Source organism: Pollicipes pollicipes, unplaced genomic scaffold (assembly GCF_011947565.3).
Source record: "Pollicipes pollicipes isolate AB1234 unplaced genomic scaffold, Ppol_2.1 Scaffold_3718;HRSCAF=4362_pilon_pilon_pilon, whole genome shotgun sequence".
Classification (NCBI taxonomy): domain Eukaryota; kingdom Metazoa; phylum Arthropoda; class Thecostraca; order Pollicipedomorpha; family Pollicipedidae; genus Pollicipes; species Pollicipes pollicipes.
The window spans coordinates 1-69,355 of NW_023596361.1; the positions used below are offsets into that span (position 1 = coordinate 1).

Consider the following 69,355-nt stretch of genomic DNA (forward strand, 5'->3'; position numbering starts at 1 on the left):
TGGGGTTGGGGAGAGGGACGACCAGCAAGGCAGCGATGTAGGAACCGGGAGTCATTGGTACCTCATGATAGGGGGGGGGGGGGTCCCCAAGTTTTTGTATCACCTGCCAGTTGGTTCTCCAGTTCTGGAAAACAGTTAACTAGCCCTTGGCGCTGCACAGTAAATGCAACCATTTTGAAGGTTTTTATCCACATTTCAACTTTTCATGAGTTATGAATTTCATGAGCTATGAGTGGTAGAGTGGACGCTCGTTCTCCGGGAAGCACGGGCTGGCCGTCTTTTTTAAACTTGATCTCATTCTCATCCACTGTTAAGCACTAATGAAGCCCGTTATCTCTTTTCGGGAAAGGGGCCCTTTCTGGGAAAGGGGCCTGGTGGGTGCAACACTAAGGGGCATACTAGCGCGCCCGGTCAAGGCCTGAAAGGCTATCCCATCCCAGCGCGGGCTGCCTACCGTCTACCATTCTAGGGACACGGGGCGGGGTTTCCTGTTCGATCTGGATGCATCATACACTGGTCACTGGTCCCTTCCCTGACGCGGGACGCCCTGTGGTCTGGGCAGTAGGCTGCAGATCGATGCAGGAGCCCTCATTGACGCAACAAGATCTCTTAGCGCCGCAGGTGGCCCAAAAAATTGGCACAGAGACTCCAGTTCGGCTTGACGGGACCTTGGCTGAAATGGGGTGGAGCGCCCCCTATTTGTGCTGGAGGTCCTGGCTGAGACAGGGCCCTTTCGCTGCCTCATTATGTCCTCTTATTATAAGCTTGTATGTAATATTTCATTGTCAGAGTGCCTCGACCTGCGCAAGGGACCCTCTGGCGTTCGGGTCTAGTCCTTGTGCAGCAAATGTTCCCCAAGCCGACTCGGGAGTCCGGGACTCCTAGCTGACGCAGGGGCCCCTGTAAGGCACTGTGAGTCACTGACTGGCAAAGGGTCCCTCATTTTTGCACGAGCCCCAATCAAGGTAAGTCGCGTGCCCCGGTCTTGTCCCTGGTTGGAAATGAGTCCCCAGGGCTGAGATGGACCCAGAGTCGCGTGTTTGGTGTTAGTAGTTTCTGGCCGCAATAGGGGCCTGCACTGTCCCGGTGGTCTCCTATCGGTGTAAGAAGCCCTCTGACAATTCAGGTCAGGGCCCTATGGTTAGGAGTCCTAAATGTGACCTACAGCCAGCTCTTCAGCCCCCTCATCCTTTCAATTGAGCCTTTGATCGTCGATCCCGAAGTGCCCGTCGGGTTCCTCTTCTAGCTCCCTCGAACACTACCCCTTGGCCCACTCGGAAACCCTTCCCAACACAAGATCCTGTTAGGCACTGTGGGACCCCTAGCCGAACCAGGGCCTCCCACTGACTCAGGGGACTCGACCGACGTAGATCGCGGGATCCAGTCTTGTTCCCGCTTGGGTAATGGACTGTGAGGCCCAGACCGGCGCCGAGCCGACTGTTCGGTACTGGTGGTGACCGGCTGACATAGGTGCCCGCATCGACTCAGGGGCTCCAACCGGTGCAAAGGGCCTCCTGACTAGCATTTGAGGGTCTGGCCCGCAGGGCCAAGAACTTTAATGCTACCTATGGCCAGCCCCTCGGACCCTTTCGTCGGTCCTGAGGGGCCGCCTCCTGTGTCTCCCCCGTGCCTGTGACACCGTGTGCACCTGATTTCCGTGTTTGCCTTGCCATGCTATGAACAACATTTTACTAACTTATCACCTCATGAAGACAGCTCGCCATAAAAAGGAAGATGCCAGGCAAAGTGGGAAATGCGTCGCAGGTTTCGTGTTCGATACTTGGAGCCCGACGGTGGGCCAAAAGCTTTCACTTGCGTGATTTAAGTCCTGTGTGGCTGTTTCAGACCATTTCGCGTACGTGCTGCGATGCAAGATACGATGCCAGGACCAGCTGTCTAAAGTGAACGGGAATCAGCTGACAGACTACCTCGAGTCCCACTTCACTATCTTCAGTTCGCCTACTTCAAGCGTGAGTCGGCGTCTTATCGGGACTTAGAACGAGAGGCGTGAAGTCAACACTCGCGCTTGTGAATCGCTGGAATGTGGCGCCATGGCAATGTGAAGTGTGAGAACATGTTGGCGATGAACGTGCCTCACGCTAGCTGAGGGAGGATTGTTCGAAAGATCTATTGATGATCCATGTTATGGACTCGCGACATGACGAACTTCTCGTGTGTGATTTCGTTATGAGTTTCTCTCGAGTGGGGTTAGTAGTAAAGGAAGAACATTATTTCTGGTTAACATTCATATTTTAAGCCTCAGCAACAGAATACGCTACATCGAGACAGCCTTAGCAGTAAGTGCGCTTCACATTGGACCATTGTTTTTTTCAGAAAATCGTTTACCCGAGGCGTGTAGCAGCGTGGCCAGCTACCTACTGTTCAGGCCAGAGGACGAAGACATGCTGGGCAACAAGCGGCTCTACCTAAAGGAGGACGGAGTGGACGAAAGCTTTTTCGTCCCCAGACCGGTGAGCTATGGCGAGCAGCAATCTATCCCAAAGGAAGTACGTACCGCGGGGCGGCTTGGGGACAAGCAATCGTCATTGTGATGTCAACAACTGGGAACAATCATCACTGGCTTCTTGAAGAAAAAATTCCGTTTAGTCTCCTGGATTAGATCACGAGAGAGAGAGAGAGAGAGAGAGAGAGGAGAGAGAGAGAGAGAGAGACGAGAGAGAGAAGAGAGAGAGAGGAGAGAGAGAGAGCGAGAGAGAGAGAGAGAGAGAAGAGAGAGAGAGAGAGAGAGAGAAAGAGAGAAGGAGAGAAAGAGAGAGAGAGAGAAAGAAAGAAAGAAGAAAGAAAGAAACGAGAGAAAGAGAGAGAGAGAGAGAGAGAGAGAGAGAGAGAGAGATATATATATATATATCTATATATACATATATGTGTGTTGTGTGTGTGTGTGTGTGTGTGTGTGTGTGTGTGTGTGTGTGTGTGCGTGTGTGTGTGTGTGTGTGTGTGTGTGTGTGTGTGTGTGCGTGTGTGTGTGGTGTGTGTGCGTGCGTGCGTGCATGCATACATGCGGTGCGTGCGTGCGGTGCGTGCGTGCGTGCGTGGCGTGCGTGCGTGCGTGCGTGCGTGTGGGTATGATGGGGCTATGACCATTCAGCCATTGGTGGTGACTGGCATGAGAAAAAGACGAAGAAGTTTGCAGAACACGTAGATTGGGCGAGTTCCACTCTAAACCACCTTCATGTGGGGGATGCGGGCAGCAGAAGGAGGACAACGCAATGGCAACCGAAGTCGTATGACTGCATCTGGTTGGTGAAATAGCCTGGATTGTTAGTTCAATCAGTAGGGTATGGGTGCTGTCAAGTGCGATTCTGATACCTACCGTACTTTGTCAAATGGCGGGCCTAAGGAGTTCTTTCCTAAGATAATACGCTGACTTTCCTGGCGTCCACAGGACATTGTTGAGTTTGCGAAGCGAAGAGAACGGGAAAAGAAGCTGGATCGCTACATCCTGGATAACTTCCGGTTCAGTGACGATGCCAGCAAAAAGAAAGGGGTGAGAAACGCTTCTTTGGCGCGGGAAAGCCTGGTGCTGGTATTTCTATGCATGCTTCGGTGATCTTGCGCTGGTAACCTGGCTGCACTGTGGGCAGGGGCGGCGCAACAGGGGGAGGGGAGACAAATGGGGCCATTGCCCCTCCTCCTCTACCGGCAGGCAGAGGGAAGAGTAAATCCCCCAAAACAAGAAATTGGGAGACGCCATTTCCCCAAACTAAAGGCGTTGTAACATACCGTAGATTACCAACGCTCAGATCAAGGACGCCCCTATAAGTGGGCTAGAGAATAAACAATCTGACTCAGATCATTTTCTACATTAAGAGTCCCGTTTTTTGGATTATCAGGTGACCTTTATGAAAAAGTAGGTCATGCTCTAGACCACAAGGCACAATGTTTTGCTATGGTTTTGTTGGCTTGGCTTGGCTTGTTCGCTCTTTGTTGGCTTTGCTGGCTATAAACTACGAGGCCCTGTTGCGGGCTAGGAGGCAATATCTATATTCAGGCCCGCATTTCTGGAGCTGGGGCCCTTTTCATGCATCAGATGGCCGCGGTTCCGAACCGGGATACCCTGTTTTGCGATAGCGTGGCCCCTTGGCTGGATCTGGACGCCCGCCTCGTGAATCAGATGCACCTTGTTCTGGAACGGGAGATACGTTTGTGAATCATAACCTGTTTTAGGCTATCGAGATCATTTTTGATGGATAACTTGAAGAACCCCACTCCCCTTTTTAAAATTGTGGACATTTATTTACTTGGATATTATGCAACTGCTTGATAAAGGAGTATATGTCCTCGATGCCCCCCCCCCCCCCCACCGCTCCGTGAATAATTAACTGTCCAGGAGCCACCCCCCCCCCCCTTGAAGATCCTGTCCCCTAATTCAAAGTCCGTGGCGTCGCCCCAGACTGTGGGGACTTAGCACCGCCAATGCAAAGGTGTGGCCCTGCGAAAAGAAAGATGTAGTTTTTACTGCCCTGTAGCTGGGGTTAGTTGAGCTCGACCCATCTCTGCCGATAGCAGAATAAATAAAAAAAAACATTATTGGAGCGCCACATGGTTGCAGACTTCGCCCTCTCACTATTCTGTATGCCAAAAATATGTGCACATATACTACGAATATAAAAAGCCTGTGATATTCACTACACACTACACAAGCGCTTTTGAGCTATCGACCTGCAAACTAAAATTGTCATCAAATTAAAAGAAAGATCGCAGCACGCTGGCGTTGCAGCACGTCGCTCTTGCTCCGGCGCCAGTTCATGGCGTCATTGTCCAGAACATGCCGCTGCGTCGCTGCGCGGGCCGCCTCAGACTGCAGTCAACATTGACAGTCCGTTCCGGTGCTTTCAGGAGCTGGGCGAATCCTGACTAATGCGGCTGAATATACGGATCTCGTACCAGGTGTAGAGCGGTCCACCGACACGGGGCTGCGGTGGCAGCGCTGGCGGCCGTGTGCGCTCCCTTCCCCGCGGAGGAGGAGGCGCTCAGATCAGGCCGCTACTCTGTTACCAGACAGCATCGCCATTGACAACACTGCCGCCACTCGCACCGCCATACCATCCCTATATTCGCTGCTGACGCGTGGTCCGGGCTGTCGCGAACTTCGACGTCCTCCTGCCGCTGTCTGGCCTTCTACAGCTGGGCCGCAGCTCGGAGACACGGTCGTGCTGTCCGGGTTTTTCGCAAAGCATGTGCCGTTTGCTAACGTTTGTCCAACGTGTTGTCCTCCATCGACTGCTGTCCGCTTTTTTGCGCCAGTTTGCGTCGTTGCAGGTGCATCGTTGTCTACGCAGTTCTCGGGCGCGGTTGAGCAAGGGTGCATGCTGACAGTACATAACCTCTTGACGCCGCTTTGTCAGCATACCAGGCATTTATCTTAGGAGTATTTTGTGACATTGTAAGTCAGTGTATCGCCCGGGCGTTCGGTTGGGGTGCAGCGACACTGCGTCTAAAAAGGGTTTGAGAACCCCTGGAAAGACACGCAATAAATGGTACGCACGGCGTATATTTTTATCTCGGCTGACCACATTCTCACCATATGCAAATGCATCTTTCCACCGGATCAGTGTTGTACGACGTCTAAAAAATTGTAAGACATGATGCGATTCAAACTGACACGGATCAGATGAGTTTATGCCTATTGTGCAGTGTTACTGAATGGACGCTGGAGAAACACTTGTGAACAGCTGATTAATGCAATTTAGAAGTGTTCATGAGTAGTCACTGGAGATGCTGCCGTTGTCATGCATCTCGTCATACAGCGGAGATTGCTGCCACATATAGTATATGTTTGCGTTAAGCCGAGTGTGCCTAGTCAAGTTAGGAATTTTGACTGTGCACATAGGATGGTATGGAATTTTGATTTACAAATTTTGGTGTCGCTGGTTTCTACAAATTCGCCTCCACTGACGACATAATGCTGTAGCCCCAAATTTTATTTGGTTTGTATGGAAGAACAAAGTTATCCGGTAGCCCCCAAGCAACATTCGCTACCTAACACGTCGACATCATTGGGAAGGTATCGTTAGCTCTGCTTAATGACTTTTCGAGGATGTCGATTATCAGCGCTGACAGCAGCTTGCGAACGCGGGGATGGCGGCCATTATGTTGTTTTTTTGTTTACAATCAGCTGAGGGTTGCGAGTGTACGAGTTTAGACGTATGGCAAGGCTGGTCAGTTGATACACACCAATTCATGTCGGCCTACTATATACTTAGATGAGGAACAAGTATTGTGTCGCGTTAATCGGCTGCACCAGGCTCGAGGAAAATCTGATTGCTCTTCGTTGCTTACCAACCCAAACAATGGCCGAGTTTCTAGCGCGCAGTTACCCGCAACATAGAAGCCAGCGTGTTCGTCCTTTCCTGCCCGCTGATTGGTTTATCTTTCAGGATTGTTCTTGTTCACGCAGAGCCATCGATGGGATCGATAAAAATGAATGAACAAAAACTGTTGCAAGACCCAAATGCACATTTAGCAACCAAAATGAACCGTACATAATTCCAAATTCCCCCTAGGCGTGTTTTGAGAAAGCCGAAAACTTTGGACACACTCCCTTTAAAGGCAGCGGTCCCTGTTTGTATAGTGCTTTGAGCTGAAATGGCCACCTTGAAGATCATTTAGGTCAGTTCAGAGCCCTGCTCTTCTTAAGACTTAAAGAAAGTGACATTTGAATAAAGAGCGACTTGTCCCTTCAGTTGTTGAGCTACACTCATTCAAAGATTGAAGACTATTTTGTGCCGACTATTTTAAGGTTACCAAGGCATTCATGATGTCATGATAACGCCATTTACATCCTGCCATTTCACTGGCCATGCAGTATTCAAGGTCCATAAAGCTAGAATTGTCGAGTTGTTCATATCTGGCGTGTGTGAGCACGATTTTCAGATGTGGTAACCGTTCATTGCATAGGTGTTAGAATGTTTCAGAACGTGAGGGCCAAGCTCAGGGCGTACTTCAGGAACTTCTTCTGGTAATCAAGCCCGATGGCCGGGGGTAGGTGTAGAAATGGAGGTTATTATCGCTCTTTATTCAAATGTCATAGCTGCTATGCTAGATATGCATCTAGAGCTGCTTCTCACTAGTGCACAATCTTGCCCTTTCGACTCATCTATGTCATCCGGCAAATAAGGCTATTCAGATTCCCAAGATTATGCGGCCATTTCAGTATGGGGAGGCGAAACTTCACGAGCGGATAGGCGTTTTGGGGCATTGATTAGCATCTGCCTCCACAGGGTGGATACCAAAATACGGCCTGAACTTAGGCTGGTGAGCATATCGAACGTGAATCGATGGCTCACAGTGCAAGACTTATCACAGCATTTTAGTCGGAAGCAAATTCGGAAGCTTGAAACTGCCAAAGCAACGTGACAAAAGCCATAAACTGAAAATTATTTAAAAACCAAGCTACAGAATGAAAGACCTATCATATATTCCTTATCTGGGCTCTGCTTCCGTCCGCCGTCGGCGGCCACTACCCTGGCCCGGCTGTCTCCCGCATGAACGACTGCGAACTGATCGTATGGCTGCTTTGTTGCATATTTCTGGAACAGCATTGCTGCTAAATCGTGTGTAAAACATATGGTGGACAACTGCAACAATATCTTTTTCCCAGTTGTCTTCCTTTACACCACACCACCCCAGAAAAAGCCCCCTGCGAAGCTGCCTGTTTTAGGTATGAATTGGTCCAACGGATATTTAATTTCCACCATGCAACGCAGGCAACTTGATCTGCCTTTGTATAAAAGCGGGGACGTAACCAGAGTCTTGCCAAGGGGGACACAGAGTTGGCAAAGGGCCCTCTTATGGTAACCCCCCAAAATCCTTAGATATAGTTTAGTTGTTAACAAGGGATACAGTTTTCTTCGTTTTGTTCTTATTTTTACCTTACAACCAGAACAGAAACCACAGCTACCATGAGATCAATTCTGTTTGCATTTGGAAGTCCATATGTACCCTGCAAACATCATGCGCTAAACGACCGCATGAAATAAATTACTGACGCCCTTGATTTACAATAGTTAAGTGGACTGTTTCAAAACCGATACAAATCAGAAGCTTTGTCAAAATTGTTTATTTGGATTCCACAGACATTAAAGACATCGTGAGGGTAGATTGTGGATCGCCATGTTTGATCGAAATTTGGAGATGAAACTTTGATCGAAGATTGAGTGGTCAACAAAGTGTTTGGCACGGCCAAGCCATATCAATACACTTGTTAAGTCACATGCCAAGGTGGATGAAAATAGTGACGCCTCTGAAGTAATTCCCTTTAGACACTCAAATCGATTAGTGACACAGGCTATGTAACGAAGTTTTGAGCATGCGCAATCGCAAATCTTGGCAATCAGAACCTCGACGCCAGGCGTTGCAGTCTCCGAATGCCGCGCAGCGTCGGTCTAGTAGCTAACGCTGCGATGTGGTTAACGGGTGGACGAAAATGATGACGCTTCTGAAAGAAGTACCTATGAGCGCTTCATACATTAAATCTTGAATATGGAAGGCAGTCTGGGCCCATATTTCACGTGTGCAATTTGTAAACTAATGATAGGAATGAATTGGCCTTCAAACCACCTCAAAGTGGGGCTGCAGTCTGGAGGTGGACGTTTAAGAGTTTTTTATTTTATTATTTTGTGTTTATTTTGCGTGTTCCTGTAACTATCAATCTGTCCTGAAGAGAGCTCAATACGTTGCCCGCGTCTGGTGGCACTTGCAGTGGCCGACGCCGTTCGGCTTTACGGCAGCTGCAACCCAGGCCATCGCTGTCCTTGCCCTCGAGGTTGCGGACGGGCATGTTCTCAAATCTTTTGGTGTAATTTGTTTCACTTATCCATTTTGAATAAGTGTACGTTCTCAGATAAATATGGGATTGCCTTTTTTGATTTTTAAAAAATCATTTCGACACTCTCTATTCAACATTAATGAGACCCCACTCTACTTGATAGAGACCCCTCACTCCTTTCCGAGCAGTGGGCCCCTCGAGCAGAACACCAGGGGCACATTATCATTTTTGGTGAAGGGTTGAAGGGCCATTCTGTCCCATCGCGACGTGCCTTCTGACTATCATTGTGACGACACTCGGCGGGGTCTCCTGGTCGACTCGGAGATCATTAGGAGGATATACCATATCACATTGTTCCCTTCCCTGACACGGGAAGCCTTCTGACCCGCACATTTGACCCCCAATCAGCACAGGAACCCTCACTGATGCAACAATATCCCTGATCGCCGCAGGTGGTCCAATAATTGTCACATACACCCCAGTTCCATGCTTTTCTGTGTTCATCGCAGATATTGAAAACTCTCTTAACGTAGATTGCAGATGGAATGAGGTCCCCAATTCGTATTAAGACGGCCAATCCATGTTCGTCCTAGAATGTTCAAAATTCGGTCAGAATTGATTACCGATAACAACTATGTAATATGGTTTTGAACATGCGCGCTCGTAAGTCGCAGCAACGAGTCTCGACGTCGGGCGTTGCAGTCTCCATAGGTCGCGTGGCGTCGGCTCTGCGCCTGTGGTACTTTACGATAGCCAATGAGCAATCGAAAAAGATGACAATTCTTGACGAAGATGGCTGACACCCAAGCACTGAACAATGTTTGGTTCAGCACACAGCCAGCTCCGCCGCGGACAACCTGTCGGGAGATTACAGAACTACAAGTGAGTGCTGTCCTACAGATGTTTCAGGACGCATTCAATGACGTGTTGAGGAGCATATTTATTAAACATTGAAATTTTGTTGTTAAGAGCAAATTTCCATTTAAAAGCATACCAATCGTTATAAGTTAGTTTATTTCATCATAACTGGTGCTTCCCTCAATATCGTGAAATATGCAACCTTCGGTTTCAACAGAAAATAATGGCCCTTGAATGGAATGTTCCACATTGGAAGATATCAAAGCAGTGTCAGATGTGATGGAATAAGCTCACCTTCAACTATCGGTAGGCTTTTAAGCGGAAAAGACTGCTCTGTCTGTATGCTCTGTCTGTAGACAACACAATCTCTCTTTTTAGTAGATACGCTTCTCAATACGTCCATTTGATTGCGTTTTGGAACGTCATGTATGACGTCGAAGTGCTGCCAAATTGGCGCGCGAAATTGCCACCCTAGCACTCGCAGGTAGTACTTCAACTCATCGAAAGATGGCAGTGGCGTTACCGGAAGTGCTCACTGAGCCATATATCATTGTGTGCTTGTTTTTACACTATCTCGTAGTGTTCTGGCATTTTTATTCCTGCGTGTAAGATGTTAACTTACCTTTACATGCTTGGTTATCGCAAGGCGAAGATTCCTCAGGCGCGTGCAGCCATTTCCCGATAATATGCTTCTTGGCCTTGAACGTTGTATGGCCTATAGGGTGGCAGGATTTGGATGAAGTTGGTGCGGCGTAATGCATGCCTGAATGGCCTTGTAATATTCTGCGCAAAATAGTCCGCAAAGCTTTGCGCGCGTGTAACTCAGAAGCTATGGGGTTGTAGGTTTGTAAAACTAAGAACCTTAGATTAGATCCCAGGGCTGTGAACTGCACCGAATAATCTTTGAAATGTCCGTTTCAGTTCAAAACCTCATACAAATGTGGAACACTCACTCAAGTTATACTGCATTTGCAAAGCCATGACTACTTGGCAGTAGAGCATTTTGCGTCAGAGACAGTTTTTTTTTAGCTGTTCACCGGACAGCACAAAGTGCTTCATCCACTTATTGCCTGTGCCGCATGTGCCGGGGCTTGTTACGGAAATACCTAATCGGAGCAGCTAACACAACCGTGAGCGTTTCTCAGTCGAAATGGAAGAGAATCTTCGGGTCTGCACGTGGCATCTTAGGCATGCTTTCTATATGTTTTCAAAATGTTCCCGTCTCTGTCAAAACGGTCACTTCTTGTCAGGCGCTTTGCGTCAAGCGTGCTGTAATACATCGATTGATACTGTACCGCTCGCATTCCATTGAAGCTGCCCACGTCGTACAGCATACATTGGGGCTGCAGCGTCATGGTGTTTCCCTGCCTGCCGGTTTGTGAGAGAAGTTTTCAGTAATGTCCCTGGAAGCAGAGTGAATGGCCAAACCAAAAAGGCTATCACGACTCGGGCTACGGTGAGTCAACTGGATTCTATTTCGGCCTAAAACGTAGTCTATTTCTGGCATGGAATGGATTTCCGGTGAGATACAACAAATGCATGGAAAACAAGCTTAGTTCCATGCATCATGCCGCACATTGGACACTCCGGTCTTCACGACAGTATCTGTAGTAGATAGTAGATAGTAGATAGTCTACCTGTAGTAGATAGTAGATAGTCTACCAGATAGATCATGCCGCCAGTCTTCACGATCACAAAGTAACACAGTAAACCACCCGCACTGCCAGGCATTCGTCGTGATACACCCATCGCTGACGTTTTTTGTTGCATGTCCGGCTGTGCTGGTGCGTGCTTTTTGGGACAGAAAACTATCGGTGTGGCTGATTTCCCACCGCACATTTCACACACTAGCAGCATAGCGCTGGCCACGGAGTGGCGCACGGCCTCGTGAGGCGGCTCTCTCAGCGCAAGAGGACGTTCGGTTCGCTGCCGTGACCGTGACATGTGCGCGTCTCTCTGCCTGCGCCAACAGGAGACTGGTGCGAGATTACCGCCCAGGACGGACCAGCAGGCCAGCTCGGACAGCCAGCCGACGGCTGACCGCGACGCTCGCGCAGAACCGGCGGCCGATGCGACCGAGGATGTGGAAGCCCGGCATGCCACAAGCGTAGACCCTGGCCCCATCCGGAATGAGGAGTTAGATTCAGACCCTGAGATCATTCCAGATCCTGACAGCGATCCAGACCACGCGATCACTTCGGACTCAAGCAGCCCGACTGATTTGAACTATGCGGTTAGTACGGAATCCCCTGACAGATCGGATCGGGACAAAAAGCCAGATCCAGAGCCTAGGCCAGCAATTAGAGATGAACCTGACAGGAAGCTAGACCCAGAGAGCATCGAGTTACGTCCAAAAACTAAGACTAGACATGCCGCTGAGATCAGCCCAGGTCATGAACCAGCTCCAGACCTGGTGACAAGTCAAGCCGACCCTCAGGCCAATCCCACCGCTGACACCAGTGCGAAGCGGTCGGCCCGTTCGGTGAACAACCGGTTGCTGGAGCTGCATGACCGGGTGCTGGCCGGTCCGCCGTGGCGCCCACTCGGCGCCTGGCTCGAGAGGACCCACGTGACCAGCGGCCCCGCCGAGCTGCGCGGCGAACATCGGTTTGTGGCCGACGGCATGCTGACGTCACGCGACTGCCGCCGGCTGATCGACATCCTGCAGGTCAGCGATAGTCCGCTCGGTTCATGTTCTAGTTGCACGCGCGGACCCAGATCGAGGCTCAGCTGTCTGTCAGATGCAAACGCAAATGACTGTGGCAGCAGGCGAAACGAATAACGTTTTCGGCCAAGGCCAGAAACGTGTGAGGATCAGGGGATATGCAAGTTATTGACGCGCACGAGTGTAGTCTTCATTTGTTCTGCACAAGGTATACACGAGGAATAAGCGCTAGGGCAGAATGATCCTGTCAGGCAGTTAGCCATAGCTTTTTCGGGGGAGAACAGGAAGGCGATGTCATGTTTTCTCAACCTCCTGTGACTTTAAACACCATCCCCGCGAAATCCATCGAAAGCTAACGTAAACGTCTTGACTTGAGCAGTGTAGCATGGCCCACGTGGCCCCTCTTGGTCACGTCACTCCAGTGGTGTTGAAATGCCTTAATAGTTCCAGCGAACAACTCATTGTTTTCCACGTAAACATGAGCCCGCATTAAGTAACTCTCAAACACGTGGGTTTACCCTGGCTCGAGCTTGTATCGATGAATTCTACTCAAAGCCCTCCTTGTTGTACGTGTAAACGGTTCCGACACACAGCAAGCGGTTTGCAGTGTTCCGCTCTTGCAGGCAGCGGGAGTGGCGGGCGATGGTTACCGCCAGAGGGTACCGCACACTCCGTTTGAAGAGTTTCGCGGTCTGTCGTTCGGCCGCCTTGTCGTGGTGAGCTATCCACAGAACCGTTTCGTTTATTGGAATCGCATCGTTCTCATTTTTACGTTCCTCTTTGCCTCATCGCATAATGACACTAACATACATTGCACTCTGTGAATTTTAAATATTACCTATCAGCAAATACATTTTTAAACTGTCACATTTTATTGAAACAAAATCTGAAATATCCCATTAAAAACTGGGCTTTGCTAGCGCCTTAAGGAAATATTTTGATAAGTGCGATAGCATTAACCTGCTAGTTAAACTAATTATACCCGATGCCGCGTCCACGCTCCACCTGAGCACATCCGAACACGCTATCGCCTCCTCCGGAAGCATGTGGTGCCGTCATGATGTCCTCTAAGCAGTGATCGCTGGAACCATGAAAGGCCAGGCCGCACCGCTGACCACGATCCGCTCCGGTCTGACATTTGACCGCGCCCGGCTTCAGAAGGTGGCACGTGACGAGGCGTCGCGGAACAGTCTGCGCTTCCTGATGGACGTGGCGGACGCGGCGAGGCTGTTCGTGGCCCGGCAGTTCGGCGTGGTCGAGCTCCACTCGTCCTACACACACCTGGTGGGCAGGACGTACCTGCCCGGTGAGTGCTGGCGACCAGAAGGTGCCCGCACGCTCTCTGTGCCTTGATGCGCCTTTCACTCATCACGGCGACCTATCAACAGATCTTTTCGCTTGGTGGTAGCGTGTCACTGCAGCGCGCGACCGAAGCGGCCTCGATTGTCGCGTACGAGTGTCTAATTTATTGACAAGTGTGACGGGCTGGGGCAAAAGCGTTACATGGACAGGATGTCGATCCCTCGTAAAAGCCGCACGGGCATGATTCAGGCCACCACATTGTACACTCGTTAGTAAAATAAAAGCAAGGCACCACCATGGTTGCTGGGATGTGACAACAGTAAAAGCTCGGCGAACGTAAACGGACACGAAGTCAAAAACCATGAAGTGAGGGGTTAAAGGGTCAAACGTGATGAAGTCAAACAGCAAAAAGTCATGGTAGACATACATGAAATGCATAAAAGTTAAGCAGTAAGGGTCAAAGGAACAACAAATCAAATAGCAGGAACTGAAAAAGATAAGTCATGTGCAAAAAGTCGAATAGGCAGAAATGGACAAGGATAGCAAGTGAAATGACGAAAAGTGGAATGTTGAATAGTTAAAAGATGAAAGTCAAACATAAAATTATCGGGGGTGAAAGCCAAAAGGCATAAAAACCACATAAATTACAGAGAAAAGGAGAGCTTGTTGCCCTTCGGCCTCTCCAATTACATATAAAACGGTAAAAAGGCAAGCTAAGAACTGCAAAACAAAATGAAACAGGTTCCTGGAATGCCTAAAGTAAACAAGCTAAAATACTCTCTTGCCCATTGGCCGGCAGTACATTCAGGTTAAATCCAGGAACTGAGGCCTTTCCATATCCACAGGAACTGTGCGTCTCAACTGCTTTCAAGCTTGGACTCCTTTAGATGTCAGCATCGCTCCTTGCACGCCTGCAGAGGCACGGGTCCGAAACTAGGGCGTATGCAATTTTAGTGGAAGTCCCTGTTCAAGAAACCAGACCGGCGTGAACTAGGTGACCTAGGCATCCAGAGCCCCACTTGACTTCCGTGGAATCCGTGGTCCGTGGAAAACCACGTCCATCTCAATATCTGTCCATACAGCTGCGAAGCATTATAACTTCGTTGACCAACTTTATCACAGTTTTTGATGCACAGTAGCTAATTACAAGGCGAACTACTTGTAACAATAACTGTGGCTCTTCACGATTTAAACCGGCCCAATCACAAAAAGCTGTCTCACCAGCAAAAAGTAAGTTTCCAGGTTTTAGTAGGTCCTCGTGTTTAACAGTGCTTTTTGTTTCTTTTAGTGGTCTCCGTGATCCAACAAATATGGTTAACTGTGCCTCCCCAGGGCCCAAAATAACTGAGAAACGTGATATACGTTTTGTTGAAATTGGGGAAGTCGGCATAGTCCTAAGGGGCTGGAATAAAGAATAGTGATAGGGCTGTTGATTGGCTCCCAATTGGCTCTGTTGATGACCGTCGATTGGCTCCCAATCAGTGTTGTGCAATGAACAATGACGCAACAAAAGAGTGTGTCGTATTGAGAATGATACTTTCTTAACAAAAAAATTGTGTTGTTTTGAACAGTATTTTCCACATAAGAGTGCACCAGTGCATAAGAGAAGTTAGAGTGCATAAGGGTAGTTAAAAATGAGTTTCTTCTATCACATCTGATGATTGCTTCAATATCTTCAAATGTGGAACATTCCCTTTAAGGCAGCCTGAGTATCATGCTGTATCGACCACTGAGGTACCACCGCTGAAACCAATATGCTTTTTGGCAGGTCTGGGACAGAAACGTCCAGCCTCTGATCTGAGCCATCCAATCCACGTGGACAACTGTTTATTATTCGACAACGGAACGTGCTCGCGAGGCAAGGGCGCTTACATTCACCGCCACTACAGTGCCATCCTCTACCTGAACGACAACTTCAAAGGCGGCGAGTTTGTATTCGCCAGGGATCTGATCGATAGAAAGCCAGTGGTGAGTGTCGCTGCACGATCAAACAGTTTTGGACGAGACTGCTAGATTTTAGAAATGTGGTGCCAACCCCTTCGCATCGGCTGTGCATACGTCTCCCCCGTTGTCGCCGCAAAGCATTCCGCCCCAGCGTACCCAGCTCTAGGATGTGGGGTGAATCTTCACGCCCAATCTACAGGCATAGCTGTCCGCCCAGCCGTCGCAGTGCAGCGCCGGTGAGCTGTCCCACTGACCCAGCACCTCCTCGCGGCGGCGCCAGGTGCGCGTGCGTGCGCACTGCGGCAGACTGGTGGGCTTCTCGGCTGGCACGGAAAACCCGCACGGCGTACTGGCCGTCACGGCCGGCACCCGCTACGCCCTGGCCATGTGGTACACTGAGACGGCCGCGCAGCGCGAGGACGAGAAGATGGTCGCCGAGCTGTACCTGCACGACCCCAGCATGGCAGGTGCGAGTCCCGCGGAATGACCCGATCATGACGTGTGTGACCCTGTTGCCTGGTCCGGCTAAATTAGGCATGGGTATTATTTCGCAACCGGAGAATGTAGGTCTTACTGCATGAGCCGAGCATGATGGGCACGAATTTCACTACGTGGCCTTCATCACGAAATCTATGTCGTCTCCCTGACGGACAGAGCACGGAGGACGTGGCTAACTACAAAAAAACAAAAACATTCCCTCCAAGCACGCTTTGCCTTGCTGCGCAGCAAGAGTCCCACTGATATACCTGCCTGCCAAAGTGCTTTTCCGCATCGACCATGCTTGTTAAGAGTATATTCCGAGTAAAATGAGAATATACCGTACCGTATGCGCTGAGTAAGCGCTGCACTGCAGCACTCAAAAGGTAAATGGACAAAAAGAAATGGTGGAGAGGACGAGATATGTTTGCCACGGTAGAGCCCACACCGCCATGGTGCCGTGCCTTTCTTCGATCTCTACTAAAAGCGCGGCGTGTTGTCTTGACTAGGAGAAAACAAGCGGATTTCCGGTCTTGTGAATGTGCACAAATCGCGAAAATCGCAACGCGAATTACTGACCGTTGAGCATCGGTTTCACAAACACAGGCAGCTAGACCTCGCCTTGAGTTACGTCGTGTTCTGGCAGCGGTGAAGAACATGGTTTCCGGACTGGACGCCAAATTCAAGAAGGTGGACAAAATGCTGGGCCACTAGAGATCGCTACTGAAAGAGGCCACGAGGCAACACGGCGGACGTACTGGCCTTCTGTACTGGACGCTGCGTACTGCCCAGACAGGCTGGCTGGCCTGGTGTCCCGGCCAGCAGACAGCTTCCTCCTACCGAGGCCGCTGGGCTTCCCTGTGTGGGCAGGTGCGAGCCAAACAACTGTGATCTGTTTATTGAACGGGTTTGAGTTGGTGGAGGGGCGACAGGAAGCGGGAAAATCGATTACGGCTGCCGGCTGTGTGTTTGGGTACAGTGTTCTACGGTTTTCGTCTAAACTTTAGATGACCCCTTCCATTGTTTTCATTCGTCCTATTTGCTACGGATGGTCTTTGGTGTTGTTTAAATATGTGTTTGTTGATTGTTATCTTCACGTATTTTGTTCGTGCTCCAGTTCTGGCATATGATCGTTACGAGCTTCAATATTGTGCCAGGGGTCAGTGGTAGTGTGGTTAACGAACTCGCGAATTTCTCGGAGGAATGCTTTTTTAGTGCCAAGAGTAAACGTCGGCTGTGAGATAGCATAAACCAGGCAAAGGTGAACGACGACATCGCAGACTGGATGAGTGACTAGCTGGTGGCCGGGACCCTGGTGCTGGTCGCGGCGGAGAGCGGGACAGCCGACGGTCGGCTGCCCCGCCCACCGGTGGGGGGCGCCACCTAACCCCTCCAATCGCGTCGGGGAGATTATCCCACAACTATGCTGGGATCATGGTCCTAAAGTTATAGTTTTATAAAGTAAAACGTTATCTCACACTGTTCCTCACCCGCATCTCATACAAACCGTAAAATGTGCTAGGATGCTGGGTTACTGCCAGCATCCTAGTATTTTAGTATATTTTACGATGTCATCATTTTGTCCTAGTCATCCAGGGGCGTACTAAAGTTTGGGGGGGGGGGGGGCGGGCGTTTCGGGCGGGCGTACGTTTCCGGTATCAGTTTCATATGTGTATTCAAACGCATATGAATAGACGCCGACCGTTAAAAACAGAAATACGTTGATTTCACGACACGTAAAAATACGTTAATTCCAAAGATGCGATTAAAATGATATGCAAGAAACTTTGCGCCTGCTATGCCTCAAAATGTTTTTCGTGGAAAATGTTAGCTGTGACAGTCATTGCAAGCTTCTGTACACAGTCATGCATGCAGCGACGACTTAAAATCAAAACCTTGAGCTACGATTGGGCTGATACGTCTACACGGCGCGGTTTCAGAAGGGCTTGTGCTATAGTTGCGCTCTGCGGCGCAGGGCACTGCGCTGATGATCGGTCACCGACCCGCGGTACATATGTTAGCCAGTTCTTCTGCGGACTACCCTGACTGGCCGTAAGAGGCGATTTCCAACGGCCACGTAGAACTGCGGACATCTGGCCACTTTCTGTTGCCAACTGCTGCGCGGCGCCTGGGGAACCGAAGTGTGGGCCAGAGGCCCTTTCACCTGGGGCTGGACTTTGAACCCTACTACACGGGTTGCATTGCACCTCTAAACGAAATTGCGGCTTCGAAACGAATCACCGTGGTATTGTTAAGTACTCGGGTCTGTAAAACCTTTCGCAAGTCTGCGGCCGGCTCTGGGAAATTCCAAAGCGCGGCCAGTATGTAATGCCCTCCGAACATGTCAATTTTGGTTGCAGTGACCAAAAGCTATTCACCACATGTTGACCAGCTTTTATCAACTTCCACGAATCATTATGTTCACAGCTTCGCAGATTAATATAATAAGCAGACTTAAGAAAAAAGGGACCGTAGGTTCATTTTCATTCGGACATTCAGGAGCATACTATAAGTCATAAGCCTTAAATACTTTCCAGCTGGCACCTACAGGCCGCAGTTGGGCCAAACTCCACGATCCAACTAGCGAATCTTGTCAACGGACCCTTGTCCCCGGAAGAACTGACGATATTCTTTCTGGAACTAGCGCGTATCATGAGTATTGCAGTCTTCGGAGTACTCCATGTCGCAGTCGGGCGCCTCATTCCCACGTGACCCGGACCCGCTTGCTAACATAGGAACGCTGTTGACACTGCGACTTCTGCTGAGCGAAACGTATAAAAAACATGAGGCTTATAAGGCTGACGAAACCCTTCTGAGGCTTACAACATAGCGGACCGCTGACTATTTGACCTTCCCGCACATTATATGTGTAGGAGGCCTTTTTACAGCTAACTTTTGCATCTGTTCATTGACGTTGGTATTTTTAATGTCACCCGTCACAGCCTGTTAGTTGTGTACCCACGGATAACTGGTCAGACATAACCGTTAGGTTACGTAATAAGTAACCAGCAACTTGAAACGAAGTACCTTACGACGCGCATTCTCTTTTGCAACAAGTACTTATACCTAAGCCAAAAAGCACCCACGCTTGCCTCATGACTTGATGCTTGCGTGTGGGCCAAAGTACTTAAACAGTTGAGATCATCGTTAGATTTGAACTAAGATAAGCGTGCTTCGACTGGAAAAGTCGGGGTGATAATATCGCTGTTTTCATAATGTATACCACAATAAAATGGAACATGGTGCCGGACGACTTTGGAAATCTTACGAACAGATCTACATCTAAACGTTCGTCCGTCAGATGCGTTAGTCAGAGATTTAGCGAGATCGGTTAAGGCATCAATTTACAAATGACGTGCCTTGCCAGTTCGCTGGCAGGGGGCCTCGCCAGACCATGCCATCTTGGCCGACAATTCACTTAACTTTGCACGATTTACGGTTTCTTTGACTGCGACCAAAGTTGTACTCTCAGAAAAGCTCAAAGTGTCAGTGCTGATTCAAAAGCTGGAAGGACCGCAAGCCCCCGTGCCCGCAACTGTCCGGTCAGTTATTCCACCGGCCGTCGTCAGGTCCTCGTCGGTCTTGCTGAAGACCCAGAGACGTTCCCCCAGTGCCCGCAACTGTCCGGTCAGTTATTCCACCGGCCATCGTCAGGTCCTCGTCGGTCTTGCAGAAGACCTAGAGGCGTTCGCCGCACAGCCATGTGCGAATCAGCCTCAAAAGTCCCTGGATACCAGAGACTTTGGAGGGTGTAATATACGGACGCATGACCATGCCCCACAGATCCCCAGGTCTTTACAGTAGCGACAAACACCTGAAGACGGCCAATTAACTAACTGACCGAAACGTAGTGTGCAGTCCGATACAAATGACGAGGACAAAAGTGAGGACGACAGTCTACAGACTGGGCTAAACGCCCATATGCCTTCCGTGGATGGGGAACAAAAGTTGGCTTCAAGACCGATCAGTGACGTCACTGCGAGTTGGACGGGATTCAGATCGCTTCAAATTATTGGGCCCAACCGAAAGTGCCTTGGCTTACATGTGTAGAGCATCGCAGCGTACCATCAAGGTACGTTCGCGAAATTTATGTTGTCCCTAGTTCGTTGCTGGGTGCAAGGAAGTGTATATATATATATATATATATATATACCTATACAAGACGGTTCCCAGCAGTACCTTGTGCCTGATTTTTTTCTATTGAATAAATGGATGTGACACACCTTGTTCTTTCGCTGTTACGGGTTATTATCGTTGTGTGCTACAGTGCTTGGTGGAAGCGCCAGCTCCATAATCTACAGCGCTTGGTTTTCGCATTTGTTGTTTTATTTGATGAGCTAACTCACCGATGTTTGACCACCTAACACCTATCTAAAATGTGTATGTGCATAAAACTGAGCAATACAAACAAGTGCTAATACAAAATCCAATGAAGCCTCTCGAATTCGTACGCAAAACGCTTCAAGAAAATTGCACGTCGTCAACTGAATTCCGTAACCATGCGGCGCACCAATATCGGGTGGACTAACATCACGTCGTTATTCCCTCACGTAAGACAACGCATCACACACAGCAAACATATTACTCCGAGATCACAACTTGATACGTTTCGTCGGCGGCCAGCTGAAGTCCAGGTCCAGCTCTGGAAAGTCATCGTCGGCAGACTCGAACTGTGAGCAGCCAGCGGCGCTCCCCTGCACACGCCGGCCCGAGGCATCCGGCGTGGCGGCCCGCGCCGGGCGAGCGACCACGTCACCGGATGGCGCCGCGACCCGACCCGGCACCGGCACCGGGACTGGCGCCGGCGCCGGGCTGGGGTCCGCGCTGAACTGGGCCAACTTGCCGAGCGTGCTGGCCGAGAGCGCACGCCGGCCCGACTCACTGCCGCCGGCCGAGGGCGGCGTGTCCCGTGCGCGCCGGCCCGACTCACTGCCGCCGGCCGGGGGCGACGTGTCCCACCCGGCGGCCGGCTCCGGTCTCGGTCCGCCCGCCGGCGTCAGCTCGGCGCTAATCCTCCCGGCCGCTGCGCCGGTCCGCCTCGACCCGTCTCTGGCGGCTGGCCGGCGGCCGCGCGGCGTGCAGCCCGGCCGAGACCGCGCCGTCGCGCTGCCGCCCCCGTCTATGCCGGTTCGCAGCGAGCTCTCGAAATCGTCCAGGTCGTCCACGAAGCCGTCGAGCGAGGTACTGAAGCCGGGCGCGCGCCCGACCTCCGAGCGGGTCAGGCCGAACGCGGCCGCCGGTTTCCTGACGAACTTGAAACGCGATAGCTGCTGGGCGCCGGGGTGGCCCACCGGCGGCTCATCCGTCGAGCCCAGGCTTGTGGCGCCCTCTGCCAGCTCCAGGGTTGACAGATCGCCAATGTCGTGACCTGCGCCGACCTGCGCCCCGTGGTCGGGCCGGCGGAGCCGCGTCAGCGCTTCGGCCCCGGCCTCGGCCTCAGCCTCGGTCGAGGTCGTGGCGTCGCCGGTGCCGGAGGCCGTCGCCGGCCGCGGACTGTCGCCCGAGCCGCGGCTCCGGCTGGCTGCCAGCCTCGCGCTCAGCGTCGGCCCGATGCGGCAGGTGGGGCGGTCTGCCGCGGTAGACGGCGCTGCACTCGTGAGGATGGCTGAGGCGTCTTCTGAGGCGTCCGAACTGGCGCCCCTCTGATTGTCCGATGACCCCGTCGCAGCCGAAAGGCTACCTAATCGGCGCTCCGCAGCGGCGCCTGCGGGGCTGCCAGGCGCCAAGTTCGGTGGGGTGTCCGGGGAGCCGCGGTCCGCGGTCGGGTCTGGTGGCCGGCCCCGGCCCGGGCCGAGACGGCGAGTCCTCTGCCGGGCCGGGCGAGTCCAGTCGCTGCATCTCGTCCAGCGCGGCCAGCTCCTGCTCCAGCAGGTCCTCCATGCCAAGCCGGCCCAGGATCAGCTCGCCTGAGCGGCCAGACAAGGCGTTAGCTCTGGCTGCACCGCAGGACGGCACATCTGACGTCACAGGATCCAGACGAACCAAGACCGCAGGATCCGGATCCACACGACACGGTCCCGACCGGGATCGCGTGCAGACCGCAGCTGGCACATCGGACGGGCATCGCACATCCTCGCCATCCAGTAGACCTCAGCAGACACGGAGTGTTCAGGGGGTCCACATCATTGGGACAGACCCACCAGACCTCAGCAGACGCAGACACGGCATGTTCAGGGGGCCCACGTCATCGGACCAGACCCCAGCAGACCTCAGCAGACACGGGGTGCTCAGGGGGTCCACGTCGTCGGACCAGACCCCAGAAGACTTCAGCAGACACCGGCATGCTCAGGGGTCCACGTCATCGGACCAGATCCCAATAGACCTCAGCTGACACGGGGTGCTCAGGGGGTCCATGACATTGGGACAGACCCAGCAGACCTCAGCAGGCACGGCATGCTCAGGGGGTCCACGTCATCGGACCAGACCCCAGAAGACCTCAGCAGACACGGCATCCTCAAGGGGTCCACGTCATCGGACCAGACCCCAGAAGACCTGACCCAGCAGACCTCAGCAGACACGGCATGCTCAGGGGGTCCACGTCATTGGAACAAGCGTCAGAAAATGGTGACCTTATCAATATCACTAGTCGCTATCATGCAAAACACGTCACGTTTGCGAGCACGCTCAGGCCTGTCTGTATTCCTTAGCCAACAATGCAAGTGTTGCTTCAGTGATGACGCTTTTCCGTTCACATCATGTTGATCCAGTTCTTAGACCCTTGCCCGCGGTATGGTGCGTAATGAACACCACGACCACGATCCTGTAGTGAATTTGATGTGCTCACATGAGGGTATAACCATCACTGGAATTGCAGTATCCTCTCTCGGCTTATTGCAAATGGCCAGAGTTCACACCAAAATAAGTAACGGTGACAGAGACGACACCAAACAACGCAGGGATTTAGTCGTGCCGTGTCGACAACCGCGCCGTCCCGTCCGTCCGTCGACTCACACTGCTGGCGGTACTCGTCGGCCGGGCTGTCCGGGAAGCTGGTCTGCAGGATGGAGCCGACGCCGTCGAGGGCCGAGCAGGCCGCCGCCCAGCCCGCCCAGCGACGCCTCCATCAGTGTGACGGCCACCACGGCGTCGCAGAGCTGCGCGCCGCCGTCCGAGCAGCGTAGCCGAGCGTGCGCCTGCGCCAGCCGCAGCAGCGACTCCAGCAGGCGGACGGTGGTGCGCGAGCGGCCGGCCGACTCCTGGCCCACGCACCAGCTGAGCGGGTCGCACACAGGCGGCGTCAGCGGCGACTATCAGCACTGAAGCACTAGCGTGGCAAGTTGGGACGAGCTTTCGCACCTCATAGCGGACCGTTCGAGCGGCCTTCGGGCACCAGTGACGTCACCCACATAGTCCATGTCACGGGGGCCAACAGTAGCGTGCTCGTCCTCGGGGTGGGAGGCGGCAGCCCCCTGGCGCCGCCGTCGCCCCAGGCCGGGGCGCCACCTGCCTGGTAGTACCGCTGCAGCAGGGCGGCCGCCCGCCGGTCCGGCTCGGGCTGCAGGGTGCGCACGTGCGCCAGGTACGCTTGCAGCGTCTCCAGGCTCCAGTCGGCGGCGGCAGCGGTGGGCTCGGCGCCGGCCAGCGGGTCCAGGCCGGACAGAATGTAGCCGGACACCAGTCTGGCGGAGAACCTGAACATCAGCCGGCGCGCACCGGTCGGGTGTAGCCCAGACATCAGCTGGCGCGTACCGATCAGGTGCGGCCCGTACCTCAGCCGGCGCGTACCGATCAGGTGCGGCCCGTACCTCAGCCGGCGCGCACCGATCAGGTGCGGCCCGTACCTCAGCCGGCGCGCACCGATCGGGTGCAGCCTGGACCTCAGCCAGCGCGTACCGATCAGGAGCAGCCCAGACTTCAGCCGGCGCGTATACAAGGGGTGCGGTCCGTACCTCAGCTGGCGCGTACCGATCGGGTGTAGCCCGGGCTTAGGGAAGGAGCAGCCTTTCGGACAGGTTTTCATCCAACGTAGGAGCGTGCACATCGCACTCATTTGACTTAAATGAAATGCAAAAAGGTCGGGCAATGACATTTACGCACAGTTGCAATACAACGCACGACCACGCAGGGATGTGTTGGAAACCACATTGTTAGCAGAAAGACAAGGTCTTAACCGGAAATAAGTGAGACGACCCAAGCTTCTCACACTTCAGGGACCAAACACAGACCGGCAGCCAGCTGTGGCTCGCCGTCTCGCACCACAGCAGGCCACGGCGTCCCCGTCGGACGCGCTTCACTTGTCCCAGCCGCGGCTGCCGGCAGTCCTTCAGCACCAGGATGAGGTCGAAGCGGGAGAGCAGCGGCGAGCCCAGCCCGAGCCTCGGTAGCACGTCGCAGCCCGACTCCCAGTCGACTGGGAGGCGCGGGTTTGCCGCCGCCACGATCGAGCAGCGCGTGTTGAGCTTGCACACCATGCCCGCCTGATGGAGGGACGCACGGACACGCAAGTCACGTTACCAGGAGTTCAGAGTCGATCTCATACAGCGCTGGGCGTGCACCAGACGGTAAGAACAGCAGCCGTAAATGAGGGTACCTCGTTACGACAAAGTGGCGCGGATGAACGGGCACCATGAGAATACGATCGCCACGGGTTCTCCACTGACCTTGGCCACACTGATCGTCTGCTGTTCCATGGCCTCGTGGATGCTGGTCTTGTCGGCCTCTCTCACGGAGTTAAACTCGTCGATACAGCAGACGCCACCGTCAGCCAGGACCAGAGCCCCCGCCTCCAGCTGCCACTCAGCCCCTTCCTGAGGTCACCGACAGCGATACAGCAGACGCCGCCGTCAGCCAGGACCAGAGCTCCCGCCTCCAGCTGCCACTCAGCCCCCTCCTGAGGTCATGGACAGTGATAGAGCAGACGCCGCCGTCAGCCAGGACCATAGCTCCCGCCTCCAGCTGCCACTCAGCCCCCTCCTGGGGGCTGAGGGCAGCACGGACAACACTGCCTCACTCACGGTGCCGGAGCACCGGCCAGCTGGCGCTGTAACACGCTCTGGTATAAATTCAGATATAGTGTGAAGTCGGACATCCGGACACCAAAACGCGGCCGATTCCACTGCATAGCCCGCCAAGGGCGTGACAGACATTGCTGTCCCGGGAAAAGTTGGCAATTTGGACGGCATGCTTCCTTCCCGCGCTATCCTCGAGCACAGCGCGCGTCGGACTGCCCGCGTGGTCCTGGGCCTTGGGTCCTGATCTTGACAGCGGCACAGGTGAGACCTTGGACCTAGCGTCGAAGTTGGCGAGGGTGAGGCCTTGGACCTGACCTTCACGGCGGCGCAGGTGAGACCTTAGACCTGACCTTGACGGCGGCATAGGTGAGGCCTTGGACCTGACCTTAACAGCAGCGCAGATGAGGCTTTGGATCTGACCTTAACGGCAGCGCAGGTGAAGCCTTGCTCCTGACCTTAACGGCAGCGCAGGTGAGACCTTAGACCTAACATCGACGGTGGCGAAGGTGAGGCCTTGGACCTGACCTTCACGGCGGCGCAGGTGAGGCCTTGGACCTGACCTTAACAGCAGCGCAGATGAGGTTTTGGACCTGACCTTAACGGCGGCATAGGTGAGACCTTAGACCTGACACTGACGGCGGCATAGGTGAGGCCTTGCACCTGGCCTTAACGGCGGCACAGATAAGACCTTGCTCCTGACCTTAACAGCGGCGCAGAGGCCTCGGACCTGACCTTAACAGCAGCGCAGATGAGGCTTTGGACCTGACCTTAACGGCAGCGCAGGTAAAGCCTTGCTCCTGACCTTAACAGCAGCGCAGGTGAGGCCAGCCGAAGTGGAGCCGATGCCCGTGGTGAGGACGGAGCGCGCGCACAGCCGGGCCGCATACTTCAGCAGCTGCGACTTGCCCGTACCTGCGGACCACGGCGACTGGTCGCTGGGATCCCGCGGTGCACCAGTGACACTAAGCCCAGGATATGTGAAGGTCGGCGGTTCGGAAACTAAGCCCAGAGCAGAGTTATGGCACACCGCGTGTAACAAAGGACTGAGAGAAAAGTGTGCAGCCGTCTGTCAGCGGAGCTTACCGGGGTCTCCGACGAGCAGGAGGTGGGGCTCGCCGCGCGTACTGCTGGAGCCATCGCTCCGTCGCACACCTCCCACCAGGGTCAACGCCACGGCCAGCTTCACGACATAAAGGCCATATATCTGGAGAACACACACACCCACGGTCGGATGCCAGGGTCGGGGCCAACGCGACGTCAAATATGGCGCCATAAATGTAAATAAAGCCCATGTTTTATGCATGTTGTATGCCCAATGGGTCTTGTGTGCTTTCTAAGCAAATCTCAGACCACAATTATTGACATGTATATTTAAGATGAGGCTCAACCTATGGGAGAACGTGTCATCTCCGCCAACGTATCGTGCTCGGATGTGCCGCGCTGGGCATGCCGTAATGCCATTCGTAGGCCGATGGCTGCAGTAACAACTTCCACTCACACGAGTCCGCACGTAAACCGACCACCTCACCTCTCGTGCCGAACGGACCTTAGACACTTCGTGTATTCGTAACTGCAGCGAGGCACGGAATAATGAGACTGGTCTGGGCGCAGCCACTCTCCGGCCCTCCCGGCTGGGACATCAGCCAGTACGACTGCGATCACTTGGGGACAGAGACGAGGAGGACCAGTCCCAGGAGCGAATGCAGAGACCATCGGCTCACCTGACAATAGGAGCGGTGTCAGGCATCTGACCCGAGAACAGGATCGGTATCAGGCGTCCGACCCGAGAACAAGGGCGGTATCAGGCGTCCGACCCGAGGACAGAAGCGGCGTCAGGCGTCTGACCCGACAACAGGAGCGGTATCAGACGTCTGACCCGGGAACAGGAGTGGTATCAGACGTCTCACCTGCGAGCAGAAGCGCTGCAGGATGCGGTTGCGGCCGCCCATGGGGTCGTGCCGGTATCTGCGCCAGAACTCGTCGAACTGTCGGCGCCGCTCGTCGGTCAGCAGCAGGCTGGTGCGCTGCTCGCTGTTGACGAACACCCGGTTGGCGTGCAGCGTCATCTCGATGTCGGGCGGCGAGCCGCGCACCGCTGACCGCCACCGCTGACGCACCGTCCCCCTGGCCAGCATATCATCACTCTCAGCACATCTCGATGTCGGGCGGCGAGCCGCGCACTGCCGACCGCCACCGCTGACGCACCGTCCCCCTGGCCAGCATATCATCACTCTCAGCACATCTCGATGTGGCGGCGAGCCGCGCACCGCTGACCGCCACCGCTGACGCACCGTCCCCCTGGCCAGCATATCATCACTCTCAGCACATCTCGATGTCGGGCGGCGAGCCGCGCACCGCTGACCGCCACCGCTGACGCACCGTCCCCTGGCCAGCATATCATCACTCTCAGCACATCTCGATGTCGGGCGGCGAGCCGCGCACCGCGACTGCTACCGCTGACGCACTGTCTCCCCTGGCCGGCACGCCAGCACACTCAGCGCACGCGCGCAGACCAACCGCCAGCCCGCAGCGGATCAGCACGGCGGTAAAAGTAGCCTTTGTATGTGCACCTCAGTGTCAGTACATCCAACTCAATGTCAGCATGTGCATCTCAACTAAGTATGTGCATTCCAGCGTCAATGTGGATATTTCGATGTCGGTATGCGCATCTCTGTCAGTATAGGCATGAGCGAATATGATCCTGTAACATCGAACCCCGTAGCAACCCAAATCCAAAGTTTAATGAAGGTAAAGAAATCAGCAGGTCGCATATCATGCAAGCAGGACATGCCGCGCGAATACCCCCTAAAGGGCCACAGCGGGCAGACTTTGTTCCGCTAGCGCTCAAGGCTGGTCGTTTTCCACCGCTGTCTACAGCGCGAGCCCCGCTTCTTCGCTGCAAGCGTGCATGACTCACGTGATGATCACATCGTCCCCAGCCTTGCAGGAGTCCACCAGATCGTCCTCCAGCACGACACAGAGGCCGCGGGGGATCTTGCCCACATCCAGCTTCTGTACCTGCGCGGCACCAGATGACCGTTACATTGCACTGCCCATGCCGAGATCACGGTTCGCAATACTGCGTCACAGCGCAGCACGCGTACACGTGCGCCAAATCGGCGCCCTGCTTCACCGGCCCTGTCTGATCGGTTCGGCGCGGCGACACACGGTCATTTGGCCTGGACAGGCGACATCTGACAAGTGCGGTCACTTTTACAAGCAACATCGACTGACTTCCACTTGGTGGCGGGCACGCAAGCCACGTGTCGTGAGCCTCACCTGCTCCTGCAGCCGAATCTCCTGATAATCTCTGGCCTGGTGGTGGCGCACGCCGACGTCGGGGGCCGAGGCGGGCGCGAAGCCGGCGCCAGCGCGGCACGGCTTCGGGTTCGGACAGCGAGCGGGCCGCTCGGACTGGTAGCTCTGCTCGTACTCTGCCTGAGACGACACACCAGGCCGCACCGCACTGGCGGCTTCACCACAACCGACAGGCCAGCAGCCACGCTACCGCACACAATGTATAAGGCGCTGTAGTCCGTTTGAGCTCGCCGTAGTCCGTTTAAGCTATCAGTTCGCGTAATTGAAAGCACATTGGTGCAAAAACCGGAAACTGACGGGCCAGGAGTTATGATACATCCGAAGCTGCATTGCCTTGCATACTCCAGCTGATGCAGCCCTTCCCAGCGTTCCCCTCGCGGCTGGGTATTCCCCTCCCTCGCTCTTAGGTGGGGCGGCGTACTTACAGTGACGGTGAACGGGTGCTTGCACTTGTTACAGGTGTAGTACGCCCTGGTCTCGAGCATGTGGGGCAGGCCGGCTCGCACCACCGTTCCCGAAACACACAACAGCTGGCCCTCGTCCTCGATCCGCGGCACGCACGTGCGCTGCAGCTCGGCACACACCGGTAGCTCTGGGGTGGAGCATGCAACGGCGTCAGCGGCGGACGGTGGATTCGACCGACACCCGGCGGCTTGGTCGGTCGGCCAGCTACGCAGCAGAGCTGGTCCGCACACGCCTTCAGAGACGGTTGACAGACGGAGCACAGACCGCGGAGCCGATAAACACCACACAACAGAGCCCATCACCGCTGGGTAGAAGAGCCCACCGACATCAGCCAGCGCAACAGGTGGAGGCGGTTGGGCGGTTGACGAGAACGGCTCCCACTGACCGATGAGGCGGACGTGCAAGCTGGTCTTGAGCGTCAGGCCGGTCACGCCGGCGTCCGTCAGCTGGCCGTACAGGTGGCGGGCGGCGCGGACCAGCGCTCGGTCCAGCGCGGGCAGCACTTGACTGCCGCTGGTGCGCAGTAGATCCGCCAGCACCGCGCAGCTCTCGCTCAGCGTCAGGAAACTGGGGCAGGAAAAACGGCACTCGCTCAGCCCAGCGTCAGGAGACTGGGGCAGGGAAAAACGGCACTCGTTCAGCCCAGCGTCAGGAAACTGGGGCAGGACGCACGGCACTCGCTCAGCTCAGCGTCAGGAAACTGGGGCAGGACGCACGGCACTCGCTCGGCTCAGCGTCAGGAAACTGGGGCAGGACGCACGGCACTCGCTCAGCTCAGTGTCAGGAAACTGGGACAGGACGCACGGCACTCGCTCAGCTCAGCGTCAGGAAACTGGGGCGGGACGCACGGCACTCGCTCAGCTCAGCGTCAGGAAACTGGGGCGGGATGCACGGCATTCGCTCAGCTCAGCGTCGGGAAACTGGGACAGGACGCAAGGCACTCACTCAGACCAGCATCAGGAAACTGGGACAGGACACAAGGCACTCGCTCAGCTCAGCGTCAGGAAGCTGGGACAGGACACAAGGCACTCGCTCAGCCCAGCATCGTACACTGTGGCAGCATGTGTAGCACTTGCCAATCATTGGGAAATTACACCAAGACATGCATCTCTCCTTCAGCACCATAAAGGTAAGGCATGAGATGCCCATGACACTTGCCCCATGCCACAAAACTAAAGTATGAGGCATGATACTCTTCAGCACAATGCAGGTTTGCTCAGTCAGGTTACAGCAGTGACATACATGGAAATAGGCAACATCAATGCAGCACATCATAGACCACCATTATGGCAAACATCATGACCTTTGCATACATCTTGAAGCAGTGTGTGGATGATGACTGAGACATGTTTGTAATGAGGCATGATGCCCTAAAACAAATCACAAGCCTGTGTAAATCAGGCCAGGCTATAGGTACAACATCATATGCTTACTTAATATAGACAGGTATGTGCCTGGCTGTATCACCAGTGTCTTCCAAGGTGTGCTGAATATCTTCTGCATGCTCACTAAGCACATAATGGTAGAACTGGTCCCTAATTTCTTTCAGGTTAACCTTGTGCTCCATCTGTAAGCAATAGGCATGTCAGGTACATTGACAACTTGGAAGTCAGATTAGCCCCACTGGACTGATATGGAATGCTATAAGGTGAAACAATGCCCACAAAGTTGAGCTCTAAAATAAAATCACTCACATCCATCAATTTTATATGATTTGATGGGATAGGATATGCTAGAGGACATAGTAGCATTGAGGGCTAGCTGTGGACCCCTAACACCATCCACTTGCAGCAAGTGTTACTTTGATTTGCACTTAAACATGATGCTCTTTTCTTGTGAGCTCACATAGGCATCAAGTCAGAGCTCTATGTAAGTGTTAAGTTGTATCCAAGGCTATCCAACATATTAATAGTTGCATCATAAATTGTTTGAATCATGTTTGTACTGTAAATGAAGCTGCTGGTTTGCAGCAATAGGCAAGAATAAAATAGGATATGATATGAAAGGAGAGATATGACAACTCACATCACAAGGTTCAACACCACTTTCATTCTTGTTGCAAAGCAATGATGATGATGATTTGGGGCTTTAGGGCGCATCGACTGCTAAAGGTCATGCAGCACCCATTTTGCAAAGCAACAGACATGGAAGATATCATGGCAACATCACACAGCATACAGCATGTTCTGTTCAAGAATAGCAATGACAAGTTTGCACACTTTGATGCTGTGATTATAAAAACCAGGGCACTGTGCATCAGCAACCAAGCTTAGTGTACCATGCAACCTGCACACAAATAGGTATTTGTTTTTCTGGCACCTAAATGCATGAAATGTACCATAACATATTTCATCTCGCTGCTTATTGGTAGGAAAAAACATCAGCTTTTCCGACAATTAGCAAAAATTCACTATTAATGGGAGCTTACAATTCAAGCTGCGCGCGCCCGCTGGGTCGTGGACTTTGTCTACAAACTACAGAAATCGGATGGCCTTGGACGGGTCTTCCCAGTCCGCTGGCTTAGTAGGAAGTCGTAGGAAGTATATCTGGTAGATATGCAGGGCAGTAGAATCAAGGGTAATTAAGCGCCACCAATTTGTTTGTGCAAAACTTATGAGGTACATATCCCCATGTGACTTGGATGAAGGGAGCTGGAAAGCGAAAAGTGGTCCAACGAAGCCCCCAAAACACGCTAACAAACAGCGCTCGCCCTTGATTCGACCCGCATTGTTTTCAAAGTTGCGGGACCCTAGCCCAAATGAAGGGAAGTCTACCAAATTTAGAACGCAACTACGCCCTTAGTTCTGCCGTGCAAAGTAAAACATTTGTTTTGCGCGCGTTCCAACAAATGCAGTAATTCGAGACCTTCCCTTTAGTGGCACTATTCCAATTCAACTAGCTGCTAGTTTACCTACCACAGTTTACCTACCTACCACATGACATGTTTCCTACTAGGCCAGCTGACTGACAATACAAGGCCATCCAATTTTTTGCAGTTTTTGAATAGAAGCGTTGGGTGGGTGGGGGATGGGATACTTTAAGGCCCTGGAAGTAGAGGGCCTGCTGCCCTGTCTTCTAGTGATTCAAGCATCGAAGGCGGTGTCTCCGCCGAGCGAGGGTTTGGTGCCTTGATTTGGTGCGCGTGGAGCAAAACCGCCACCGAAGACGTTGCTGTAGGCCTCTACGCAAACGCCCGAGGCCCAAAGTTCTTGGCGAGAAGTTCCAGTTTCGCTGGTAAGTGCGGTTTAGCAGGCCGCCAAAGTCTGTGAGATCTGTGGCAATACAAATGCTTAAAGCTACTTGATGCCCATCTTGCATTGATTCAAATTACTATCTGCTACCCAATGATTTCATTTGGATTAAAATGTCTGGCATGCAATTTATGGGGCTGTCTCTAACTTATGTTGTACGTGAAAAACAATAATTTGTATTATCTATATGAATTGCCTATGGATTAAGTGCCAAAAGGTCCACATGCCACTTATCATGCTAAGTACATGTGATAAAGGAAGCAGTAGCTGTCTTCGGCAGGTATTTGTTTTTTTGTGAACCACTGAAAATGCAGCCTGGTGAATGTTGGTTGTCTGCCAGCTTTTTGCGATGAAGTGTCTATATGTGTCGAATCCATCAAGGCACACACCAATAATCATGATATTAAGCAGTTGAACTAGTGTGCTGGAAATCAACAGCAACTGTTTACTGCCTAAACTTCCAACCACACCACTGAAACACTGCCTATGAAAGCATTTTGATGTTAATCTTGCACAAGTACCTTCATAGTTGTGTCCTCACTGAGGAAACAACTAGAAAGACAAATAAAACATTTCAACAAGAAATCCACAGAAATTGGTGCTGAAAAGGTCTTAGACCATGCTGGAGGAGCAGGGTAGTCAAAGCAAAAACCAACATCGCAGTATCATTACTAACAATGAGGGGTGTAGGGTGAGGAGTGAAATTACTAACAATGAGCATTATGGCTGGGCCAAGGTTGTAGTGCCTGCCATTGCCCATAGGAATGTCAGCCATAGCTCTTTTTTAAATCCAAAGTGACTGCATCATTCCAGACACATCAAGGAGCATCAAAAGCGATAAGTCATTGGAGTATTTTAGGTGTGGGGTGACAGCTAAGTGCGTGAATTAAGTGCGTTGGTTGAAACATTAATCTTGTTATTGAGTGGGTTGTAGCTTGTTTCCCGGTCACCGCTTATTTTACTGACACCAGCATGACAATGAGGAGGCCTAATAGTCACACGACTGGTGTTGACTGTTCTACTGTTCTATTCGTCGACAAATATTGTAAGTGTTGTTCAATATAAGCCATGAGCAACTCAGATTGGTTGAAGGCTGCGGGCAAATCTGGTACCAGTGCTCTTGGCGGATGGTGTCAAAAATGTTGTTTTCTTTTCTTGACATTGCGGGAGTGGAGCAGGTGCAGGGTATATGCACACACACACACAATATAATATATGTCTTTTGTTCCCTTGCCCTCGCCCTCGCCCTCGCCCTCGCCCTCGCCCTCGCCCTCGCCCTCGCCCTCGCCCTCGCCTCGCCCTCGCCCTCGCCCTCGCCCTCGCCCTCGCCCTCGCCCTCGCCCTCGCCCTCGCCTCGCCCTCGCCCTCGCCCTCGCCCTCGCCCTCGCCCGCCCTCGCCTCGCCCTCGCCCTCGCCCTCGCCCTCGCCCTCGCCCTCGCCCTCGCCCTCGCCCTCGCCCTCGCCTCGCCCTCGCCCTCGCCCTCGCCCTCCCCTCCTCGCCCTCGCCCTCGCCCTCGCCCTCGCTCCCCTCGCCCTCGCCCTCGCCCTCGCCCTCGCCCTCGCCCTCGCCCTCGCCCTCGCCCTCGCCCTCGCCCTCGCCCTCGCCCTCGCCCTCGCCCTCGCCCTCGCCCTCGCCCTCGCCCTCGCCTCCCCTCGCCCTCGCCCTCGCCCTCGCCCTCGCCCTCGCCCTCGCCCTCGCCCTCGCCCTCGCCCTCGCCCCTCGCCCTCGCCCTCGCCCTCCCTCGCCCTCGCCCTCGCCCTCGCCCTGCCCTCGCCCTCGCCCTCGCCCCCTCGCCCCCTCGCCCTCGCCCTCGCCCTCGCCCACGCCGCCCGCCCTCGCCCTCTCTCTCTCTCTCTCTCCTCTCTCTCTCTCTCTCTCTCTCTCCTCTCTCTCTCTCTCTCTCTCCTCTCTCTCTCTCTCTCTCTCTCTCTCTCTCTCTCTCTCTCTTTCTCTCTCCTCATAGGCTTCTTAAATCACTTCTTTGGTTCAGTTTGATTGAAACCTGTATCAGCTTGGGCAAACAGTTGTTTCCACTTCCCACAATTAAGTAATCGACACAGGTTCGTTTGGTTGGGGGACAGCCCCGGCTAAGCACACGTTTTAAGACATTTTGCACACTAGTTATTGGTTTAAGCTCAGTTTCTCTTGAAGTTTTGATGCTTCCAACATGTAAATTCACCTCCTCTTTCTGAGCCTCCCATATACCACGTCTTTGCTCTATACTCTCGAAGTTTACATATTTCACGTTGTTAATCGAGTGGCCCAGTGTCCAGTGAGGTATCGTGAATGGATTTAGGATAGCCCACGGATGTTCTTTATGTCCCGCTGATTGATGCTTTGGCGAAGGAGTGTTTGAAGCCCTCGCGCCTCCCCAATGTAACACACGCATCCACACCCGCACACATGACAAGGAGCACGATATGTCACGATATGATACGATACGATATGATACGATATGTCACGTTACTGGTTTTAGATGCACACAACATTTTAGGTCCCTTTACGTAAGCATGTACCTGATAAATCCGCGGGCGAAAGAAGCATTGAAGAGTATGCATTAACTGGGGTGTTCCACATTTACATGGGGTTTTGAACTGACCTTTCGGCGCTGTTCTCAATCTTGCTCTTCTTTAGACCCGAGTCCTTCTAGTTTCTGAGCCACACGCCCGCGAAAATGGGGAAAGGTGTATCGGGGAGAGTATTTCAAAGTCACCCTGGCATTCATGACGTAATAATAACAACATTCAAATCCTGTCATTCCATAACCCATGCGGCGATCAAGGCCAAGGGAATATGATTATCGAGGCATTCGTATTTGGCGTTTGTGGGCGCGATTTCCAGATACAACGGCCGTCAATTGGCTCCCAGTCAATGTTGTGCAAGGTACAATGACATAATCAAACCATGATGCATTGAGGACGTATTTACTTAACAGAGAGCTGTGCTGTCTAGAGCAGTCATTTCCACTTAAAAAAGCTTACTTAAAGCCATAAGCGAGTTTGTCGCATATCGTATGCATGCTTCAATATCTTCAAATGTGAAGCATTGCCTTCAGCCAGTGCACGTCTGGGAAACCAGGGTTACGGGGTTCGATTCCACGTGGCGCCTGCTTTTCGTGCCAGGGTGAGAGGCAGGCAGCGCCAGTGGCCTCAGCAGCTGAGTTCGTGGTAAAGCCCCAATGATGATACGATGCGTGGCTAGGTGTGCGAATTGAACAGAGCACTGATATGTAACACAGCGTCCCTAAGGCAGCACGCTAGTCGGCTCGTCTCACATCCAGTGACAAATTGTGGATGTGGACTGTGATGATGCAGAGTAGTTTGAGTTTTTGATGAGCTGTTATAAGCGTAATGAGGCGAGCTAATTTATTGGGAGCTGATACCCGTCCTATGCTTGCCTTACTGCCACAAGACGTCGCGTACGTGGCCGGGCTAAACACCAGTGTTGGGTATGTCACGCTGCTGGGCTCGACGCTTCGCCCCGTCTCGCAGTGTGGGTCATGTTAGCATTCACGTAAATTTGGGCCCAGAAGTGGGTATCAGGTGCCAATGATGTGATAGAACGCGGGGAAGCACCCTGGTATGTATAAGTCACGTGACGTTGAGGAGGACCGCAAGAATATGAAATCAGTAGAAGCTGGTAATACTGTTTGTTCGCTGTGTCCGCCTTTCGGTAATTTGTGTGACATTGTATTGTGCGTAGGGAGGTATCCAAGGAACGTAATTGTTCCTTAATTTGCCACGAAGAAGTGGTGAACAGGATTTCATGGAGTAGAGTTTTGATGAGGCGTGGGATAACTTTGGGTAATGTTTTGGTTCAGAATACATGACATGGGTTAGGATGCGCAGGGACACGAGATGGAAATTTTTATGACATTTAGGGAACAACAGCTTGAAATCCGTCAATCTTGGGTGCCACCAGTTGCAAATAATAAAATGAGACAAAGGGAAAGCTTTGAGACAAACGGAAAAATGCGATCCTGGTCGCTGCAATGAGCGATGAAGTAAATTTCGTTTCGTTTGATACATGCTCTTTCACCAAGCTTCGTGCGTCTGTGGATCGTTGCCCCTTTTGATCTATCTGTATGACGATATTTATTTTTATCGCACAAGCGCACACCATTGGGTTGACTCGTTGTGGATGACGGTTTATCAACGTTTGGTAGCACTTGGTTGCGTGGTGGAAGAGGCGTGTGAGAGCATTGACAGGCTTTCTGACCCGATCGAGCCTTCTCCGAGCCTCGTGTTGAGCGTCATGCCGTGAGCTGACTGAACAGCCAGCCGAACAACAGCTTGAACACTCAACTGCCACGGCAGCCGGAAGCTGTCGGCAGCGTACACTGGCTCGCACCGGACAGAGCCCATGCGGCCAGCGATCAAACGGTTACCACGCTTCACATTCTGCTGACCGGCCTCTCCGTGCTTGCAGTCGGTCCTGACGGGAGGCTGCTGCCACCTGTCGACCAAACCTGGAACCGCCATCGAGGACGCGCGGCGCGACTCCCGCTCAGTTATACCCGGAGTCGTGCCGCGCAGTGAGCGGCGCCGCCCTGTCTCTGGGAGCGTCTGAGAGTGTCTCGGAGTGCTGTGCGTGGCGCCGAGTGCGCGCGTGACCGGGGGTGTGATTGCCCGACCCGGAGTGCCCGACGAGCGGACGCGGGCCGGCACCATGGGCGACGAGCCATTTCTGCGCTCGCACTGTCCTGGCGGCGCCGGGTGCTACTGCGACGGCGCCGAGCACGTGTACGTGCGGGAGCGCACCGCCACGCCGCCGCGATACGTGTCCAGGAGGTGAGTCCTGAGGGGGCGTGGGGGGGGGGGGAGAGGCGACGAGTGACCGGCACCGACGGGTGAGCTGGACGGGGGCGGAGCGATGAGAGGTGGCGCGAGGTCCGACCTAAACCGGGCTTGCCCATCGGGCTGGGCGCTGGCGGCTGCGAGAAGTGGGATGAGGCTGGTTCTCTTGCACTTGCTGTCCTGTCAGGAAACTCGACTACGTGCAAACGTATTTGGAACATGAACAAACTGTTACCAAGGAAGGTGTGGGGTTTGAGACTGCTTGAAGTACTGCGTGAAGGTGCGCTAACCGACGTTTGGGTTTTGGAACTTAACAATTGTCAGGGCACAGCAAACTTTCGTGAGGTGGGCCGCATTCATAGCAAGTGTTGAATGACAGCATTCGCAGCCCTCGCGCACGAGGGATGATCGAGGCGAAGCCGGTATCAGTCAGGATCGACCGTTAAGGTGTCCGTGCGCCGTATCAGGACTATGCGCCCAGCAAGCGACGGCGACGACATGCAGGATCGGCTCGTTGGGTGGGACAAACAACGCTGCGATCATACGGCATGCAGTGTGGGCGAGACGAACCGCGCGGCGACCATACGGCATGCGGTGTGGGCGGGACGAACCGCGCAGCGATCACACGGCATGCGGTGTGGGCGGCGGCATGCGGCGAACCGCGCAGCGACCAAACGGCATGCGGTGGGAGATCGCTCCGCGCGCGATGCCGTTTAGAGTTTTGAATCTCCATCACCCTGCCGCCCATCTCAATCATACCCTACTCCTGGCTGGCGCAGCTCACGCCCGCAACTACGTACTTTCTGCAGTGGACGCTACCACGAGGGACCGTGAAACGGCGACTGCCTACCACCGTGAATCGACGACCGTGATTCATGCGCTGTGTGTAAGTTCACCGCAGAGTCGGTGAGCGGCCGGCGTGGTGGCGCCATCGGCGGTGTGTTGTCATGTGTATGTGACACTGTCAACACACGCGACCCGAGCGTTGGCCCGACGCGGTGAGTCACTGCTCAGTAGGGCGCGGCGGTGGCCTGGTGCAGGCGCCTGGCTGAGCGGCGGCGCCGGCCGACGGGCCGCCGGCCAGCGGACGCCGGGCGGGTGCGGCCGGCGACGCCGCACTGCTGCCGCTTCGGACTGGCCTGCTGGCGGGGCGGGCCGGCCGGCGGCTGGTGGAGTCTCCCACGTGTGGGGCTACAGCTCGCCTCGGTCGACGCGCTCCGGACCAGTGTCTATCGTCTGACGCCAGGCGGCATCGCACGCCCCACCCAGCGTCCGGGAGAGTCGGCGAGAACCGGCCCCCTCGCCCGCCCCGAGCCCGGCCAGCCCGTTATGCGTGCGCACGCGTAGCCCCCGCCGCCTACCTCCGGCGGCGCGGGCGAAGTGGGCCGGGCGGGCGGCGGCCGGGATGCCCTGGATCGGCCGGCCTCCTGCCGAGATCGGCCGCCGCTGTCGGCTGGCTGGCGGCTGATCGCCGCTCCACAGACGGCCTCCCCGCCAGGCCGCTCAAATGGCGCCCGCCGGCGGCCGGCGCCGGAAGTACGGCTCAACGGAGGGGTGGACGCCGCCGCTCGTGAACCAGGATGAGGTTCCGTGTGGAGATGTGCTGTTTGATCACAGACTGGAGATGATGAGTGGATGATGCCGGGATGGAGATTGGATGTTAGCAGTTTGATAATGCTGCCAGAATAGTATTTCAAGCTTCCAACATGCTCCGGAGAAGTGAAATATTGGGTCGGTTCGGGTGTGTGATGGCTGGGTTTTATCTGGCAAAGGCCATCCGTTCAGTGTTCGACAAGGAATCGTCCGACCGACCTTGTAATTCAGCCGAAGGCGCCCTTAACACGATGGCGCGGAATCTGAAGGGTGCACGCCGACAGCCGGCGGTCGCGGTTGACCCTCGCAGAGTCGTGCCGCGATGACGGCTCCCGCTGCCGGGATCACACCGTTGAAGCCGTCCTGATCAGTGACGGCTCCCCAGGCCTGCAGCGCCCCCTTCCGCCACAGGCCGGTTCGGGCGGATGTCAGGATTGGCCGGCGTCGGGTCGCCGGGTACGGTGGCGGCGTCCGGCACCTCTCGGCAAGCGACGGACGCCGAGCCGGGGACGCTCCTGTCCGCCGGCGGCCGGGCAGAGGGTCGCCCGGGAGGCGGACCCCGCTGCGGGAGAGGGAGCGAGGGAGGCAGGGCCTGCAGCAGCGGCACCCGCGCGGAGATGCCGTTCGGTTAGCCTCCGTTGACCGGGCCAGTATCAGGTGGCGTCCGACACCGAGCTGTTGCGGGGCTCGGAAGGGTATAAGCTTCACGTCCGGTTCTGCCCGTTACGTGCTCTGGGGCCGCGCTGCTGGGGCGAGTAATCTGACCATACCCTAGCCGCAAACATGGCGGGAAGACGTGCCCCTGCTCCTCAAACACACTTCTGATCGGCTGCGCATCAGCTCCAGTGAGAGGGCCCCCACGCGATGACGTTGTGCCGTGACCGCATTATCGCTGGTCGCTGGTCCCCGCGCTGGGAGAATGACCGCGGCGCCCGTGGCAGCCTTAGCAATACAGTGGGGACCGGGCCAGCGGCGGGCCCGTTCCGCTTAGTCATGCCGGTCTGCGTTGCCACATACGCAGGCCCGCTCGACCCATAACTGCGGCGTGCGTGGTCCGCGTCGGATGGTGCACCGCGCCGCCGTACTGCCCCCCCCCCCCCCCCGCCCCCTCGCCAGCCCGCCTGACGTCAATCCTGTCCGCACGGAGAGCCGGCCGTCGCGTGGGCGGCCCTGGTGACGTCACCCGGGCCGGGCGCGCGGCCGGTATGTGTGTGTGTGGGGGGGGGATGACGTCACCGCCGGCCGGCGTGCCGCGGCTGTTTGCCGTGCGCCGGCCGGCGGTCGGCGGCAGCGCCGGCTTAGCGCGGCGCGGCGGCTCTCGCGCGGCGGTGACGCCGGCCGCCGCTGCTCGAGTCGAGCGCGGTCGCTCACGGAGCGCCTTGTTTGCGGGGGAGAGCACTTCTGCGGCGGATGACGGAGGTTGCTGTACATGACAGTCGCTGGCGAGCTTGAAATGCGGGTGGCCGGGGCGACGCCGAAGTCAAAGCGGTGTTGAATGCGTCCCGTACGCCGTCCCTCAACGCCTGTCGTCTGGTCTGGGCTGCTGCGCCCGTCTGGGCGTCTCGGTTTGTGCTGATCTGTAACCCCGCCCCCCCCCCCCCCCCCGCCACCATGTTCCGCTGCCCTTCACCTGGCGTCGCCTGCTGCGCACATTGCAGTCGCTGGCCGACCCGGGGCCTCGGCCCGGCGCTGTCCGTACTGATTGACCTTGAGCGTTTTATGAGCTCGACGCCTCGTCAAGTCTGGCGCACGGCTGTGTTCGTTACGCATCCGGCGCGTGTATCAGGTTCGATTCAGTCCGCGCGTCAGGCACGATGAGAGCCGGACCACCGGGTGCGGTCGCGTGTTCGATGGTTGGAAGTGGAAGAGTGGACGGTAGGGTGTGGCTGGCGCGTTCTGTCGTCGTCGTTGGGGCTTTACGACGCACTCAGCTGCTCAGGCTCTATGGCGTCGCCTGCGTGTCATGCTGGCAGGCAAGACGGGCACCGCGGAAATCGAACCCCGTATCTCTGGTTTCTCAGACGTGCAGTATTAACGCATACGTGTTGACCACTGCGCCATCGGTACCCTGGCGCGTTCTCTATAGGCTCTCCTGTATTGGCTGCGTTGTGTTTGAGCCATGTACGCTGTGCGCGGTCGGACCCTGTCACTCTTTGATAGTGTTGTTGGGAGCAGAGGCCTTTTTCAAGATCTTTTGCCTCTGATGTAGCATTTTTCGAAGGCAGAAGGAGCCATTTTGAATGAAGGCCAAACCCAGCACTCATGCCTTTTCTTATCCCGCGGTCGTGCCAGAAGCGCTCGGCCGCCACGTGACAGGTGTTGGCCAGGTGCGGAGCGGAGCCAACAGCGCACTGTCGCGTCTCCGCTGCCCGCCTGCCGAGCTGCCGTGTCGGCGGCGGCGGCCGGGCCTGCGCCGTCCGGTTCCGGCGGCGGTCGGCGGCTGTGGGCGGTCCGGCCGGCCGGCGTGGACGCCGCGTCCCCGATCAACCGACCTTGGGCGGCTGCAGGCCGCCGGACCGGACTGCATGGCGACGCTCGGTGGGGGCATGCCCTGCCCGCCCCCCTCCCCTGCCGGCGGCCCGGCGGGGGTCCTGCAGGCGGCGCTGTTTCGCCGTTTGGCTCCATCGCCGGTGGCACGCCGGGCTCGCTCGGGCCGCCGCTCTCCTGTCAGCCGGACGAGCCTGTCGCACTGCGCGTCTCATTCAGCTGCGTCATGTACGGCCCCAGCGGTGACCAGCTCTAAGATGTTTGTCGGCCGGGCCGGTCCCAGGCGGGCTGCAGAGGAGAGGTGACGCTCTGGTCGGCTCCGGGCGCGCGCCGAGCCGCCGCGCTCGCGCCGCGCCGGTCCGTTGACCGTTGTCTTGAGCCGGCGCCAGCGCCGACGCCGCCAGCGGCCGGACGGCCGTGCTGGCCGGCGGCCATGGCCGCCGGCGCGCGCGTAACTCCCCCTGCCGGGCCGGCCCAGGTGGGGCCACCAACCGACCATTGGTGGGCGCGCACCGCCGCCGACGACGGTGCCGCTGTGACGCGCGGGCGCACGCTGCCCCGGGCCGCCCCCGCTACGCTCGAGTACGACGGCCAGCTGCCGCCGACGGTGCCGAGTGAACGGTGCGGCCTGTAGCGAGTCACCACAGGCTGGCCTGACCAGTCTGAGGTGCTCCGCGGTCCTGTGATGGGGTACGTGGACCGGGTGCAGACCGAGCCGGCGACCAGGACGTTGGACTGTGCGTATCGATCGTTCTTTGTGTCAGCAGTATCGTGGTCGGCGGTGTGCGTCGGCGGCAGGATCGCGGGGCGACGCCGCCCGACATCTGTCGGGACATGTGGGCAGGCTGGGTGTCGTTTGTCGGCCTGCCAAACGCCGCTGGCGTGTGAGAGATGGCCCCTGCGAACCGGGAGAAATGTGCTGGCGTTTTTGTGTCAGTTCTTGCCGACAACACCGAGACAGAAATAGCTTTCTACCCTCAAACGCCGGCGTGCTACCACTTCAGTTGTTTTTGCAGTTCTGTTTATAGGGCGCATCTGCTGCGTGTTGTCGCACAATGCTTATCGGCGTCCGCTTGTGGAACTGCGGTTTTTATCGCGAGTGTGGAGATGTATGATTACAGGCTGCTTTTACCCATGGCATGATTACTGTGCTCTGCCCAGATTGTCCAAGGATCCCGTCGTAATGGCTACACGTGCAAAAGGTCAGGCATAACGGCGATTTTCATTCAAATTGCAGCGTCAGTCGTCTTGCAAGAGCGTGGAAAGCATTGAATTATTTGCTCACGTGCTCTCACATTTCTCCTGTTCGTTGGCAAAGGGCTGGTCATCAGTGATGCGTTTGTTATGAGTAAGGAGCGTCAGATCCGTACCGAGCACAGGTGTTCCTCTGAACAACAACCGTTGAGTGGTGCCATTTCAGTGTGCCCCACACCGATCGTGCTCTCGTGAATCGCTTGTGTAGTGTTGGCCGGGGTCTCACGTCGGGTTCAACTGACAAGGGTGTGTGGAGCTTCGCGTGCTCGGCGGCTGGGAATGACCGTCACGCTGCGAGCGGTCATACGAAGGTCGACGTCGGGGAAAACACCGGGCGCCGTGGTCAAGGCAGATATCAAATTCATGCCACGCTGACGGGGGGGATGGGGGCGGCGGGATACGCTAACCGGACTGCTCCATCCGCTATCGTCTAATAATAATGCTGGGTGAAATTGCAGCCATACGCGAGCGAATTTGCGGCGGAATGTGCTGGTCGGATGCTGTCTTGAAATGGCTTGCTACTCTGGTGTGCTTGGTGTTTCCACTCACGACGTATGGCTGGGCTGGTCGCGGTTGCTCCGTTCGCTAGCTACATAACGGCTTATACACAAGTTGTGAATATTTCATCAGACGCTTTACTAATCTATGCTTGGCAGTAGTTTATCTAACGCCTTTCCGGTGCTCTGTTTCAGCTCCAGAAATCGACGGACGTCTAATAAGAGCAACAGTGTAGAGACTGTCACGCTCAGTAAAATCAATGCCCTCTCGACCGTCTCCACCTCTAGCACGGTACGCTCCGCGAGCAGCACTTGTGGGGACGCTTTTCCGACGCTCTCGCAAGCGCTCATGTTGCAAATGTGATGACGCGTACAAAGTGGAGACCGCCTATGCGAAAACACGCACGTTTGTTTGCGAACGTATTGCTCTGACCTCACTGGTACCGAGGGTGGCCACCGTTTGCGTTAAGCCGTGCTCGACAAACCAGACTGGACTGTCTGTATCTCTGGTCAACATAATGCTTTCGCAGGTCTGGCGAATGCCGTTAGTGGTATAAATGTATGATCCGGTTTCATCGGACAAATTTATCCATGCTTTCTGAAGATGAGGTAGTATACAAGCAATGCTGAAATCGGAAAGCTCATCGCTGCGGTGCCTTGTCGTTGCGTGATAGCTTTTACCGGTCTTGCAGCCGAGTCCAGCGTTTTTTTTTTTTGTTGTTGTACTTTTTGGAGTTCAAACATTGCTGCCGGGTCGTCGTATACCGGTAAACCCTTGCGGGTCCCGAACGATATCGCCTACTAGCCAAACCCTTCTTGCTTCGGTATTTTTCTCGTTCCCCGCCGCTGCTCTCAGACCGTGCTCTCCTTCTGTCTGCTTCTCTTATGCTTATACGTGACGCTGACCACCGTCCTCTAGCCGCTTGGTGAGGGTGCGAGCGCCTCAGAGCGTGGCCCGTGTCGGCAGGCGTCGGTAGCGATGGCGTCGGCACCGCGGCTGCGCCCGGCGGCGCGGTCCGGCGCCGCCGAGGTCACCAGCCACGGCCGCAGGTCACACCGGACCAGCGGCCAGCAGGCTATCGACCCCGCGCTCAAGGAGTACCTGGCCTACAGCAGCGACGAGGAGTTTGAGGAGTTCATGTACGCGGCGCCGCCTCACGGCCGCCGGTGCTGATGCCCGTCACCCGTTCGGCGGCCAACAGACGGGGACTGCGGGGTCAGGGGAGGGGGGGGGGGGGGGGCGCTTGTATGATAACGCCCGTGTAAATGTCAGGTGTTATGAGGTAAGTGGTACTCTGTTTTAGTTTGTTATTACTTATTGCGCCGTATAAAGTGTGGGAGGTTTCCATCGCTGAGGTAGAACATGGGGTAATATTTCCTTCATGCGCTACTGCCGTGTGAATGTCCTGGCTCTTTGTAGAAGAGATTTACAAACACTAACAGCTAACTATCGCGCGATTCCTTAGAACGGCGTCCAGCTTCTCTGGAGAACGTCAGTCAGTCTGCGGTGCTGATCTGGAGGCGCCCCCAGCGCACCGGCACCCGCCATTACCGTCCGCTGACGCCCGCCGCTGTTTCAGGAGTAAGCCCAAGACGGACTACACGTACGCGCGCAGCGTCAGCTACAACGTCATCAGCCCGGAGCGGGTGACGCCGCCTAACATGTCGCGCCGCTGCCTGCACTCTCCGGGGAGCACGCCGGCGCTCGGTGAGCCGGCAGCGGGCGGCTGCGGACGCTGGCAGACACCCGGGCGGCCTCAGAAGGCGTACTCGGCGCCGCTGGGCTGGGGACTTCGCTGTGGTGTTACTTGTGTGTGCTGTCGCTTTTTTAAGTGCGATGCGTGATGAGTAGGGAGTTGACGCGTATTTGTCTGTCAGGCTGCCAGTTGGCAGGCATCCCAAACGTGCACGCAACGCTTTGGTTGGCTGCCACCTGAGGTGTGCCTCACGCATAGATCAGCCGCTGCGGGCTTGCGGATGGCTACGCCACGGTCTTCGTGTTTTGTTTACGGACGTCGACGGCGAAGGTCGCCGCTGTGCGAGCTAACAATGGCGTCGACCCAGTTTAGACGGATCGACACCAGGTTAACACGGAGGCGTGCCGCAGTGCGCTGCGGCTGCGAGCCGGCACAACCGACCGCGCCGACTCACCAGCCGACGAGAGAAGCGTGCCGCTGACTCGCATGTGTGATGTTTGCAGACCGCTTCGATACGCTGGCGTCCTCCAGAGCCGTGCGCAGCTTTCGGCGGGAGGTCACCTCGCACGTTACCACCAGCGTTTCCACCGCCTCGAAAGGTCGGCACCCTCCGCTCCCCGGCGCGCCAGCGCTTGTGGGGGCGAGGTGGCGGCGTGGGGAGTGGCCGGCGCGCCGTCTGTTTTGAATGTTAGCGTGCCTGTCGTGACGGGAGGTCCGACCCGCCGACTCCTTGTCGCCCCGCCCATCGCCGTGGTGTTCAGCTCGACCTGCGTTACAGGGCGTGTGACGGCGGGCGCCTCGACCGTTCCCATCTCTCGCGCGCCTTGTGCCGACCTCGCCCGTCATATCTCCGGAGCCGAGGGTGACACCAGTCCAACGTCGGACCTCTCCTCGCCGAACATACCGCTACAGACTGGCTCCGGACGGTCTGTACGGCGGCCCCCCACCCATCCGTCCGTCATCCTCTGCCGAATGACTCCGAGCCGCCTGCGCACCGGTCCTCGCTGCCAACCGACTGCCGACTGTGGGCTCGCCTGGCACCCTCTGGTCACCTGACGTTCACCACGGACTGGCCCTGGACTGTGCGGGCAGCGGTCGGCCCTCGCAGTACTGGGCTGCCTTCCATCCCCACGTAGTCAGCGTAAAATCCCCATGACCGAGCCCGACTCGCTTCGCTGACGTTTAGAAGCCAGAAGTCGGCTGACAGCTGGTGGCTCCCGTCAGTAATTGCCTTTGGCAGTCGAAAGGTGTTTGAGATTCACGTGCCCGTTGGTGGCTTCCAGTTTTAGGTAGCAGCCTGTGACGTCATACCGCCGAGACTATCGATAAATTGTAAGACTGGAAAAACGTGTTTTTGCGTTTTTTTACAGGGTTGTGCATTTACTTCTGCGGTCACTGATCTGTGACGTACTGCATCATGTAAGATTATTAGATCGCCCCACATGAGCTCTGATGCCATGGATTATTCATAATGGAAGACAAACAGTGGGGTAGCTGATGGGCTTGTGTCAATACACCCCGACCAAACAGCCGCAGTGGCGCGTCGCGAAGAGTGGCGGGCCTGAATGAGATGAGAGCTGCCCCCAGATGGTGAGAGGCGCGCTGTCGCCCTGCGGCCCCGCTCTCGCTTCTTCCAGGAGGTTATGGGCGCCATATGACCAACGTAGTCGGTGCGCCCCAAAACCCAAATCATCATCATCATTCCAGGAGGGTTGTACGAGATCTCCAGAGGCCTGGACGCCGACTCGGGAGACGAGGAGTGGGCCGAGATGGAGAACAACAACGTCTCCAAGTCGTTGGCGACGGGGCGCTATCTCTCGCACGAGACAAAGACCCGTGAGCACCAACCGCACGCGACAGCGCTTGTTATGTTTTGCGTGTCTGTCCTAGTTCTGACCGGGCTATTCGTGGCTGTTTATTGACTTGTCACGTTTAATCTGTAACCTTAATGGGGAATTCGTCTTTTTGCACTGTTGTCAGATTAGGGCGCGTCTGCACACGCGTCGTTTGAGCTGAACACCAGGTTCCTGAAGCACTTCTTGCGATCTTCCGGCCTCGGCGCATTGGCCACCGTCTAAGAGCACTTGCAAGGCCGCGTCTGTTTGGATCTACCTCGTGACCGGCTCATGATTCACGGCTCTGGTTGAGCTGGTGTCAGCCTCTGGGTGCGTGCCAGCCGTCCTGCCCTGTAACGTTGGCTGCTGCCGTTGCAGGCTGGACCGCCCGCTCGGTGGTCACCACCCTGCTGTACCCGTTCACGTACCTGTGGCTGGCGGCGAGCGGCGCCGGCCGCCGGCTGCTCCGGCGCCAGCACAGGCCACCGACACCCGACGCCGCACTCGCCGCCGCTCCCGCCGCCGACACGGTCGACTACCGGCGCTGGATGCGCGGCCTGAGCCAGCCGCCGGCCGCGCGGACGGCGTCCGGCCTGACCGAGTCGCACTACTGGCTGCGGCGCGGCGCGGCGGCGCAGGGGCCGGCGCCGGAGCGGCTCTCGCTGCCGCGCCGCGCCGGGCGCCGCGTCGCCTCCGCCGTCGTCGCCGTCGCCAGCACGGCGGCGGCCGTGGTGTGGTACCTGAATCCCGTGCGGCTGGCTGCCGTCGGCTACACGGCCGCGTCCAGCCGCGTGTCGGCCTGGGCGCGCGCCACCAGCGAGGCAGCCGACCTCCCGCGCCGCTCGTCAGCCGTCATGCACTGTCTCAACCCGGTCACGTGGGTCCGCGCCGCCGGCCGCGGCCTGGCCGCCGGCTGCAGCGCCCTCTACACCGTCACCACCACCACGGTCGACTACCTGAACCCGGCGCCGGTGGTGCGGTCCGGCTGGCGCACCGTCACCAGTGCCGTCACCACCACCAGCGACTTCCTGAACCCGGCGCCGATGGTGCGGTCCGGCTGGCGCACCGTCACCAGTGCCGTCAGCACCACCAGCGACTACCTGAACCCGGCGCTGGCTGTCGGCACCGGGCTGCAGTGGACCGGCGCGGCGGCGGCGGGAGCCGGCCGTAGTGTCTGGCGCACTGTATGGCCCGGCGCGGCCGGCTCTCGGCGCTCTGCGGCCGGGAAGCGGCAGCCGGGCGCCGGTGGGTTCGGCTCCTTGCTGACGGACGCTGCGGCCGGCCGTGGCGGCCGGCGGAGACTCTGCCTGTGTCTGCTGCCGCTGCTGTTGCTGCTGCTCCTGCTGCTCATCCCGCTGTTTTGTGAGTGCACCGCCCGCGCCTGCTGATCCCCGTACCATGGCCCGCTGTATTGGTGTTACAGTACCGACGGCTATGTCGCGCGTACATCAGCGACGAGGCACACACGAAGCGAGTGAGAACTGCGCAAAGACGCGACGCGCCTTGGAAAGTGAAGCCAGGTGTCCGCACGCGCACTGGCATGTCAGATGCATGGCAGCTAAGAACCAATCTGGTGCCGATTTTTCATTTTATTTTGTTTCTGTGTCACGGATGCAGCAGCTCGCGCTCAGCGGCGGCGCCGACCTAACGTCACGCGTCTGTCGCCAGGGGGCCTGTACTGCGAGGACGACTCGGCGGCGGCGACGGCGGCGGCTAGCGAGTCAGCCCTGCTGCGGCAGCTCAAAGCCGCCCCGACCACCGCCTGGGCCGTCCTCAAGGACACGGCCGCATTCGTGGGAACCAACACGGTGAAGACGGCTAGCGTGAGTGGGCCGACGCGCGGTGATCCGCATCTGCGATCTAATTTGACATGTGAAAGGCACATTCAGCATTGTTCGGCCACACCCGCCAGATGGCGAGATGGAGCTCTCCCGGTTTCCAGATCTCGGGAGAGGGGGGGGGGGGGGAGGGGGGCTCTGAAGCCCACTGACAGAGCAGAGGTGAACAAGCTCCTTGAGAAAGCGAGGGTTTACTCACCAGTCTCGTGACGTTGTATGTGACGGGAACGACTACCCGCAACGTTGGTACGTCCTTAAACGTGCGTCAAGTTCTACCAGCAGTTGCTTTGAAATAGGCTCAAGAAAAACGCAACATTACCTGTGCTGTGTGTCCCGCCATTGTGTGGACCGTCCGGGCGCAGCCCTGTGTGGCCTTGAAATGGCTCTCCCGACGTATTGAGTTCCAACGTGGATTGGGCGTGGATGCCTTGGGTCCAGGACTCCATTCATCCGCATGCTATTGACGGCGGGATTATGACGTCCGCTTGACGTCACGTGTGTGCGCCGCTCCTGGCTGTGCACCGCTCGCGGTCGTAGTGATTCGAAAGGTTCCGTGTCAAGCCGGGCGTTCCGCTAGCTTGGTACACTGCGGCGAAGCGGTCGCTCGCTGTTGTCTTTTGGGTGGATCTCTGCTGTGTGCGAGGTTAGCGGGCGATTGAATCGGCGCTTGCTCCGTCGCTGTCTCTGGCTTCCCGTTCACCGACGCCTCGCGCGTCTGGCGTCTGTTTCGCCGCGTCCGTCCAGCGTTTCCAGGGCCGTGGGTCTCGGTCGGCGCTGCTGTGGGCGCAGCGTTCCGGCGCCGTTCAGTCCCGCCGCGTCCCGGCTGAGTCACGTGCGCTCGCCGCTGTTCGCGGCGCGGGTGTCGTGTGCGTCGCCCACAGCGGACGCCGTCCGCGCTGCCCCGCCCGTCCGCGCTGCCCCGCCCATAGCGGACGCCGTCTGCGCTGTCCCGCCGCCGTCGTCGCAACGGTGCGCCTGCCGCGGCGAGCCGTTGGTGGCCGCTCAGTTGGCGTCGCCCTCCAGCCGTCGGCACGTGATGCTCAGGGCGATGGCGTGCGGGCTGGCGCGCCAGTGGATGCCCGTCAGCACCTCGCCGGCGGCCAGGCTGCAGGCGAGCGCCGCCAGGCTCCTCGCCTGCCGCGGCGGCGAGCGCGCGCGCCGGGCCGAGCCGGGCGGCGAGCGCCTCGGCAGAGTGCGGCTCACTGCCGCAGGTGCTCGCCAGGCGGATGGTGTGAATAGCGCCCTCGGTGCTCTCGAACAGGTGGTTGTCCTTGCCGTTGCCGCTGGACACGGTGATGATCTTCTCCAACGCGGGGCCGAAGCGCACGCAGCGCAGCTGTAGCAACTGCGGGTACTTTTGCTCCCACTTGCCTGTGACGATGCCGTACGCTAGGTAGTCAGTGCTGCCACAGGAGATCGCCTCGCCGCTGCAGTTGGCCGTACGCGTGTCGTACCACTCGGGTGGCACGCAGTCGCCGGCCGCCTCCAGCAGCGGCAGTGGGCAGCGGCACGTGCGCTGCAGACAGCGCGCGCCGGCCGCCAGCCGCGCGCAGTCAGCGTCGGCGGCGCACTGGTCATGCAGGCGCGCGGCGCGGCTCCGCAGCAGCAGCGCGCAGCCGGGCGCCGACAGCCGGCTGCTTGTGGTTGCCCCGCCGGCCGTACAACCGACAGCCGGGTGTGGACGCTGGCGGCGGGCAGTGGCCCAGGCTGAGGCAGCGCGGCCCGCGCAGCGCACGCCCGCTGGCACAGGCACCGGTCGGCGCCGGCCAGGGTGGCCAGCAGCTCGGAGTCAGCCGGCGTCTCGGCCAAGCCCGACTCCTCGAACGCCAGCGGCGGCGGCCCGTCGGTCGGCTCGCCTGACACGAGGACCGCATTCAGGCTCACCTTTTGGCCGAGGCACAGGCATAGATCAAGGCGGAGTAGGAGCACAACGGAGAACAGCATGACTGGCCGCCGGCGCGTTCTTGACCCTCGGCTCGACGGCGGCTGGGGTTTTGTAGCGAGCTGCCTCGTCCCGCCCCGCCCACGGACCTGCAGGGTGTCGACACTCCCTGATTTGTTTGAGATGTGATTGCTGTTTGTCATGGCGTTTTGATGGACAGCTACGTTCTGAGCTGGCGGGAAACTCTGAGTAGGCTCACTTCTTGACACACTGTTGTCAATATGGGTGGTTCTAGCCCGGGCTGGTGTCATCGCAATCAAAGCGCTACACGTTGAAAACAACTCAAAGAAATGAGTTTCGGTGCAGATAATTTATCAGTGCCAACCTGTTTTTGTTTCTGGAGAATGGAGCGATGTTATTGCCATGACTGCCGGAACGTGCGCTAGGGCTTTTAGAATATTAAAAAATGCCTCTACGGTTATGAAATGCTTTGATGATGCCTGCACGCGGCGCATTTTATGTATGCCTCATTTTTCCGTACTGTGCATGTCCATAAGTGTTTAGCACAAACTTCTGTCCGGGACATATGATACTGGCTGACGAGTCACAAACTGCTGTCCAGGACACGTTATGCTGGCTGACGCATCACAGGCTGCTGCCTCAGGACACGTGGCGCTGGCTGACGCGTCACAGACCGCTGCCTCAGGACACGTGGCGCTGGCTGACGCGTCACAGACCGCTGCCTCAGGACACGTGGCGCTGGCTGACGCGTCACAGACTGCTGCCTCAGGACACGTGGCGCTGGCTGACGCGTCACAGACCGCTGCCTCAGGACACGTGGCGCTGGCTGACGCGTGTGTGGTCACCTGGGGTCTGTCGTGCCGCAGGGCATGTACGGCTACCTGGCGCTGCTGGGCAGCTCGGCTCTGGCGCCGGCGCCGGTGGCCGCCCCGATCACGGAGCCAGTGTTCGTGTCGCCGCCGGCCGCGGCCCCGGCCCCGGCCCCGGCCGCGGCCGCCGCGCCCGACCAGTCGCTGGCGGCCGTGTACACGCAGCTGGAGCAGCTGCAGGCCAAGCTGGCTCTGCTGCAGACGGACTTCCAGGTGAGTCGGCCGACCAGACAGAGGTGTCGTCAGCGGCGGCACGTGTCGCCATCAGACCGGCAGCGGCCCGACTGCCTGGCCCTTGCTGCCGCTCGGTGTGAAGTCTGCTTGTCTCCGGAGGCTTGTTGATAGTTTTGCCCCCCCCCCCCCCATTGACACGCTGACACGCATAGCAGCAACCTCTGGCGATATCACGCCTGCAAGGGTCCATGGGCCGTGCCAGGTCACTCTGTGAACCCGGGCGGTGCGCCGTCCGTGACCGGCCGTGGTGGTGACCTGCCCGTCCGTGACCAGCTGTTGTGGTAACCTGTCCGTCCGTGACCAGCTGTGGTGGTGACCTGTCCGTCCGTGACCAGCTGTTGTGGTAACCTGTCCGTCCGTGACCAGCTGTGGTGGTGACCTGTCCGTCCGTGACCAGTTGTGGTAACCTGTCCGTCCGTGACCAGCTGTGGTGGTGACCTGTCCGTCCGTGACCAGCTGTGGTGGTGACCTGTCCGTCCGTGACCAGCTGTTGTGGTAACCTGTCCGTCCGTGACCAGCTGTGGTGGTGACCTGTCCGTCCGTGACCAGCTGTTGTGGTAACCTGTCCGTTCCGTGACCAGCTGTGGTAACCTGTCCGTCCGTGACCAGCTGTGGTGGTGACCTGTCCGTCCGTGACCAGTGTTGTGGTAACCTGTCCGTCCGTGACCAGCTGTGGTGGTGACCTGTCCGTCCGTGACCAGCTGTGGTGGTGACCTGTCCGTCCGTGACCTGTTTTTGTGGTGACCTGCCCGTCCGTGACCAGCTGTGGTGGTGACGTGTCCGTCCGTGACCGGTTTTGGTGGTGACCTGTCCGTCCGTGACCAGCTGTGGTGGTGACCTGTCCGTCCGTGACCAGCCGTGGTGGTGGTGACCTGTCCGTCCGTGACCGGTTTTGGTGGTGACCTGTCCGTCCGTGACCAGCTGTGGTGGTGACCTGTCCGTCCGTGACCAGCTGTGGTGGTGACCTGTCCGTCCGTGACCAGCTGTGGTGGTGACCTGTCCGTCCGTGACCGGTTTTGGTGGCGACCTGTCCGTCCGTGACCAGCTGTGGTGGTGACCTGTCCGTCCGTGACCAGCTGTGGTGGTGACCTGTCCGTCCGTGACCGGTTTTGGTGGTGACCTGCCCGCGTATTCGCTGTCCCTGGCTGGCTTTGGCGCTAACCAGCCTCCGCCTGGTGATAGCCGGTAGCCGCTGTCCTTGACACTGACCGACCGTGACACTGACCGACCGTGACACGGACCGGCCGTGACACGGACCGGCCGTGACACTGACCTGCGGTGGCGTCCGTCGACAGGCGTGCCGCGCGGCGTCGGCGGCGGCGGCGCGGCCGGACGCCCTGCGCGCCGCGCTGGGGCTGGCGGCCGGCTCGGCGGCGCTGCTCACCGGCGACCAGCTGGCGGCGGCCGAGAAGCGCCAGACGGCGCGGCTGGTGGGCCTGGACGGCCGGCTGACGCAGGAGCTGGCTGCCGTCCGCCGCCAGCTGCAGGAGCGCGCCGACGCCGACCAGCAGCGCCGGGCCGACGGCGAGGCGGCCGGCGCGGCCAGCGCTGCCGAGCTGGCGGCGCGGCTGGCCGAGCTGCAAGCCGTCCGCGAGGCACTGGCTCAGCTGGAGGCGGACGCTGGCCGGCGCGAGGAGCGCGGCGCCGCGCTCGCCGCCAAACTGACCCAGCTGCAGCAAGAGTTCAGCGACCTAAACCGTCTCCTACTGGTGGTCCAGGTGAGGTCTGCTCCGCACTTTGGGGTTGGGCCAGGAATAATTATCCATTATAATATCTGCGAATTTGCAACGGCCGGTGGCCTTCATCGTTGTCCAGCTTTGTGTCCGTACACAAATCGTCGTCTGCTGCTCGCCAGCCCGGCGGCTCCACGCGGCATCAAGCGGACCGGACCGAGCGGACGCCATGCGACCGGGATCCCCATCCCCTGACGCCCACCACGCCGTGCCGTGCTCACGCCTGTGCCCGTGCCTGCTCGCAGGAAAGCCTGAAACAGGTGCGCTCGTGCTGTAACCGGACCGACCCGGACTGGAGCGCGCTGCTGAGCGGCCGGCTGCAAGACATGGAGCGCCAGCTGGAGGAGCGGCTGCTGGTGCACGCGGCCACCATCAAGCAAGGTGAGCGGGTGGGCTCGCGCCGGCGCAGGAGCTGGGCCGGAGCCGGAGCCGGAGCCGGAGCCGGAGCCGGAGCCGGAGCCGGAGCTGAGGCGGAGCCGGAGTCGGAGCCGGAGCCGGAGTCGGAGCCGGAGCCGGAGCCGGAGCCGGGGCCGGGGCGGAGAGGTCGACGTCCGCCGGCGCGAGGGTTAGGTTGTCGCGGGGCCAGGCTTGACGGGTGCCGCCAGGCCCCGCGTTCGTTTAGGTATTTACGCGCGCTTGTCGCTGATAAATTGGGCCGCGACTCGGTGCAGGTACGCCTGTTTTATGGCTGAGTAATATGCAGCGGGTACTTGTGAACTGGCGCGTTGATTGGTACAGTTAGCTGCTGCCATACCTGCCAACAGACTGTTTTGACGCACTGTTGCCAGACATCGTCCTGACCAGGTGCACTGGGCGGTTCGCTGCCAGCTGGTCACTGGCGTTTGGTCATGGGGCACCTGATGGAAACACCACATATGGCTAGCAATAGGCAGAAGGTTGTATGGTTTTGCCGACGCGGGGACCCGATCACACCCTCGGTATATGGCGACGACACCAGGACCTAATCACATCCTCGGTGTATGGCGAAGACACCGGGACCTGATCACATCCTCGGTGTATGGTGACGACACCAGGACCTGATGACAACTTCAGTGTATGGTGACGACACCAGGACCTGATCACACCCTCGGTGTATGGTGACGACACCAGGACCTGATCACACCCTCGGTGTATGGTGACGACACCGGGACCTGACCACATATTCGGTGTATGGCGAAGACACCGGGACCTGATGGCACCCTTGGCGTATGGTGACGACACCGGGACCTGATCAGACCCTCGGTGTATGGTGACGACACCGGGACCTGATCACACCTTCAGTGTATGGTGACGACACCAGGACCTGATCACACCCTCGGTGTATGGTGACGACACCGGGACCTGATCACACCCTCGGTGTATGGTGACGACACCGGGACCTGATGACACCTTCAGTGTATGGTGACGACACCGGGACCTGATCACACCCTCGGTGTATGGTGATGACACCAGGACCTGATCACATCCTCGGTGTATGGTGACGACACCGGGACCTGATGACACCTTCAGTGTATGGTGACGACACCGGGACCTGATCACACCCTCGGTGTATGGTGACGACACCGGGACCTGATCACACCCTCGGTGTATGGTGACGACACCGGGACCTGATGACACCTTCAGTGTATGGTGACGACACCGGGACCTGGTCACACCTTCAGTGGATGGTGACGACATCGGGACCTGATCACACCCTCGGTTTATGGTGACGACACCGGGACCTGATCACATCCTCGGTGTATGGTGACAACACCGGGACCTGATGACACCTTCAGTGTATGGTGACGACACCGGGACCTGATGACACCTTCAGTGTATGGTGACGACACCGGGACCTGATCACACCCTCGGTGTATGGTGACGACACCAGGACCTGATCGCATCCTCGGTGTATGGTGACGACACCAGGACCTGATCACACCCTCGGTGTATGGTGACGACACCAGGACCTGATCGCATCCTCGGTGTATGGTGACGACACCGGGACCTGATCACATCTTCGGTGTATGGCGAAGACACCGGGACCTGATGACACCCTTGGCGTATGGTGACGTCCTGCCCTGTCCAGAGTTGACCCTGTCGCTCTCACCTTCCCACGGTCAGAGCGTATCGCCGGACGCCACCCATCCCTGTTATTCTGTGGAATAGCATCATTCTGTCATTCTCTGCTTATCCTGTACCCGCGGGGACATGGAGGTGCCTTCTCGTGCGCGACTCTGTCTCCTTGGGCCCGGGCATATCACCTGTCCACACCCTGCGTGTTTCGAGGTAACGGCTTGCCCCGTCCGGACACCACCAAGCCGTCAAACTTGGTGCCGCCAGGTGTTCTCCGCTGCCCACGTCGTGGGATCATTACGTGCTGTCCTGTCAAGAAACCTAGCATCCTTAGGTCTCCCCCCCCCCCCCCCCACGTCTTTAGGTGGGTCACGACGCGTTCTCTTGTCCAGAAGCCTAGTGTCCTCAGACCATCCGCCATTCGTTCTTTAGGTGGGCCGTGACGGGTTGTCCTGTCCAGAAGCCCGGCGTCCTCAGACCCCCTCCCCTTCTTTAAGTGGATTGTGACGCGCTCCCCTGTCCAGAGGCCTGGCGTCCTCAGACCCCCTCCCTTCTTTAGGTGGGTTGTGACGCGCTCCCCTGTCCAGAAGCCTGGCGTTCTCAGACCTCCCCTTCTTTAGGTGGGTTTTGACGCGCTGTCCTGTCCAGAAGCCTGGCGCCCTCAGACCTCCCCCTTCTTTAGGTGAGATGTGACGCGCTCCCCTGTCCAGAAGCCTGGCGTTCTCAGACCTCCCCCCTTCCTTAGGTGGGTTGTGACGCGCTGTCCTGTCCAGAGGCCTGGCGCCCTAAGACCGCCCCCTCCCCACTACCCTTGTTACGGCGGGTCGTGACGGGCTGCCCTGGCCGCACAGCGCCCATGTACCATCTCCAGCACACTCATGTGCGCGGACTGTCGGCAGACCTGGCCTTGGAGACCGCGCCGGCCGTGGCCGTTACAGGCGTCAGCCGGGCCGACGTGGAGACCATCGCGCGCCAGACGCTGGCTCTGTACGACGCCGACAAGACGGGCAAGTTCGACTACGCGCTGGAGTCAGCCGGCGGCAGCGTCGTCAGCACCAAGTGCACGGAGTCCTACAACGTCAAGTCGGCGCGCATCTCCGTGCTGGGCATCCCTCTGTGGTATGCGTCCAACAACCCGCGGACCATCATCCAGGTACCAGCTGTCGGACGTGGCGTGCCCCGGCGTGTGTTTGTGTTCCCTCTCGCTTGATAAATCTTTTGAAGTTGATCATATCAAACAAAAGAAGGTTCCAAACTCTACGTACAAATACAAAGATCAATGAAAAGGTGTAAGCTCACTGGGCTGGCATTGACATGCAAAGATCACGTACACATGTAGGTGTAATAACAAGTGTCACTTGTATATGTTCAGAACGGGCGTAGGGTTCCCGTTAGAGCGGGTTCGTTCAACGCGTCGGCTTCGCTAACCAGCGTGGATTGTCCGTGAACTCCACGCGTATCTACTTGCATTTAGAAACTGCTTGCAGTTACCGCGTTTGCCATCCACGGCACCGTCCGTTTCCTGTAACCTGTTCTCCGTCTGGACCAGTGTGCACCGCTGTTGTGGTCGAGCTCAGTGTGCCCGACACCCTGTCACCAGCTTCGTCTGAACCAGCGTTGGCCGCTGTCGTGGTCGAGCTCAGTGTGCCCGGCACCCTGCCACGAGCTTCTTCTGAACCAGCGTTCGCCGCTGTCGTGGTCGAGCTCAGTGTGCCCGGCACCCTGTCACCAGCTTCGTCTGGACCAGTGTTCGCCGCTGTCGTGGCCGAGCTCAGTGTGCCCGACGCCTCGTCACCAGCTTACACCCTCTCTCTTTCCATCGGCAGCCGCACATGAGTCCCGGCGAGTGCTTTGCCTTCCGCGGCCAGGGCTACTTCGTCATCGCGCTGTCGCGACGGATCGTGCCCACCGGCTTCGTGATGGAGCACATCTCGCGTAACCTGACGCCCAGTGCCGCCATCGACTCGGCGCCCCGAGAGTTCACCGTGCTGGTGGGTGATGCCCCCGCTCCCTCCCTCCCCCCCGCCTCCCCAGGACACCCCATCGTCAGGGACACGCGGACAGTTCACCGTGCTGGTGGGTGATGCCCTCGCTCCCTCCCTCCCCTCCGCCTCCTCAGGACACCCCATCGTCAGGGACATGCGGACAGTTCACCGTGCTGGTGTGTGGCGTCGCCTCGTGGGATGGGCGAAGGCGTGAAGGTGTGGGCGTTACTCAGGTGTGATTTTCAAGCCAATGCACCGTGTAAGCGTGGAGACCGCCCCAGACAATGTGGGAGGAGATAATGGTTTAAGTTTGGGGCTCACGGAGCTTTAGAGCTGCCTTGGCTCGCAGGATTTGCGTCGACAGTTTTGTGTCCAGGCCTGTGCCAAGCACCACCGTCCGAGGCCAGTCTGCTGTCCAAAGGTAAAACCCGATACGTTCATGTTTGACCATTGTGTTTTTTACGTCCTTTGATTCGTCTTATCATGCTGAATTGGGTTACTTAAACCCTTCGTCGATTTTCTCACAAACTTTTAGCCTTCCTGAGCTAAAAGTTTGCGAAAAGTTCAACGCAAGGCTTAGATAACCGAATTTAACTGGAGAAGACAGATCAAACGACATAAAAAGCGCAAAATGCCCAAACCTGAATATGTGGGTTTTGCCTTTGCACGGCAGCAGTGCCGGGACCTGTCACGGGTCCGGACTGCGTGGCGCGGCCGGCCGAACCCCGCGCGCCACCTGACCTGTCTGCACCACGCCGCCAGGGCCTGGCCGACCCCCAGGACCGGGAGGGCGTCGTGCTGGGCGACTACGTGTACGAGGAGGCGGGGCCGCCGCTGCAGGAGTTCGGCGCGCAGGTCGTCGGCGCCGCCGACTTCAGCGTGGTCGAACTACGCGTCAAGTCCAACTGGGGACATCCGAACTACACGTGCGTGTATCGGTTCCGCGTACACGGTGCGCCCACCGGACCCGACGGGGCGTAGCGCCGGCGCCGCCACCACGAGCGGCGCCTGGCGGCGCTCGCTCGCAACAGTACAAACCATCGCGGTGTGTGGAGGGCCGGCGAGCGCGCCGGCGACGGGCGCTGGCGGACAGGGCGCGGGGTGTGCTGTAGAGACGAGGCGGCCGGCGAGCTAGTCCTGGCCGTTCGCTGTTGGTTCACGCGTCACCAAATGCCGAGCTGTGTGATCTCTCGCGTTGAGTAGCGCTCATCTTTAGTAGGCACCGGTGCAGGCGGCCCGGTCACGGCCGCCAAGGAGCCCGTTTGTTTTGTTACACGGCCGTCGCCACCTGCGACCGCGCTTGGCTTGAGGACGCCGTTTGCTGCCCTAGGTTCGAGGATCTGTTGCCAAAGTAAGCTGCATGCGTACACGCGAGCGAGTGGCGAACGCGGCGGGTCATTTTTTGTAGATATTCATCGGGTTTTCAAACATCGCCACTGTCGAGTGCGAGGTACACTGCTTAACGATGGGATATGCGATGGATGACTGCTGGAGTGCGAACAGCCATTTTTACATGCTTAGCGTGCCTTCAGATTACATGCAAAATACTTTTAAGCTTAGAAATCCGCTGCTTTACCTGAGCCCGTTTCTCGTTGGATTTCGGGACCATCGTGTTGAATAAAATTCTGTTTTAGTCATCGGCGAGTGTCGCAACGCAGCAGGCCGTCGTCAGTCTGCGGTTGACATGAATTGATCAAGCTGTTGCAATTGACGCTGCCGTTGGTCTTGAATGGACGTGGCTCAGCGTCGGACATCAAACCTGAGATTACCTTTTAATGACATGCAGCACCCTCGTTTCTCTGCGATGCTTCAACAATCGGACGCAAACATACTTCATATGTTCACGTCTGGGAGCGTCACAATTCTGGGGCCTAGGCCAGTATCGTTTTTTTGTGGTCATTCGCACATTTTTGAGTGGCCATTGCTATCCATCGCACGCGACGCACAACTTCCGGATCGGCTATATTGTATTCACCGTACAAACCGGAGGCACAAGGCCACCGCGTAGCCACAATTGCACCGATAGCCCCGAAGGTCCTTATCCAGCGCGCCTCACGACGGGGCCGCGCTGCCCTAAACGTCGGCCCCGAACATGGCCCGGCCGAGACTGCACCCGCCCGGCTGCCGGGGGCGCCGGAGCGTGCGCAGAACCGGGTAGGTCAGCACACACACGCACACCCGCCGCGGTCCCGAAGGCCGGGCGCTTCGTCGCCGGGTGCAGGCTTGCCCGCCTTCTCCCCACCCCCCCGGCGGCGCCGTTGGGACGGCCCACCCGCGGAGGGACGCACGGCCTCCCCCCCTCGGCGGCGCCGCTGGGTAACGGCCAACCCGCAGAGGGACGAACCGGTCTGCCCCCTCCCCCCCCCCCCCCGGCGGCGCCGCTGGGACGGCCACCCGCAGAGGACGAACGGTCTGCCCCCTCCCCCCCCCCCGGCGGCGCCGCTGGGACGGCCACCCGCGGAGGGACGCACGGCCTCCCCCCCTCGGCGGCGCTGCTGGGACGGCCACTCGCAGAGGGGTTGTACGGCCCCTCCCCCGCCCCCTCGGCGACGCCGCTGGACGGCCCACTCGCAGAGAAACGCACGGCCTGCCCCCCCCCCCCCTCGGCGACGCCGCTGGGACGGCCACTCGCAGAGGGACGCACGGCCTCCCCCTCCCCCCCCCCCCGACGGCGCCGCTGGGACGGCCACCCGCAGGGGGACGCACGGCCTGCCCGCCTGCGCTGAGCCAGACAGCCGTGCACGGGGCGGTAACGTGCGGCCGCCAAATCCGGCATAGCCATCTCAGAAAGGCATATCCTCAGATAACTCGCTAACAATCATACAATCTGAACTTCCAAGTCGCAAACAACGCACGCCGGCGCTCAACAGTCACCAAAACCGAACTGGTACGGATCGCTGTCGTAATATGAGTACATGAACGACACGCTCACACCATGGGACGAGCGTTAACGTTTTCACCCAGAATACCGCCGACTGCACGGACAAAACATGCGCAGCTGCTACACGTCTGAACGCTATACATAACTGCTACGCGGGAGTCCTGTTCAATGACGCTCGCCGAAGAGAACGGGCACCCTCAGACGGGCGATGGCACATCCGCTCCTTTGTCACACACCAAGAGCTCCAAATTCCGTTCGACCTCCAATGCTCTCAGACTTTACAGCCGACGCCCCTGCCCCTGGGGTTAGATCGTGCAGCACGCCGTTGACGGCATCGCTGCCCCTCGACGCACCGACGGCTGGCGGGCCAAAGCCCTCCGGTCCAGACCCCGACCCCGACCACCGACGGCCGGCGGCCGAAACCCCTCCGGCCGAGATCCCAACCACCGACGGTTGGCGGCCGAAACCCAGACCCAGACCCGGCACCAGACCCAGATCCAGACCCAGATCCAGATCCAGATCAGGCCCAAACCCGATCATCAGCGCGGGGAAGTCACGCAGCCGGCCACCCCGCACTTGCCAGCTTTCCCACATCACATAGGCAGACCAGTGCACGGCCGGCAGGAGTGTGCGGCAGCCGGCAGCAGCCTCTCCAGACCGTCGCGGCGGCCCGCCCGTCCGCTGCCGTCACTAGTGGCTGGCCGCCTCCTGGTTCAGATAGTGGAGGACGTAGTGCAGCACCAGGTCGTAGCAGTACTTGTACTCGGTCTGCGAAGGACGGACAGGCGACGGCTCAGCCCAGCGGCCCCTCCAGTGGCCAGTCGGCGCCTCGTCCCCGCTCAGTGCCGTCGTCGCCGCAGCGAGGCCCGTGCCGCCACAGGGGCCGGACCAGCACGGCCGGGTCCGCCGGCGGACGGCGCTGCGTCAAACCGTGTTCCATAGCGCCTCACGGCCGGGTGAGCCAACTAGCTCTAACCCGTGGCCGAATCCCCAGCCCCGCCGCCCGGAACACCGCATTCCGAACCGAGACTGATGGAACATTGCATTTGTGAAGCGCGGCACGCGTTTGATGCGAGTAGGTTTATCGACCAAGATTGCATCAGCCGAAATTAGCCAAGCACAGCAGCTGAAAGTGATCAGGTCAAGTAAGGTCACGTTATAGTTGAGATTTACCATCCGGGCAGCGGCTGGAGGAGAGCTCAGCACATCACGGGCTGTCGTCACCCCTGGTATGGGTAACACTCCTGGAGAACGGGCCGAACATCTGCGTAGCCGGGCCGGCCTCACCGGCGGGAGGGGGGTGAGGGAGTGGTGGCCTCACCATGTTGGAGATGAGCTGCGGCCGATGCCGGCGGACCGTCTTCACCGCCTGGAACACGTCCACCTCGCTGTGCTGGATCACCTGCTCGATGCACGCGTTGGCCGCGCAGTACACGCCCGCTCGGCACTGGCCGTCACTGCGGAACGCGTGGCGGCGCGGTGAGACGCGCCCGCGGACGACGGCGACGCCGCCATCGAGCGGAGGCGGGCGATGGCGACAGGGCATCATGCAGACCTCACCGGGTCCGCATGATGACCTGACGCGACCGCGGTCAGTCGCTCCGGCGGAGCGCCTCACGCATGACAACGGAGGGCCCGGAGATCGGTCGTGACACCGGACTGTCAGGCTGTGCGAGACAGACAGCGTTCAGACGAGGTAAGACCGCCCATGTAGCGCGCGCTGAACAGAGGCCACGTCCACGGAGACCTTTGACGGCTCGCAAAGCCAACACCGAGGTAGCCTCAGCTGGCCATGAAATGAGATCCTCCCGGAGTCGCGAGCAGCTACATCTCAACGCCACGCCGGGCACCCGCGAACCTCTTGCCCGCGGCCCACGCAGACTGTCCCAAACACAGCTCAGCCCCCTCGGAGCGGCCGTGTGGCACGGCCCACATCGGGAACAGAGCGAGCGAAGCCGACACAGGAGCCAGCCGCCAGCCGCCGAGCCCAGCTCCGCCGGCCCGCACTCACGGAGAGACGACGACCACAGGCCCGTAGCCGGAGCGCTGCCGCCACCGCTCCACCATGTTCATCAGCTCGACCAACGCGTTGGTGGAGGTGGGCACCTTGTAGGCGGCCGGCCAGCAGGTCAGTTGGAACAGCTGGCACGTCTTCACCTCGGCCTTGACGCCGGCCATCAGCTCAGTCAGCGAGACGATCTGTGGGTGGTGCGCGGAAGGGGGTCAGCGAGCGCTGCGGACGGGGGTCAGCAAGCGCTGCCCGGCCGCCAGCAAAGGCCCACATGGGCTGCCGGCAGGCTAGGGCAGCTACCGACGCGCGGCGGGTGTGGTGATGTCCGCGCGACCTGCGCCACGCCGGCCCCGCGCGACCCGCGCACACCGGCTTCGCGACCGCGCCACGCCGGCCCCGCGCGACCGCGCCACACCGGCCCGCGACCTGCGCCACCCGGCTCCGCGCGACCTGCGCCACACCGGCCCCCGCGCGACCTGCACCACACCGGCCCGCGCGACCTGCACCACACCGGCCCCCGCGCGACCTGCGCCACACCGGCCCCGCGCGACCTGCGCCACACCGGCCCCGCGCGACCTGCGCACACCCGCCTCCGCGCGACCTGTACCACACCGGCCCCCGCGCGACCTGCGCCACACCGGCCCCAGCGCGACCTGCGCCACACCGGGCTCCGCGGCCCCCCGACGGTGACGGCCCAGGAGCGAGCCGCTGCCTTCTGCACCAGGCGTTCAATGGCGCGGGTAAGGAAAGTCGCTAGCCACCCACGTCAGTCACCTCCCAGCGACCGACGCCGGCAAGCGCAGTCTCGGCAGTCGTGACGAAAACACCTAAGTCAGCTCTCAGCCACCGCCGCCGGCACGCGCAGCCTCGGCAGTGATGACGAGAACACCGCGGCCCATGCTGACGCAACACGGTCACGATGCTGGCATGGAGGGCTCAGCGACACGCGACATGCGAGACATGCGAGCGCTACATGGTGACATGGAGCACTCGCACCGACTGGCCAGGATACGAGCCGCACTCATCTCATCCCTTGACGAAGCCACCGTTCTTCAGCCCCAGTCCAATTGCCTGGCCGCTGGCGAATCTCTGCATGCAGCGCCAGTTCTCACCTGCGAGCCTTGATGTGGGTCCACGTTGGTCGATATGGTCTTACGGTACGGCGCTATCTCCTAGTACCAAATAGAGAAAGGTCAGAGCAGCGCTCGCGAGTGCGAGTGTGGGGAGCTAGGCCGCTATGCTGTGTGATGCAACAGAGGACACGACAGTGTTATCTGCTGGCCCGACAGCAGTACGCAGGGAACGGGTCCCGCAAACGAGGGAACGCAGTCAAAACGCAACGGAAGTTGAAAGCAGCGCGCAAATAAAAGTGTAGTTGCAAAACTATATCAAACAACACACAAAATCATGCCAGACGACACAACGAAGAGCAAACCTGAAGCAAACGGCCAGCACGCTACCTTTTTGTTGATCTTGAAGACCCAGGACTTGATGTTCTGGTAGTGCTGGTGCGATATGTGCTCGACAGTGAACACGGTGCCGTACTTCTTGGACCTGGTGCTCTCCGGCCAAAAGTGGGGAAAGCTCTGCAACGGCGGCCACCGCTCAGCGTCCTGACGTCACGTCCGAGACCACGGCGCGGCACGCGGCGCTGGCCGATACACCCCTTCTGCCGTAGCGTCCCATCGGCCGAGACGCACGACAGACTGACAGGCGCCGATTTGAACACCGCGCAACACTGAAGATTATCGGTGGGGATGGGGATCATCACTAAGTCAAACCTACCTCACGGGGAAGTCATAAATAAGAAGATGTTGAGCAGTTACTCGAACGGCAAAGTTTGCGAAATCGGGTTTACTTGAACAGTCCAGTAACGGTAATCAGACGGGAAACAATCCAAAAACCAAACGATGCGGATGGCAACGCCGGAAGTCAGATGCATACGCGGAGATGAGCACAACTGCACGGGCAAAACCAACCGCCAACTCCAGTCCGATTAGCCACGACATGTATCACACTGTCCAATCTCGTTAACTATGAAAACCGATGCTGCGTGAGGCACTCAGAAATTATCTCACAATTTGGCATCATATGGCCCCTTTTAGTGGAAGCCACGGTCCTAACATGAGCTGGAGCGACAAAAATGCGTCACTGGGTGTAGCCACGTCACGTAATATATTACCTTTCGCAGTACGCACTGATTGCAGATGGACATACGCTTGACTATTTTTTACGTGAAATGCTACGACAGACGCAAACTCAACAGCCTTCTCCCAACAACGCCAACTATCCATTGTATGTCTGAGACCAAAAACCGACCAAGAGGCCCAGGCAATAATGGACAAAACACATGAACAAAGTGCGCGGACTAATCAAACGCAAGCAGATACTATCGCATCTGCACTGTAGCATCAGGTTCTCTAGACGATGTAGTGTGTGGTGCGTGCGTGCGTGCGTGCGTGCGTGCGTGGCGTGCGTGCGTGCGTGCGTGCGTGCGCGTGCGCGTGCGCGTGTGCTTGTGCGTGTGCGTGTACTTGTGCGGGTGCGTGTGCTTGTGCGGGGTGCGCTTGCGTGTAAGTGCGAGTGTAAGTCCGCGTGTGCGTGTGCTTGTGCGGGTGCGTGTGCTTGTGAGGGGTGCGCGTGCGTGTGTAGAAGATGTGTAATCTAACAACGTCGCCATGTTGCCATCGAAAGAGCGACGAAGGACCAACAATCGATGGGTGTGGTCTTCCAGTGACGGGGGCGCGGTGGGAGTAGGGGGGGGGGGGGGGGTACTTTCGGTAAACGCGGGAGCATCCATATACGTATGGAGGTGGTGGAAACACTGCACAACATGAAGCCATCTATGCCAAACACTCTATATACAGGAATGTTATTTGTTCCGATGTGCTAAGTGCGTTAAATGCAAATAAAGCGTACGACCTTGTGCGAATGATGTCGGGCACGCCACGTCACATCAAGTCAGCCACAGACGTCACGCGGGGAGCGGGTCCCCAATTCAGCCAGTGGAGCGGCAGGGAGCCAAACGAGGGATATGAATCAGTCCATCAGACTCATCAGCGCTACTGCGACAATGACTCGCCTTCTCTAGGCGGCGGCTGTTTAGCTGAGCGTCAACCCATGCCACGCGCCGTCGGTGGCGATTGAGACGCACAAGTATTGACACTGAGTACATATGTTCACGCCACGAGAGTGCTTCTTCAGCAGATCGGAGGTGACCTAAACGCAGCATTGAGGAGGAATAGAAGGGCCATCACTTCCTTCCCACATCCCTGCGACACCACTGGCTGAACATCACTGGGGACACGGCACTCGTCTAGTGTAGGCTGCGAAAAAATAACGCTACTTAACGAAACGAAAAGATGTGTCCAACAGATGGGTCCAACAAGCCATACACTGGCTTACCTCGCGTAAAACAGAAAGCAAAACTGGGTAACATGAGCACAGAGGGGATCCTTCAAACAAAGTGATGACTGAGTGGTGTGCAAATTGTGTCCTGAACATGAGAGCAACAACGCTTTGAACATAAATGCATGACACACATATATTCACGGTCATGCGAAAAATGATCGCACACTTAATGTGAAGATTTTGCACACCGTTCACTATCACCCTGTTTAAGGTAGCCCGTCAGCTGCGCTTTAGAAATAAAACGAGCAGTACTCTTTGCGACGCAGAACAAAAACTGGTCACCGTGCGACCAAATTCACCGCAATATACCTAGGACACCGATGTCCATAGCCTGACACAAAAACACACGCACGCGAAAGTTGTTCAGTGCATTAGCGAGGAACATTATTCACATAGATAAGACAGTAGCACTAGCCTTATCCCTCGGAGAAAAACACCAGGAGAACGGTGATATATATATATATATATATATATATATATATATATATCTATATCTATATCTATATCTATATATCTATATCTGTATCTATATCTATATATCTATGTATAGATATGTATATATATCTATACATGGGTTGATATTCTGGTAACATGCCTTCATCGAAACAATGGCAGAAGTGAATTCACTTCTCATGTCTCTATTCTCCTGGCCTTTCTCCAAGGAGTAAGGCTATTACTGCTGTCTTATCCACAGACACACACGATACATTTCGTTGGTGTTGTGTGGACAGGCAAGATCGCACAGCTGACGGCCGCGCCTCACTAAAGCATTTCCGCGATCATTCCGCTGAGACTGGCTCGCTTCTCGGAATGTTCTATAACCATGTAACGCCACGCGGAAACACACAGTATGCTCATAGCGCATGTGTGTTGCGTGTGCGCCACTGTTAGCCGGAGAACGCTGCACATCTGCAGGCAGTACGTGCGCGAGTGTCAAGGGGGCACCGCGGACGGCGCACATAAGCTGCGCGTGGCAACCTGCCTTGCAACAGCCGACTAATCTACTAAAACACGCCAAAATGTAAACACTCCACGGAGAGCGTCGCGCGGCATTCACACATAGCGCAACTGCGGCAAACTACAACTGTCGACTCGCGGGCGCACCCAACGAAAAAGCTGCTAAAACCAAACAGCAATAAAACCGCTTATCGCACAAGCCTCGGCGGCGGCCGTCTCGGAGAGCAGTCACCCGCGCCCGGCCTCGAAAGCGCGACTGTCCGGCGACTATCTACGCGGGAGAACAGGGCAACGCTCACGCACGGCATTCGTCCCAGCACGGGCCGTCTGCGCTCCGCGCCGGCCGGGGCGGAACACACGGGGCACACGTGACCGCGGTCCCCGCTGGCCGTTGACCGCGGGCGGAGGCGCGGGGGCGAGGGGGGGGGGGGCACAAGCCGTCACACACCGGCCGGGCAAAGCGGGCACGCCACAAGCTGCGGAAGCCGCGTAGCTGACGGGCCGGCCGCGGCGCGGCGCCACCGTCGCGTGACTGACCGGCGACGCCTCTGGGTTACAGAGCACGACGACGGCGCTACAGTCGTGGTCGTACACCATGGACCAGATGTCAGGCACCGTGCTGGCCAGCGGCCACTCTGTGACGATGTACTCGCGCGGGTGCGTGTAGCCCTGCAACAGCGGCGCGTGAGCAGTGGGCGGCGGTGGCGGCGGCGGCGACACCGGCGGCGGGTGCCCCTTACCGAACTGTCGCCCGGGTTGGTGAGCACCACTATCGAGTTACAGTCGTGGTCGTACACCAGGCTCCAGAAGTCGCTCTGCGTGGAGCGCAGCGGCCACTCGGTCACTATGTACTCCCGCGCGCGGTTGTACTCCTGCAAGAGGCGTCTGCGGTGTCAGGCGCGCGCGCGCGCTGCAGCCGCGCCGAGCGAACCGCCATGGACTGGGGTACGAGGGACACGGCCACTGCGGACGGCCACAAGGCGGCGGATGCAGCCGCGCCAACCGCAAATGCGGGGACTGGGGAAGCATGCCAGAAAAGTCTCCGTGGGCGGGGTGTGGCTCGATGCCCAAAAACAAAAGCCGCGGCAAAAAACAACACAGGCTAACCGTTTGTACGAAATTAGTGAATCATCACATCACTACGTGCAAACCCCAAGAATTATACTGGTACAACATAAAAGCAATGCACAGCGAGACAATGACCCTCTAACGAACGAAACTGAGAACAACCAAGGACTGTCGTAAAATTACTTAACTCCGAAATTGACCTCTCGAGATTTGCGCCCACGCGCGAGTCTCCAGGTCAATATCAAACGGCAAATGACGGACTGACATCACTTAAAAACAGCGTTTTGTAAATCACGCAACATTTCAATAGGTACAACACACCAAATTTGGCTCACTGTAGGGTTACTAAAACTACGTATTCCAGTAAAGGGTACCAACACAGCGGTGTGTCCACCAACCACATAAAATCCATCGCACGACTCCCTGAAGACATTCCGTTCTTCCCTAAGTGCTTCACATTGAGACGTGACCACGGAATGCGAAGGCCGATAACCTGGCATTCCGCAAATGACAAGCTTTTCAAAATGGACATCAAATACGTTACACGAGGAATCCTATTCCGACCCGCACCAAAATAACCGCCCCCGGCGGCCAGCCAAACATTCTCCTCGAGGAAAAAGCTCGGAACGCTGAGCTGCGGACTTCGGACCGCTCTCCGCAGCTATGCGCCGGGCGGGTCACCACATTCCGGACCTCAAAACGCCGCACAACCGGCCACGAAACGGAGCCTGACAAATTAACGCGCGGGCCGCATTCCGGCGGCGCTCCCGCCCGGATGCCGCGCGTGCCGGCCGCCGCGACAGGCAGCCGTCCACCGCGGTGGCGGCGACGACGGCTCGCCTTTCGGCCCGTCCCTGACCGCGCCGGCTCGGCAAAACACGGCGTCGCGCGCGCCGTCCGGCCCGGCTGGCCTGCCAACCCCGGCTCCCCCCCCCCCCCCCACTCCCCCCGCCATACTCACGTCCACGAACACGGCGTTGATGTAGTCGGTGAAGTTGGTGCCTTGGAATGAGCTCAGGTACGGGCGGAAGTTGTCGGCTGAAACGCACGCGCCGCCGACGTCAGCGTCGCCGCTCGGCAGCGCGCACAAAGGGGGTGTCGCGTCCCGCCGAGCCACGAGCGCCGCCGCCTGCCGGAATACCGGCCCAGGCGCCACCGCGGGTCGGAGGCGAGGGGCGGGCCATGATTGTTGCCACCGACCCAGGCGCCACCGCGGGTCGGCGGTGAGCAGCGGGCCACGATCGCCGCCGCCGGCACAGGCGCCACCGCGGGCCGCAATCACCGCCGTCGGCCCAGGGAACACCGCGGGCCGGCGGTGAGCAGCGGGCCACGATTGCCGCCGCCGGCACAGGCGCCACCGCGGGCCACGGTCACCGCCGCCGGCCCAGGGAACACCGCGGGCCGGCGGTGAGCAGCGGGCCACGGTCACCGCCGCCGGCCCAGGGAACACCGCGGGCCGGCGGTGAGCAGCGGGCCACGATCCCCGCCGCCGGCCCAGGCGCCACCGCGGGCCGGCGGTGAGCAGCGGGCCACGATCGCCGCCGCCGGCACAGGCGCCACCGCGCGCCGGCGGCGCTGGCTCGGCACTGCGTGACGTCACCCGGGACGGCCGCCGGCGGATGTGGCGTCATGGTGGACTCAGCCGGCGGGGTCAGGGCACCACAGGGGGCTCGCCAGGTAATCGCAACGTCCCGAAATACATGGTGCACAGGGTGCCATAAATAAAAGTTCATGGACTTCAAAGGTCGGAGGGGACATATAACCGCACGCGATTGTTACTGCACGGTGCGCCTTTGCGCACGTGTTAATGTATCATTTAGATCCGCCTGGTTATACGACAAACATTTCCGGAATTTTGTGGAAGATTAACAAGAAGGCCGAGGGCGGATCTTTTAAAAAGGGTCCTGCTTTATTTTCTGGCAAGACAAATTAAAGAGGGGATCAGTCATGCGCATTTCCACCTTTGCAAACACAACGTTGGCACGCTATGCCGAGAGTGAAGAGGAAAAAGTCGATGGAGTGGAGGGAAGTTATTTCAAGCACCATCTGTCACCCAACATCGTGACTTTGGGGACATTGGTTATCTGGGATCACTGAGTTGCTTACTGACACAAACAAGGCGTCGTCGCAAACACAGCGCAGCGCACTCACCTATCATCCACCATGCGCATCGCAAACCTGCCTGGTCCGTTCAGTCGCCTCACAGCCGGCCGATGAGGTCACGCTGT

General features: G+C 57.6%; 4 protein-coding genes and 1 pseudogene across 4 annotated transcripts in view; 3 read left to right on the forward strand and 2 right to left on the reverse strand.

Moving 5' to 3' along the window:
* Positions 1-1,948: 1,948 nt before the first annotated feature.
* Positions 1,949-15,670, forward strand: LOC119092946 (uncharacterized). Its single transcript, XM_037215845.1, has 7 exons — positions 1,949-1,970; positions 2,335-2,471; positions 3,407-3,508; positions 11,622-12,317; positions 12,938-13,030; positions 13,473-13,620; positions 15,385-15,670. Exons 2-7 carry the CDS (start codon positions 2,403-2,405, stop codon positions 15,627-15,629), a joined length of 1,353 nt encoding a protein of 450 aa, XP_037071740.1. The 5' UTR covers positions 1,949-1,970; positions 2,335-2,402; the 3' UTR covers positions 15,630-15,670.
* A 4,959-nt stretch (positions 15,671-20,629) lies between these two features.
* Positions 20,630-31,233, reverse strand: LOC119092951 (DNA helicase MCM9-like; annotated as a pseudogene).
* Positions 31,234-36,644: 5,411 nt separating this feature from the next.
* LOC119092952 (uncharacterized) lies at positions 36,645-48,847 on the forward strand. The gene is made up of 10 exons (XM_037215849.1): positions 36,645-36,813; positions 42,846-42,942; positions 43,618-43,790; positions 44,231-44,358; positions 44,851-44,946; positions 46,055-46,183; positions 46,561-46,801; positions 47,186-47,325; positions 47,851-48,009; positions 48,774-48,847. The coding sequence occupies exons 1-10, from the start codon at positions 36,692-36,694 to the stop codon at positions 48,845-48,847; spliced, it is 1,359 nt and encodes a 452-aa protein (XP_037071744.1). The 5' UTR covers positions 36,645-36,691.
* A 3,755-nt stretch (positions 48,848-52,602) lies between these two features.
* Positions 52,603-58,436, forward strand: LOC119092938 (SUN domain-containing protein 2). Its single transcript, XM_037215835.1, has 5 exons — positions 52,603-52,744; positions 53,005-53,140; positions 55,714-55,967; positions 56,641-56,805; positions 57,562-58,436. The coding sequence occupies exons 2-5, from the start codon at positions 53,086-53,088 to the stop codon at positions 57,778-57,780; spliced, it is 693 nt and encodes a 230-aa protein (XP_037071730.1). The 5' UTR covers positions 52,603-52,744; positions 53,005-53,085; the 3' UTR covers positions 57,781-58,436.
* Positions 58,437-59,472: 1,036 nt separating this feature from the next.
* Positions 59,473-69,355, reverse strand: part of LOC119092954 (receptor-type tyrosine-protein phosphatase U) — a 12,642-nt gene continuing 2,759 nt past the window's right edge. Inside the window, exons 4-10 of the mRNA XM_037215850.1 lie at positions 68,089-68,165; positions 66,800-66,931; positions 63,152-63,277; positions 62,804-62,863; positions 61,692-61,879; positions 61,002-61,137; positions 59,473-60,448 (exon numbers count right to left, since the gene is read on the reverse strand). Of these exons, the coding sequence (XP_037071745.1) occupies positions 60,371-60,448; positions 61,002-61,137; positions 61,692-61,879; positions 62,804-62,863; positions 63,152-63,277; positions 66,800-66,931; positions 68,089-68,165 (797 nt within the window). The 3' untranslated portion in view covers positions 59,473-60,370. The remainder of the gene's footprint in view (positions 60,449-61,001; positions 61,138-61,691; positions 61,880-62,803; positions 62,864-63,151; positions 63,278-66,799; positions 66,932-68,088; positions 68,166-69,355) is intronic.

What these genes read in the sequence shown, in the direction of transcription:
- LOC119092938 (XM_037215835.1), top strand. Translation starts at nt 53,086, where the DNA reads ATGGAGCGCCAGCTGGAGGAGCGGCTGCTGGTGCACGCGGCCACCATC. An exon ending in ACCCGCGGACCATCATCCAG is followed by an intron (nt 55,968 to 56,640) that starts GTACCAGCTGTC and finishes TTCCATCGGCAG; the next exon opens with CCGCACATGAGTCCCGGCGA. An exon ending in CCCGAGAGTTCACCGTGCTG is followed by an intron (nt 56,806 to 57,561) that starts GTGGGTGATGCC and finishes CCACGCCGCCAG; the next exon opens with GGCCTGGCCGACCCCCAGGA.
- LOC119092946 (XM_037215845.1), top strand. Translation starts at nt 2,403, where the DNA reads ATGCTGGGCAACAAGCGGCTCTACCTAAAGGAGGACGGAGTGGACGAA. An exon ending in GGCTGATCGACATCCTGCAG is followed by an intron (nt 12,318 to 12,937) that starts GTCAGCGATAGT and finishes CCGCTCTTGCAG; the next exon opens with GCAGCGGGAGTGGCGGGCGA. An exon ending in CGTTCGGCCGCCTTGTCGTG is followed by an intron (nt 13,031 to 13,472) that starts GTGAGCTATCCA and finishes GCCCGGCTTCAG; the next exon opens with AAGGTGGCACGTGACGAGGC.
- LOC119092952 (XM_037215849.1), top strand. Translation starts at nt 36,692, where the DNA reads ATGGGCGACGAGCCATTTCTGCGCTCGCACTGTCCTGGCGGCGCCGGG. An exon ending in CCGTCTCCACCTCTAGCACG is followed by an intron (nt 42,943 to 43,617) that starts GTACGCTCCGCG and finishes CCGTGTCGGCAG; the next exon opens with GCGTCGGTAGCGATGGCGTC. An exon ending in GAGGAGTTTGAGGAGTTCAT is followed by an intron (nt 43,791 to 44,230) that starts GTACGCGGCGCC and finishes CCGCTGTTTCAG; the next exon opens with GAGTAAGCCCAAGACGGACT.